This window comes from Barbatula barbatula (assembly GCF_947034865.1).
Source record: "Barbatula barbatula genome assembly, chromosome: 10".
Classification (NCBI taxonomy): domain Eukaryota; kingdom Metazoa; phylum Chordata; class Actinopteri; order Cypriniformes; family Nemacheilidae; genus Barbatula; species Barbatula barbatula.
In genome coordinates, this window is record NC_136773.1 from 2,739,216 (window position 1) to 2,800,163 (window position 60,948).

Consider the following 60,948-nt stretch of genomic DNA (forward strand, 5'->3'; position numbering starts at 1 on the left):
CTAATAACAGATGTGTCTGTCTCGGTTGATAAACCAATCAAAACTTCGAAAGCTAGGGGGTGGGTTACCGTGCATTGACACTCAGCCAGAGGCGCAATCGTCCGTTTATTACATATTGCTTACATTTCCTTAAAGTCCTTAATATAAAATAAGTCATGCTGGAGAAGATTTTAGGCTGGAATGGAGTAAAGTGACACAACGCAATGTCAACATGTGAATTCTAAAACGTGAATTCAGATGTTGGGATTTAAAAATCTGCATTTATAAGATGCGTTTTCGAAAATTATCAATTACATTTTTATAAGTGGAATGTGAGTACACAGTTATGAAGCGCACATGTCAAATATTTGATTTCAAACCAAAGAATGTTTATTCCTATACCAAACTATAAACAATTTTATTGTTTTATATTATTTTGTGTTGTTATGCGGTTATCTCTCTCTCACCAATTCCATATACTTAGAATTACTGTTGTGCAATTCTTTTAGCATGCATGCGACAACAGCAGTCATGTAGAAAGAGTAGATATAAAATCTAGAATAGAGAGAAAGACTTGTGTGTGATCTGAGGCTCTTGGACATGTGTGCTCATGCTAAGGCATTGCGGCGGGGCCAGTGTTTGTTGCTGGGGTTAAAGGGTGGAGGGTCAATGCCTCTTCACCAGGAACTCCAATTAGCTAAATTGGAGCTGACACGTAACAGCAGATGAAAGGAGCAGAAGATTGGTTAATGACCAGAGCCGAGCGCTAATGATGAGCGTGCTACTTCAGATCGGGCCCCATTAGGCACCTGTGTACCCTGAATGCACTGGGCCGCAGCTGGACCTGACAGCAGGGACAGCGTGCCATGCGTTGACGGCACTTTTCCACTGCCATCACCCAAATGCATCTGCGGCGAGAGAGCGCTCCATGCGCATTTGTCCCATTTTCATAGTGACAGGATAATCGAGATCAAATCAGCGGCGTGTAAAACATACTACCTCAAAGCAGGGGCCTTAGGGACCAACTATTATCGCCATTAGCATAGCTTATTTACCTCACTGGCTAAATCTAGCATCCGACCCTAGCACGCTAACCTTTAGACTAGCATTAGCGTGATTAGTGTCGACGTAAAAGAAACGAAGTTTGTGGGTGTGCGTGTGTGTCCGCACATGTAGACAAAGAGTGGTTTATCCAATGGACGGCTTGTATGAATGAGGCTGTTGTAAAAGCGAGACTAGCGCTCTGTCAGGGCAACACATTACCTCATCCTTCTCAAAACGGACTCAATGATTGCTGTAACCATGATGTTAGACAACTTATTAGTGTGGGTGTTTGTGAACAAATGTGTTTGCGAGCACAGCTTTTGGCCTTTTTGCGAGGAAACAAATGTGCCCTCAGAATTGTATATTTGATAATAATGCGAATCCAAAAATGCTAAAAACGGATTTGTGTGGTAGATCTCATTTGTTCATGTGTGGATTTAGGCCGTCCAAACAAAACACACAGGCTGAAGATTTTTTTCTTTAAACTAAAATTTATGTTATAGTCTGTCTATCCTTCTGTCCCCTGAAACCTGCTTGCCTTTTCCCCAATGGGAGACAAAAGAGTTACGAAGATAGTTTCAAAATGTCAATTTATCTGTTTGCTATTTTATAGGAAAGAACATCTGAGATGGGATCTCTTGAATGTCGCCATTATTTCTCCTAGACTTCAATGAGATTCAATGGATAGCTAAAGTAAACTTCTGCATATCAGATATTTCTCCTGAGAAAACAACTGAACTCAGATTTGTCGTGTCTGCTATTAAAAGTAGAAGATTTAAATATGAAACGAAACATTTCTCATTAAATTTACCCAAATCCAGATCATTTAATCTCTAATTTTACATCCATACTTTTCATGCATTTTAACAATTGTCTTATTTGTAAACATTTTTACCAACCCTTACTTTAGGAGAACCATCAGAGACTGTTGATGCTTAAATAAAAACATCAAATGACTCAGCGTATCCCCCTCAAAATAAAAATCTGCGTTTCTTCAGCTAAAAGCATTTGTATGTCACAAGAGTAACTTTTTCATTAAAAATAACAGTTCCTTTCTTTTTATTGTTACGGTAACATTAGACTGTCTTGGGAAGGTTTACCATGACTTCATTCATTATTTTGTTGCTTTTCATATGCCTTTTGTGTTTATAGTTTAAGTTTATAATTGGGCAAGTTTTTAATATCCAAGGTTTTCAATATTAAAATCCTGAAATAATAAAAAAGCTTTCAGTGATGTATGTATATTCAATGTTAGATGGTATTGGTACACGAATTAAACTAACTAAGTGTGAAAGTGTGTTTTAACATATTTTATTAACTAAACGTCCCCAAAGTGCCCACATTGGAAAACACATCCTGGTGCATAATGGCTCTTGGCTCTTGTGTGTTACGTTTGTTTAAATGGAAACAGTTTCTCACGGAAATCTCAATTTGTACAAGAATAATATAGGCAGAAAAAGGGGACATGGATACACGTTTGAGTGAGGTATAACAGAAATCTGCTCCTAGGACCCACATCCCTCCCTGGGTGTCGACCGGGTCCACGGGAATCGTGCCATGTTCTCGGTCGTACCCTCTGCCTCATATCTCCACCCCATTACACCATCCAATAATTACCTTGAGGATTTCTCTTCCGCGATCCAAATCTCCCTCTTAACCCGGCTGCCAGCTCCTCAGATGTGGATGGAGAAGCGTGTCATTAGCTCATTACCGTGGACAGGCCGAGGAGAGAGCGTCTACAGTATGAGCTCTCTCCAGCCGTCTGCTCTCTCTATTTTTATTTGTGTGATGTCTGTAAGGGCATATGTCATTGTCATTCAGTTTTAACATGCTCAGATTATAACCTCTTACTGACTTTTTGTACTCTTAGGATGTAATGGGACCCTCTTTCATGTCTGTGTGATGTGTATGCCAGCTATTGAGCTATCGAATTCACCTTTGCCAGAGGGAAGACTGCTGCACTATTGCGGTTAATCTTTGTTGTCGTCACTCTTGGTTCCAGGTAGGATGGTGATGATGGTAGTGTGGTGGATGATAGATGGGTCTGTAATCCAAGAGTTGAGGAAGCTACTCTAAAACTTTGGATGGTCTTAAAATTAAAGTCAAGCTACGCCTTGGAAAAAGTAGTTAGCTACACTGAGCTACTAAACAAAAGTTGCTAACTACAGCTCTCTGGAATACTTGATTCTGATTGGTCAGTCGCAATATTCACAAATAACCACTACAAGTCAATGGGTACCGCCGTTGTTCGGTCGGCAACATTCTTCAAAATATCTTCTGTTGTGTTCTGCAGAAGAAAGAAAATCATACATGTGTATGAAATGACACGAGAGTGAAGAAAGGATATACTATCTCTTTAACATAGGAGTTACACCATATATAAACAAACATTAGTTATTGGGAAATTACATTGGTACAATTTCACATGAATTGTTATTTGACTTTACCCAAATCGAGATAAGTGCGTAAAGTAACCTGCAGTTTTATTTTCAAACCGAGATGGCGAGATTGAGGGAAAAGTTACAGATTGCAGTTTAGTATGATAATATTTTTTATTGAATATAAGCTTTATAGAAAACAGTGAGGTCCCAATTCGAGGGACAGTATTAAACTTGAACAGCTATGAAACTGTTGTAGTTGTAAGCTACACTAACAACTAGAAAAATGCCAAATTTGAATGTTAAGCTATCAATAATATCACAGAAACAGCCATAAACAACACGATATGCGCAATTTTTTTGCTACAGGGCCTGAATAAGTGATGGTTGAATTGAAGTGATTCACTACTGATAGTTCATCTCGGACCAGGGAAAATGATCGAGTTGTGAAACACGGTTGTTAATCGACAAACCAATGACCAGTTAGACCAGCTAATAGTCGGATCAGCTTTTAAGCAAACACCAAAACATTCATATCATTTTAAAAGGGAAGCACTGAACATAACCCGGTCCATACGTTTAGTCCTAAAACTAAATTTCAAAGGCTGAGGGATGGACAGGAGGATCCCGGATGAGTGAAACAGACAGGCTTTCATATGCGCCGTCTGACTGGGGACTTGTCATCTTTCCGTCATGATCCGTGGGATTATGGATCGAGGGGGAGGTGATTTCCCCATGTGGGGGTCTAAGATATCAAAGCCGGAAGGGTGTGGGGAGGAGAGGGAAGTGGGGGGAACGATGGCAGCCTTTGTTCCAGCTCCACCCCAGGATTCCATGAAAAGATCACCAAGCAGCCTGATTTGTCACGGCCTCGAGCTCTTGGCTCTGATTGGCTACTCAGAGCGGGCAGATGTTCCGGCTGCAGCAGGGGGCTTGAAGGATTCCAACACTACACTCTCACCCCACAGGCAGTCACACACACATGCTTATGAAGCCTCGCATACTAACGCACCCGGACACCACAGGACAGTCTCAGACTCTACAAACACACAATCCAAAACCGTCTCATATACACGTTCATACAAAGTCTGTGCACTTCCATTCGCTCTGCAAAACGACTGATGTGGAACCAAATAAACTGATGTCAGCGGTCGAGTATCCATCTGATATTTCAGACATTTTCAAAGGATGTGCATGAACAAAAAATTCTACAATTCTACTATTAAGAAACACAGACCCAAAGCATGTCTGACCCAGCTTACCGAAAAGCACCTGTACCTTTTTGCTGTTTGAGCACCAAGGCATCAATGAGCATCAGTAGGTTCATGCATTAACTTCAAGACCACTGTTTTGGCTTTTTATAATGTACAGTACAGTCAGCTAGAGTCTCAAAGGTGTCTTTTGAATGATTAAACACTGTGTTGTCAAAGCAGACAAGCACTTTTTAATACTGTTTGGTTGGATATTTGCAAAACTCAGTGACAAACATAAATGGTTTCAGGAGGACAGTTTTTCTTGAGCAGCTATTTATGTATTTCACATCAGTTGTCTTATACTGATCAAATATAGCTTGAACTCACTTGAATGCACTGCAAGTCGCATTGGATCAGACAAAATGCATAAATGTTTATGACGGCTTCCAAAAATCGGGTTCCAATCTTTAATGAACAATGGAACAAGGCTTGACAGTTTCCAAGATAATTTTGTTTCAGGTTAAAGTTCAAGTGCTGCAAAACAGTTATTGTTTGTAATGCAAAAAACATACAAACTGTGGCTCATGAAAAGCCTCAAATGAATCCAAATCAAGCAGATTTGACTGCACTGCGTGTATTTGCTGCCATGTTGCACCATCCGTAGATAAAGTTGTTTTCGTTGTTTGTTATTAAGTACACTTTCCCTCCGTCATGGAAAGGAGCATTACGCAGACGTCTACAACCAAACAGGGGCCAATTTGCTGGGACAAAATCACAGAAAATCGAGATATAGGACAATCTGTGTGATTGTGGTAGGTCTGATTAAAGGCTCAGGTCTAATTGGGAACATGGCTGACAGAGAAAGAGCGGATAGCTTATCTCGACAAATCTCTGCTGGTTACTATTTTAAAGCATTCCCGCGATGCACTCCTCTTCAGCCGAAGATGACGGACCCTGCATCGCTGGGACAAAAAAGAGGGGTACTTGGGTTATCACACGCATGCACGCACGTCTGAGGTCACAGCTGGCATCTGCTGGCATATCCCACCCTAACACACTCGACTCGGCACACCCACAATGCACTCACATGCAATGACTCAAACGACATAGAACTAGAAACATTTGGAGTGCCAGCGGGGCTTTTTAAATGAGAGCCTTTGTAGGAATTATAGGTCATTTAATAGCATTTGTGTTGTTTTCTTATTCAAAACACAACCAGTTAATAATGGAACCAGAGGCAGCTGTGCATAGAGTGATGTATGGGTAGTTCATGCGTTATACTGTATTACCACAGACTTCTTTATCAACATTAAGTTTTAAGTTGAGACTTATATGGAAATAGTTTATTTTTTTATTTGAAAGTATATTTCATCATTCAAATCATATTTCATCACCAGGTGTGCATTTTCTTATATCAATATGAGGTCAATAAAATGCATTTGAATTATTAACAATAAAACAGAAAAAATGAACTAATACAATACAATCTGATGACCAAACTTTCGTTGTGGCAATGTGACTAGTTAGATCGTGGCAGTCGGAAAAGTGAAATTCCTGGATTCGTTGCCGCAACGTTATTTTGTGCCGTTGTCAGTTAGTGATAGCAACGTTGTGACAACATCCTTGTTTTGACATGACAGTTCACAATAAAGTCATGTATTTACCAAAATAGTATGCATTAACATAACTAGACTATTTTAGCTCATTTTGCAACGTTAGGAGATCGTGACAAGGAAGTGATGTCAATGAAATTGTCTGTGCGGGCATGGTAGTTACGTTGCCAGTAAGTCATCGAATGATCAAAATAGTATGAATATAGTAGTTTTTGCATCATTTTGCAACATTAGGACATTGTAAAGGTGACGTTGTGAATTGGTCATATAAAGGTAATCCTGTGACATGGCAGGTATATATACTGTATATTTGTATATATATATATATATATATATATATACATATTTGTGGGTATAAGGCCACCAAATATAGTACGGGACTATTGTATACGATAAATGTGTTCTAACATTTTCCTGCAAGAATACATTTTAGTATGAATGTTTTTGGTGAATGTCTGTAATAACATTCACATGCATGCTTGGTGAATAAGACCCATTGTCTACCTACCATTTTTATGCCCACATTGTAATGATTGAAAATAAATCACAGTGTTGGGGGAATGGAGTACGGCTATACGTTCCTGATGAATGTAATGGACATTGTCGTTTTGTCAGCTCTTAAGGCCCCAGGTCAGAGGTCAATGATTGCTCAGAACAGCGAGGACTTGTCTTATCCATTTAGAATCAGCCAACAACACGCACACACTTAAGACCCGACTTTCAAGCCGCTTGACAGAGTAGGTACAGCATGCCGTGACTAACATTCAGATAAGGAAATGAAAAGATGGTGAGCAGGGAAAGAAAGAGCAAAGGAAAGATGTTCTGGATGTGGTTATCGGGCCGGGGCTGGCATCCACACATTTCAGAGATAACAAGCCCCAGAGAGCCCGTCCACCTCCTAATGGCACATGACCAGAGCTCCGCCCAGGGTCGCCAGCAATTGAAGTCCGAGCCAGCGAGGCACATCTGGCCCTTATTTTATTGGTGTTCAATTTTGCATCGGTATGTGAAGAGGGCAACAAACAAAGCTCTGGTCCCACCCTGATCCCATATTCCTGCTTCCCCCCCAAGGCCTAAAATCCATTTTAACTCACATAGGCTGGGAGCACATTAGTGAGTATAGGTACAGAACTTATTTTGATGTAGGATTCCAGAGTAGCCCCCACGGGGTAGATGACAGGGTTTATTTCAGAGAAAAAAGGCAAGGAGGAGTCTTCAAGTCTGAAGAGGATATTAAAAAAATACATGAGGGGGAAAGGCACCCCTCCGGCAGGAAAACATTTCTACCTTTCCAGAAGGAAAGTATGCTTTGCTTTGTGCAGGTTGAGTCGAAAAAAAGGCGATATTGAATTAAGTTTAGACCTAAATCATAATGAATATTACTAGTTGTCACCTGCACATAAGAAGAGAGTGAATGAGAGGATAGAGAAAAACAATGTACAATGTACAAAGGAGAGCACTTAATGAAAACCACTGCCCGCCTGTCACCATCTATCTATTTCTCAACAGTACGCCATGTAGAGGAATAACAGTCCTGCCTTCTTATCCGATCACCACTCAACTTCTCTCCTACTCCTTACCTGCCCTTTGATATAATTTTCAATATTGAAAAACATCTCTCCAAAGCAAGCGTCTGAAGCCGTACAATTGGTTTCAATTTTTTTCAGGAATGTAAAATATTGCAACCACATCAAATGAGTTGCAAATGAGAAGGTGTTTCAGTTCTGGATGTGTGATAACATGTTGCCGACTCCTGTAGGGACGGATCTGCTGCACACAGGAAGTTCTGCAGACTGCTCTGTCATTTAGCAATAAAAGTGCAAGAGCAAAACTATGGGATGTTATTATTAAGCAGTGACTTCCTCCAACAACTGATATTGTTCTTGCTAAGCTGTTGTAGTACACTTGAAACTGTTTACATTCACTTTATTTTTAGGGAAACGTAATAAGACAAAATGTAAAGAGGAATTTAAGTTATATTTCAGAAAATGTGTGATGAAAAAGGGGCAAGGGGAGGGCTCGAAGGACAACACATAATGTTTATTTTTTTATGTTTATGATTTACAAATTTCATCAATTAAGCATTTTCTTTCGGAAAAACATGCACCGTAGTTAATAATTCTAAATTATTCCAGAAATGTGCATTAAAGGTCAAATCTTTTTGGATGATCTATTGATAGAAATATAATGTACATTACTATGTCTTCAGGGGTGTATAAATGTTTTTACTACCTCATAATGAGCTAATTCTATCTACATACTCCGCAGGTCCCCTTATATGGAATTCGCCCGAGAATCCTTGTAAATACGTTATCCCTTTGTGCAAAAAAACAAAAACGATATTTTAGTTTTGTGTCAGTCACCGTAGGGCTTCTAAAGGGTTGGTGTTTGCCGTTGGTTGCAATTTGCCACCTCACCGCTAGATGCTGATACATTTCATACAATGGCCCTTTAAAAGAGATTTATTTTGATTTAATGCTGACTTTACATATAAATCTTGGTTTATTTATTATTTACTACATGTATGAATGTTTTTTCAAAATATGAAACAAAGGTTTTTTGCTTCTCTGTTCCACACAAAGAAAGCATTCAGTAACCCGGGGCCAGGCTCGTGAAAGAAAAATGAAAGAGTCATCATAAAAGTACAAAACAAGTATTGTGACATGCAATTACCTTGTGTTTATATTTAAAGTCGTCTGAAGTCATACGAAAGCATGCTGATCACATGTAAGCCATTCTCAATGAATAATGAAGCTATCATATGACTTTAGAAGGCTGAAGTGGTATGGTATACAATATTTCTATATGGTCCTTTGTGTCTTGGAGTTTGACAGCCCATGGTCCTCGTGTGCAATTCCATTCGTCTGAACTCATCTCCTCTTACATTTTACATAAGAAGAAAAGTCATAAACACTTTAAACATCATGAGCAGAATTTTTGTGCACTAGTCCTTCAACAAAAATCCCAACCCAAATTCCACAAGAAAATGTTTTCTTATCCCACCAGCCCTCTATATCCTTAGTTTCGGGGACACTCCTTACCACCCTGCCAAAGTGTGCTAAATATATTCTGTAAATCTCTCAAACATCAAATCCGAGATTAGCAGTCAGACACTGATCGTGATGCCACCAGCTGGCATGCTGGAAAGACAGGAAGCTGTGGTAAAGTGAGACCCTCAGGGTGAGATTGCTCAAGAGGAGAGCAGAGGAAATGTACGGAGGTGATACCTTTCTTCCTTCTTGCCACCTTTTCTCGGTCTTTGTGAGAAAAGTGGTCTTTTTGGCTGGCTTTGGGCAGGCCTGATCCCCGAGGCTTGATTTCAGACTGAGATAAGGCTGGAAAGACTGGAGCTCTTTCACACTTTTCGCTAGTCGCAAATCTCCTCAGCACAGCCAAACCAAACCCCACGGCCCAGTATTAGCTTTCCTGCTGTGCGCAGCCCAACCCAGCCAATTCATTTGAGCATGTTTGTTTGATATGCATGTGTGAAAAAGCGTGCATTTTAGAGAAAACAGTGCAAGCTCTATTTGTGTGACGATGGTTGAGGTTTTGGCCATTGCACTTCATTTGACCTGTTGGAAACCGCACACTATATCAATATAAAGTAATTAAACTCTCATTTGAATGTTGGTTAACAACCCGTCACTATGTATCTGAGTATGTTTTGGCCTAACAAGGGTGCCAGAATTTTAAACTAACAAAGTTTCAAATGAGGAAGATTACCAAACACAAAACAAAGCTAACATTAATGCCATGCAGACTGATACAACGCTGTTACGTCATCGCATAGCGCGTTCACACACTTGCTGTCAAAACACTGTTCTAACACTGTGCTTAAGTCATATGTTTAAAATGAAAACCTGTTTTAGGAAAACCTTAGATTAGGATAATTCCTCATTTATTCACCCTTATGGCATTTCTAACCTTTGTGACTTTCTATTTTCTGCAGAACACAAACAATATTTCGAGGATCCTTGGTAACCAAGCAACTTAGTCCCCCGTTAACATCCATTGTATGAACCAAAAACCACTGAAACATTTCTCAAAATAACTTCTTTTGTGTTACACCGCAGAAATAGTCATATGCAAGCTTTGAACAACATGATTGTGAATAAATGATGACTGCATTTTTCGGGGAAACAATCCGTTTGGGTTAATACTGTTGGAAACTGCATAATTGTACCCTTATATCAGCTGTCACTCTTGTGGCCTCCACCACAATTGCCACCAAACATCTCTCTCTCTCTCCATTTACAACCCTAATTTAACAAGGGCTTTCCCTTCCTAACCTCTCCAGACTGATTTATTGCTTGCCAAACCGAGATCAGAGAACTGGGTGCTGTAGGGCACTCCGGGAGACCCCGCTACCCCTTCCTGTATGTAAGAGCTCGGCTGGCGTGAGCTGCATGTGGGCCGGGTGATCACTGAATGTGCTGTAAGTCACAGCTGGGCTCAACATGGTGAGAGGTGTGAACAGTCGGCTCTTAATGAGGGAAGAGGACAAGCGGATCAGAACACAGGTCAGAGGTGGTGGGACTGGGGCCAGAAAGGCTGGCTCTAATACAGGGGAAGTGGATTAACGGAAAAAGGAGATTTGCCGTAACTCTTATGAGAGCCACTTTGCAAGTGTGGAATTAAGCTTTTGATGAGGATGATGTGGGCCAAAACGTGAAGCACGTTCTTTTTCATTTCTTTTGCAGCTGGAGCGCGTGAACTTTTGAAAAAGTTTCAAAGCCTGAGGCCTAGGAGTAGCTTTCTATGTTCCTACGATGCCATTAAAGAACCTTTTAAACATCTTTAGAAAACCTTAATACTGCCGCTTTAAAGAACCCAGGAGGGGTTCGTTTTCTCTCAGTTAACAGATGAAGCAATATGCTGATCTGATCAAACTTATACTTTGTTTTTTGTAGCCAGACATTTGACTTTAAGTTTGGCCTGTGTTTCAATTTTTAAGATTTGATGCAACTGGTTTTATAAACTTGGCAAATTGGTTCGTCCTTAAAACCTCTCATTGTACTGTAGAAGCTTGGGAACAGAACAGTTTCTGAGCAAATCTGTAAAAACCTGGGAACTCTGACTCTGGGAAGTTGCAAAATGGCCAATCAGATTAAAGCTTGCCAGATCCAAAAAGTATGTGCCTGAGATTTGAAATATATACCAGACGCTATTTACTATATAATCATTATAAATTGTGTGGTTTGGCTGATCACTATATAATGCAACATCAGGACCTACTTCAATCTCCACAAAATCAACTCAAGAACCCTAAAGTAAAGATGTTTAATGATGCCACAGAGGACACATTTCTGGATGTTTGGATCAGTAAAGAAGCTTTAACATCTGTTGAGCAAAATGTACTTTATAGTGGAAATAGGTCATTCAGACTAACATAGTAATAAAAACTAAACTAAAGAGCTAATGAGCTTTTATCAATGTAGAACTTGTGACAACAGCTTTTGCTGAATTGACAAACTTTAACTGAGACATCTTTAGAGATCTCTTCGAGTTTCACTAATAAACCACTAGAAAGATGTTCCTCATAAGTTCCCAAAGGTTAAGTATTAGGTAACTTCTCTTTATTTATGAGGGCTGTAAGCGGCTCTTGTTTCCAGTCGAGGGGGCATGTGTTGTGTCATGGTTAAGGGCTTGAGTTCACAAATGTGGGAAGATCAGCAGGGTTGCCAATAGATGTTGTTTAGACAGTCACACCCTCAAAACTCAAAAGTGAGCCATTGGAATCAATTTTACACCAAAGATACATCTACTTAGGATGACATATTTCCCAGAAGCCTTCTGGCTGCAGCGACTACAAAGGTCTTGACAGGTCAGATCTACATTTTTCATTTGGCCCAAGTCTTAAAGTAAATTTAAGTTTAAATAACAGTCTGTTGCCACAAGTGATCATTTACAATTGTGCCAGCTGAAAAATAAAGATGCAACCAGTCACTACACAATTTTGAGTTGCCTGACTTTTTACAATGAGAGTCATAATTACGCCTAAGAGCAAACCGTGATTGAAACGTACACAGTTTCTGTGATCCGCAGTGGCCTGACACTGTTAAAATTTAGGGGTAAACATGGATAAGATGGGACAGCGTCAAAGGGGCCATGATCTTCTGATTTATGGATGTCTGTTACCCTTTCACCCGGAATGCTCAGCCTCTCGCTCTGGATCATCTCAATAACTCTGCTCCTCCGACGGCTCCCAGTAGCATCATCAATCTGTCCCATGCTAGGATTAGAGCTCATTCTGTCTCCTGCCGTATCTCGTCTCAGTTTCACCCGATTTGTAATGGAGGTTCACATTTCAAATGTGCGACTTAAGAAACAAATGCAAAATTGAAGTCCGGTAGCAAAACTATTTCAGTACCACTATCTACTGTTTGACGGAATGATGTTTTGTTCAACGGTTACCTGACCTGACTCGGCTGTAGTTTTTACAGAGACTTTAGGCGAGCGCTGTTTTTAGAGGAGCAGGGTTAATGCTATATTCTCACTGGGTGGCCTATGAAATACTGTGAATAAAAGCACAGGCACGAGAGACAGAGAGAAAGCGTGGCACTGAGTTCCATGAAACGTGCCTCTGCGGAAAGCTCTTTATATTTACCTTTAACAGGCCTGTAAACGCACTTTCAATGCCCCAATCAGGACACCATACGCCTGGGTCACAACCTGTGTTTCCAGTCATCGACAGGAGAGCCCCGTCACTGTTTAATCTGTAATTAAACCAAGTCAGAAGGCAAGCAACACTATCTCGTCCACCTCATACATACAGTACCTCCGAAATATTTGATAAAGAAAAAACCATCGCAAGGTCTTCGAGTTGTTTTCCCCGGTGACCTCTGTCCTGCAAAACTAATTTGAAACAGAAGCTTCTTCAGACAGTTTCATCTCTCTTTTCTAAGGCCGGCTGTCTCTCTATCCACCCCCAGGGAGCAGCAATTTATGCCCATGGAACAGGCACAGAGAAGGGGGCCGAAACAGGCGCACAGGCCTTGGTAGGCTGGAACCGATTGTTCACGGTTTGAGAGGGTCTCTGTGGTAGTGTGAGAGAGAGAGAAGAGAGGATAGATGGATGAGTCTATCACAGAGAGAGTAAATGGAGATTATTATGAAGACATCAGGGCTGGTTTCTAGTTTCACATCTGTCCAGGATTCCTGTCTCACATCCTGTTGAAGGGGATCTTTCGTCGCAACTGCGTTCCGACCGCTCGTCTTACGCTTTTTTGCACTTAAAACTCTTATGAAAAAATAACATGGTATTACCGTAGATTTTGGACATAGTACCATTTTTTGGACACTTCATAAGTTTACCAAGCAAGCAGCACCATGGTATACTTCGAAGTGTCATCTTAACATACTGTGTATATATAACAACAATATAAAAAATATCCATATAGTGGATAGAAATATTGAATAATAGCAATAAAAGTGAACTGAATTCATATGAATGTTTGTGGGCTTGTGAGCAACTATTTTCAGTCATATATTTTAACAACGTCAAAAAGAACGTAAATCCAACGCTGGCCCAGAAGGACTTCCTTTTTCAGTTTCACAAACGTTTGAACAAAATACAACCAACAGAACATTTATAACCAAATCAAGATGTTAAACTTTACATATAAATGTGAGATTAAATCAAAATTTAACCAAAAGTGCTTCTGTACCAGTGTTTTAACATTTCAAAGGAGTCTACACATATTTTGATTCTGCGTTTTTCATTCACATGCTCATACACATGCGTTTGCGTCTGTTTTCGTACTCAATGCAAACCTTGCATGTTTGCATATGTTATTGCTTCTCTACCCCTGTCCAAAATGCCACATCCCGTTCCAACCAAAATGCTGAGCAACAGCCCCGCAGCATAACATTGAGTAAACACGCGTGACATTCATTCAGCAGCTGGGAATACTGCTACCAACAACACAGACCAGAGCAAGAATCATATTTAATCGGCTAAGAAAACATTTGTTATCATTCCCTGCCAAGCTGGGTGTGTGCAATACATGAGAAAATATCTGTTCTTTAAAGACAGATTCTAAGGTGGAGATGCGTGACGAAACATTTCCAAAGACTACGAATATATGCAGGCTTAAATGTATAGAAACCTTATGATTCCACCAACACAATGTATCAAAAGTATACTACCATATCCATAAAAAGCAAAAACGACAAATCAGACATGTTAAATATCTCAATCATGTCTCTTAGAGATCAATGGAGAGCAAATTAAAACTTTTGACTACCCAGCTACTTTTGACCCCCCTCCCGACCCAATGGGAAAGCCATTGTTTGTTTAACTACTGTTTTATGGAATACCTAGTGAAAGGAAGTTCTTAAAACAGCAGCAGTTACTATTTACATAGTGTCCCTTCGGAGTAAATACTCGTTCAGATTACCGCCTCCCCCAAACCCGCATACAGACCCCCCCGGGACACCCCGGTGCTGAGGAATGCTCCCATTCACTAGCCAGTGGCCATCTCGAAGGCTTGCCCCTCACTTCCTGTTACCATGACGACCCCCACCTGCCTCGGACGGGCGTGAATGAGAGCCGATAAGCGAGCGTGTGAGCAGTAATCCCTCCCATGCAGCTCATTTTCAAAATCTGTTCAGGCCATTCAGAGTCACAACCACGACGGCATTTAGCCTCGTCTGCCGCCTTTATTGCTTTTATTAGTTTGCCAATCGCTGGCTGCCTGAGAGCCTGTTACCGGGTGTCACCTAATTACTTTTCTTTCTGTAGTGCACTTAAAAGGCTACACTTCCTCTCAGGTGGTGTTCATACAGAGATCATGAGCAGGTGGAATGTATTTATGTTCGGGGGACATAACAGGGTTCAGAAGTGTCCTCATCCGATCGGCGTGCTGGGAAGAAGGCAATACTTCAGTTACGGGGGATTAGAGGTTCAATTAGAAGCAGCGGTGTATAGCGGCATCTGAAATAGAGAGTATTAGCATATGAGTGCACGTGTGTTTGTCTATGTGATGAGTGGTCTTTCTATTCAATGACTTGTTTTTTGCAAATGAATGAAGGATTATAGAAGTGCATTAGAATGAGCTTTTTAGCATCGGCACTGGTGTAAATTAAAGTTTGAACAAGAGTCTGTGAGTGCGTCTTTGTGTGTGAGCTACCAATACATTTGGGGATGGAATTGCTCAAAAGGTCCCCAGATGCCAGCAGTATCTGTGGAATCTAAGGGAAATGTGTCCGTGCATAGTGTGAATTTATAAGGATTGTTAGTTGATTAAGGGTTCATGGTTCAACAAAAGTTCAGTTTAAATGACAGAAAATTATTTCAATAAATCACTCAACGCCTCTGGTTAGGTCTTAAAGGGATAGCTCGCCAAAGAATGACTTGACTATGTTGAAGCGTGAGACCTTAGTTCAACTTTGAAACGCAAAGTAAGTTGCGGGCCGAGAGCTTTCTGACTCCCCTATAGACAGCAATGCAACTTATATTCAAAGACATGTGTCGTGAACGCACATCGGAGACTGATGCGGAAGGGAGGAAATTTATGTTTTTCGGGATACAAAAAGTATACTCGATACTTCATAAATGAAGATAGTCCAAAGGTACTACATTTACATTACATTTACCTCTATGCATTTGGCAGACGCGTTTATCCAAAGCAACTTACATTGCATTATACTATACATTTGTCTTGAGGTATGTGCAATCTCTGGGATCTCCCCGTGACCTTGGCGTTGCTGGTGCCATGCTCTAACCACCGAGCCACAGAAATGTAAAAAGAAAATTAGTGTATTAGACATATAGTCTATTTTAATGATGTCTTCACTAATCTTCTGTACTTTGAGTGTACATTGTGATGTTGTCTATAGGATCAGAAAGCCCTAAGACTTTATCAAAACTATCTTTACTTGTGTTCGAAAGATGAATGAAGGTTCTGGAAGAACTATTGGGTGAGTACACTCTTAAAATAAAGGTGCTTCACAATGCCATAAAATAACCTATTTTGGGTCTAAATGGTTCCATAAAGAACCTATAACGTCCAAAGTAACTTTCTGTTTCGCAAACGGTTCTTTTTGGGAAAAAATAAAAAATGGCAAGAAAGAGATGGTTCTTTAATGAAACTTTGACTGTGGAACCCAAGTGGTTAGAGCATGGTGCTAGCAACGCCAAGGCCATGGGTTCGATCCCAGGGATGTGTATTATAATGCAATGTATGTCGCTTTATAAATGTAAATGTAAGCTCATGAGAACTTTTTTTACATTTTGTATTTTGCTGTGCTCCAAAGGTTAAGTTTGATGAACTCTGACCTGCAAATTTGTATAATGTGACCAAAAGAAGATCGATGACATTTCAGTTGAAGGAAATGTTAATAATAATAATAATATCACACACTCCAGTATAGTCCAATACAGCATAAAAATGATAAAAACAACAAAAAAAGTGGAAATATGTTCAAATCCATTATGTGTAAATAAGAAAGTTTTTTTAAACAACATTTATTAGTTTTGCTGTCCGAATACACAGGGCTCTATGTGTAGAAATGACACATTATAAAAGTCCAATGTGGCCATGGCACTACACATTTGGCAGACGCTTTCGTCCAAATCGATTTACAGTGCATTCAAGCTATACATTTCACTGAAAATCATTTCAATTTGCGCTTACACAATGCGCTGAACTAAATGAATTACAGCAACACTACAAAAAGAAATACAAATTCGCGAAGGGAGCGCCAAAACACTTTCATGGCAACCAACAGCACAGTTGCTGTAACTTGTATGAGACCCAGAACATTTCTTTAAGATAAGAACAAAAGAAGAGCTAAACATGTGCATGTGTGTGTGTACTCTTTCCTGTCCCCCCGGAGCGTGTGTGTGTGTACATCCTCGTGTTCTCACACACACGCAGCCGTGCGAGTTAGTTTGCAGTGATGTTCTCAGCCCGTCCTGCTCTATAAATCAGCAGCGCAGCTGAAACTGCAACGGGACTAACGGAGACATTACAGCACCCTGTGACTGATCACTCTCTTTACCTGCTTCCTTCCCCCCTATTCCCTTGCTCCGCATTGACTCGCTCCATCGCGGATGAGCCGCGTGTCATCATTTTCCAGCTTATCTTTAATGATTCCCTGTCTACAGTATCCATGTTATGTCCTCAAGAGAGGAGCTGCGAGTTACACAGTTGCATTCTGGGAAACGTCCTGATATGGCTCCTTTGGTTAAAGTTCAGTTGGACTAGCATGCTTTTTTTACAGAGTGGAGCGTCTCTGAAGATAAAACAGGATGAGGGAGTAAATAGAGACGACGAACCCTGTGACGGTTCTCAGGGAAACCGTGAGGTTATGCGTGTGTGAATGAAAAATGCATGCACATGTAAGTGCGTGTGTGTGTGACAGAGAGAGAGAGAGAGAGAGAGAGAGAGAGAGAAAGAACAGACTGCAGAGAGACGAGTGAATAAGTGAGATGTAACATACTGATGAAATTCCCAGAGAGGCCAGAATGGATATTACAATCTCAGCAAAGTGATGCATAAACCAGATGGGTGGGGGGATGGAGGGATGTTGGGGGGATAGTGGCGTTCAGCTCAGTCTCTCTCCCTCGTTCACTCTCTTAAACACACCTGTCTGTGCTTAAAGATATATGGTCTTCCTGGGGGAGATTGGTTACGTGTGTTGTACAAGGGAGTTTCTTCATGTAGTATGTACTACAACTTCACGTTCATGCATGTACAGTATATACAATACTGCTTTATATAATGTCATATTAGCATGTTTTTATTATGATGACTTACAGTGGTCATGTAATAATAACTAAAAGTAAATAGCTTTTTCTTCTGTGGAACACTTTAAAAAGGTATTTTGAGAAATGTCTCGGTGGTTTTGTGTCCATACAATGGACGTCAATGGGGGTCAATGTTGTTTCGTTTGGTACCAACGTTTTTTAAATATCCTCATTTGTGTTTTGCAACAGAAGGAAAGTCATACTTGTCTGAAATGTCATGAGGATGATTAAATAATGAAATATTGTAATTCTTTTGGTAAATTATTTCGTCAGAATAAAACTTAGTTTTTTCTTTACCAATTGGAAACATTTTACTTATTCTATTTTTACTTTTAATTTATCACATCATACAAATTCAAAATGAAACGAAAACATTTTGTTTTTGAAATGAAACCAAAGTTTTTTAAACGTCAAATCAAAATGACTTATTTGATTCCATAAAACCCTCTTCCACCTTTAGCCCCCCCTACAAACCACCTGTCAATTTGAAACATGTTTCACTATTTCATATTTTCCCAAATTGATAAAATCATGAACACACTCCCCCGCAGGTTGTTCCAAATCAGTACAAATTTCACAATGTTCTTCAAAATATATTCTTTGTGTTCAACAGAATAAGAAAGGGTTTGGAACAACTTGAGGTTGATTAATTCAGGACATCAATTCCATTTTGGGTGGACTATCCCTTTAAATTTCATAAGCAAAAAAGAAGTTGCATACGCTGTTACAAGTTGACTTAGAGTGCAACCACAAACTGAGATCAAATGTTTACACTACTTTATTGGTAAAGTACAAATATCTGCCTTTATATTTTAAGGAAAAATTCATAAACACAGAATTCCAATCCAGGACAGGACAGGTTCCGTTTGACAGTAAGCTAACCTTTGCCATTTAAACACGCATTCCTGTGCGAGGTTAAGGATTCTCCTGGGTTTGATTTAGCTGTGTACTCTGACCTCTGACCCCTGATGGCACTCTTGCTATCTGTAATGACCTATTGATAGCGGACGAGAGGAGGAGAGGGAGTCAGCATCACGGCCCCTGCTGAAAAAGTCAACAGTGGCCTGTCTTGCTTTGCAGCTCGTAAACACTCTGTTGACAGTGATCAGGTCCTGATACCCCCCCCCCCCCACACACAGAGCAAACAGTAAACAGGCTTAAGCACCTGACAGGAGGAGGTGTGTGAGGGCTCTGCTGGGGTGATCCAGGAGCTCATTTTAAGATGCGTGTGGCTTTAGAGGTGGAATGTGAATGATCTTTTTTAGCATTTTATTTTTGGGTCCGTTCGCATTTTACTGTGGCTCTTTGACTTTAAAAGAAGGTGCGTGAATCTCAAGAACAAATGTTAATATTCATGAATATTTAAAAGTTGATGTCCAACATCATAGCAAAAAGCATTTAGTATTTTTCCTATTACTGTAGTTTTTTAATCTCATTATTCCCAATTATTATGAAACATTTGTCTCGTGAATATCATAACGTAAACGTCCTCAACAGTCCTGAGCTACTTTTTCTTCAAGCAAATAGAAAAACTTATTTGAACATTTGAGATGAATTTTGATCCAGACATGACCAGGAGATTTCTGAAGGTTCCCTCAATTCTCTACACTTTCTCAGGTAAAGAACAACAACAAATAAACAGTGTAAATTGCACTCAAAACATGTTGGTTTAGACATCAGAACCTTTTTTCATTTGATGGTGAATTGACACGCTGGGATGAGAGAAGTAGACTGGAGTCTTCGGTTCCCAGCATGCCTCTGGCCTCTAGCTCGCTCTGTGCTGGGCCAGACCCCCTCCAAAGCTCTTTTGTATGAAGACCCCTGCTCCACACGGACTGCTCGCTTTCTGACCTTTCACATGCAACTGTGTCAAATCATTCTCCCTCTCAAACGCCACCCCGTCCCTCTGAGCCTCACAACATAGTAGCTTTCGTCTTCTCACGTGCACACGTTGCCTCCCACCAGCCCAAAATACAAAAACGGTAAGCGATACAGAGACCGTGAGCAGGTGGTGGAGGGGGGCATCTCTGATAAGGACGGAGATGTAGAATTAGCTAGTAACATGCATGATTCGATAGAGGAAAGATCTACACCTGTTCTCACAGAGTGTGGGTCATGTAAACCCCTTTGATTTCAATCCAGGACCTGTTGAATCCAATCAGTCCCATACAGAGTCTTTAAAGCCAGTGTAGAGCTCACAGACAGCCTGCTGGTCTAGGCTTGGACTGAACGTTTTTCCTCCGACAATATCCCTTTCAATAAGACAAAAAGCTCAGTGTGCTGAGGTGTAGCGAGGTGAGAGGAATGGGAACTGTGGGGGCAAAGGCCACTAACATGGGAAATTGTTCAAAATGGGTCCAAAACCACATTGTGTGAGAATAATAAATACTAAGTTTGTTACAATTTCCGATGAAAATGTAAGTGGTGCTTATCCGATGCTATAGTGTGTTTATTGCTGTATAGATGCAAGGGTTTCTGAGACGGGGTCTTGCTGGGGTCTTATTGGTTGCCTAGAAAAGCCCCCAAAATATTTTCAATTCTATTCTGGCTCCCTCATTCAGTGCAAGTCTATGGTATTTGTTTTCGCTTAGCAATAAAATAAATAGCACACCTTCTATACAAACTGCACAATTTCAATCGATAGTCATGTTCGTAGCACAAACACATCGAAGTTCAATATTTTTCAATACTTTTATTTCTGTTTGAAACATAAAATTGCAGGTTACTTTAAGTACTTATTATAAGTACTTTATACATTTTTTCATATTTTGTATAGCTTACTTTCTTTTGATGCAAAGCAGTTTTATATTAAATGCATGTAGTAATGACTAAAAAAAATAACTTATGAAATATAATACATTTCAATAAATTGTAGATAGATGAAACTTACTGAACAATTGTCTGTTTGTTTGAAATGAGTATACACTTCTAGTTAGTATAAACTTATTTTTGTTATTTTTTATTAAAAAGTATCAAACTAGCAATATGTGAATTAAAAATCAAACGGCAGAAGGAAATGTTGCCGTGGGGCATGTTGGCACGTCCAGATCCTCTCGGGCAGAAAAGAAAGCAACAGTTGTCAGATAAGAAACCTTTCCACTCCAGTGACTCTCTCTCCATCTCTGCTCTCTCTCTCCTCAGGCCTTGGAGGAATTGGATCACACCTTCCACTGGAACGTGCTGTCAGACGGCAGGCAGCACCTGCTGTACTTCAGCCCGGGTGGGCCGCCCCATCACAGCCTAGTCCAATGATTACAGGCGAAAAGATGATTATGCTATTTACACATGACTGTACGCCGAACAGATGACTGCTTCACAAAGTCAGGGCGTCCAGTGCGCTCGGGCCGTTCCACAGGTTGAACACACACGGTCGCTCTCACGCACACGTTAAGCAGCCAGCCATTCCCCCACACACCTGAGCTTCCCTACATACACAAACAAGCATCTCAGAAAGTGCTGAGGAAATATTCCCGGCCAAACAACATAAGCCATGTCCAACCAACAATCCTGAGGCCAAAATCGACCCACGGAGTGAAGCTACACAAACATGGACACAAACACTCATTTAAATCAGTGCTACAAGAGCAAATTGCATGTAACAGTATGTACATTCTGTATGCCTTACTTACATTTTTTATCTATTTAGGGTTTAAAACCTCTGTCTTTTTTTGTGTCTGGCCTTGTCAATGAATGACCGATGAATGTGCTCTGTGCAAATATACCGCATACTTCCTGAAAAGTCTTGCATTGCTGGGGATTATGGAGGTGGACACACAGGGACACCACCTGTCAATCACACCGAGGGCTGACAGGTCCTGAAATATGTATAATAACCAAAACTGTACTTGAAGAATATTGATATGTGGCAGCGTGATAAATTACAGTATATTGCTTGGCTAACTGTTAGAAATGATTTATTCTGAGTTTATTTGTCAGTTTTCTCTTTATTTTAATGGTTATAAGGAGAATTGTATTAGTTTTAATAGAAACTATAATGGAATAGGATGAGCACAGCATAAAATCTAACAGGAATAAGGCCCTAAACACACTTCACTTCAATTGATTTTTCATTTCTTTTAGATGTATGTATGGATGGACGGACGGACGGACAGACAGACAGATCAGGCTGTTACGTGATGTACATACATGGTATGCACAAACACATGTTTACTACTAAATCAGGACATTCACGGCCTTCTATAAATACCTTATAGTTATAAAACACTAACCTAAGCCTATCCCTAAAATACAACTATTTTCATTTTACAATTAGAAAAACAAAACATTATTTACTCCAGTTTTCTGGTGTTTTTACAACTGAGGACGTCCCCAACCGGAGTTTTTGCTCAGATTATTTATGGTTCCAACACTTTAGTCTTGTTGCACAGGCCCATAGCCAGGGGGGGTTCAAAAGACCCACCCCTCACTGTCAAAGGTCCAGAATTTAAGTTTGTAGTGAAAATGTGTCCTTTTAAATAACAAAAACGACACAACTTTGTCAGCAGATTCAGTGGCGCAGTGATTAAGACACATGTCATGTGATATTACCTTTAACACGATAAACCAGGTTTGGACCACGTTTTGCCAAACTAACTTCTACATTTTCACAATCATATCGTACAGGCATTTATTTTGCAACAACATAAGGGAACATTTTCAGGGTTTTTTTCACACATCATCTCACAGCATGCCGACTTTAGTCATATAAATGAATTTCCCCAAAACAAAACTGTTGACAGTGAAAATGCCGGGTGGGAAGTTTGACAGAATGCACCGAGAGACCAGTAAACCAGGATCCGTGACATTAAAGATTGCTCTATGGACAGATGCTTAGCCTCCTCGTTGGAGCGCTCGTGCCCATACCTGACAGATGATGGTTTGAGACCAGAGTCCTAGCCACAGTATCAAGCCCTGTCTATAGGTATACGTTTATGATTTGTTAACTTTATTATTCGTTATATTTATTAAAGTTGAATGATTTATAGCATTTATTGGTATTACGAGGTATAATTCTTGTTTTTAATGATTTATTTTAAATCATAAATGTGGGGGGAGATGACAAAACAGTACACGTTGTAAGAAAAAGAACCACCCCTTCCACAAGGCTGGCTACGGCCCTGTTGCATGCAGAAGGGTAACATCTATACTCCAGCAGTGCTGCTGCCGTGGGTCTGGAACATTCCTCTTCTGACGATCTGCTGAGCATCTGATCCCCTCTCTCTCCCACTGTGAGAGAGAGAGAGAGAGAGAGAGAGAGAGAGAGAGAGAGAGAGAGAGAGAGAGAGAGAGAGAGAGAGAGAGAGAGAGGAGAGAGAGAGAGAGAGAGAGAGAGAGAGAGAGAGAGAGAGAGAGAGAGAGAGAGAGAGAGAGAGAGAGAGAGAGAGACGAGTAGGGTTCACTTACTTCAAATCTCGCCGAATCTGAAGTTTGGACTCGCGCGTTCATTCCTTGAGCGCCGTGAAGGGCACGAGAGCTTCAGGTCGGGACAGCGCGCGAGCGAGACTCTTTTTCCCCGGTATCGTGCACTTTGCGCCCGCGTCTAATGGAGGGCCCCGTGCGGATTTGCCATCGGGAGAATGTGTTTTACTTCTAGCGCGTCCGGCTGGTCGCAGCTTTTGCCCTCCTGTACGAGGTAAGAACGGACCGCGATGAAAGGATTTCTTCACGCACCGCCATGCATTTAGATCCTCGTTACCAAAAGAAGCGTAAAAGTTACATTTATATCGCAACAAACCCCGAAAAGTCCCGTTAGACTCCACTCGAGTCTTTCCGTGGCGCAGAGTATAGTCGTCGGGAATGAGATTTCTGTTTAGGAATGCGAGAGGATCTCGCGTCGCTGAGAGTAAACAGTGTAACGTTTACGTGTTTGAAAGGTTTTTACTACGAACTCTACTTTAAGACGATTTTAAACATTGTGAAAGTGCCAAGTGTGAAAAAAAGTTGTGTTTCGGCATGCATAAAACCTCATTACTTTCGAGTGAATAAGTATAAATCGTTTGAAACATCTTAAGTATACAAAGATGCTGAAGTGTTAAGGTGAAGAAACAAAGTTTCCAAAGATTGAAACTGTGTGCAAGTACCAGATTTATACATCTTATACATTTGATCATAACTGTAACTGTATAGAAAACATGAGTACTTGTTGTGTTCCAGAAAAGGGGGTCGAATGGGAAGGTATCTTGCAACACAATATGAAAAACATTTCCAATGTGACAAGTGTTTTGTTTGTGTTGGTAGTGGGGTAACAGGGAAGGTTGTGAGGGGCACGTTTTGTAAATACACCACTGAACCGTGCACATCCATAATATCATTGTGTTTTGTTTCTTTAATAACTCAGAAGTCCCATTTGATGTGATTTATTAATGATGATTTGCGGATCGTACGCCGCCTTGACATGAAAAGAGGGTTATTCCGTGCGCAGCAGGGTTCCTTCGCCACCAGAGCAGCTCGGTTATATTTCTTAATGAAAACGGACCACAATATGTATTAGTCGGACCCCAAACACACAGCTCTTTGAAATGAGATACTTGTGAGACAGAAACCAACTTTTTGCTCCAGAAAATGGGACCTGAGTGAAAGACAATGAAATGTGGTGAAACCTTTCAAAGAGTAGATTGTTGTCAAAGTGAGTATTCGTAAGAATGCATTTAATAAACTTGACATGATGTCCTAATACTTTATTGCAGTCGTTTCTGCTTTTACTACTAGTAAACGTTTAAGTGTGAAATTACCCGTTCTATTATTAAATTATATATACATATACATTTAAGAGATTCATTTTTTATTTGCATGAAGTTGCATCAAAATTGAACCTTAAAGTTAAGCTCTGTAAAGTTTTAACAACATCTTTTATTACATATCATAAGTAAACAGGTACGGCTACAGAATATTTTAACTTCTATGGTTAATTTTTTTGGGTCTCTATATGAAATAACTGTTAACTGCTGGTTTTTCTGTAGATTGTTAAAAAAAAGATGTTTATTTGCAAACCGATGTTGACGATTCCGAGAGCAGATATTGGGGTGCATCTTTCTATTGTTCCTACCGCGGGACGTAATGACTCTTTTGATGTTGTTTTTCTAAAGAGGCGTAAATGGATGCCTACATGTGGCATGTGAGTGTCTTTTGTCTGATCAGAGAGGTTAGGACAACATGACTGCTGGATAACAAAGCCCTCATGCTTTCTGCTCGGGAGCAAAAGAGACCCAGAGATCGTCTCAAGATACAAACACAATAAAAGTTTGAGAACGCGCCAGCGAGGAAAGGCAAGTGTAATGAATGGGTGTCTGAATAATGATCTCGCGAAGGAATTTGTTCTTACATTCGCATCTTTTGCCATCCGGTACAGTTAGCTGAAAACTGCTGCGTTCTTTATTGTAGTCTAGATGAAGCGTATGTGACTGTTGGACAGCAAGTCAACATTTATCAGTTTTATTTTTGTCCAGGCAAGAATGTTGAGCTCCGTCACGTATAATCTTGCTTGTTCGCTGTCACCTGTTGGCTCTTTCGTTTGTCCAATTATTTTTCAGAATAAGATATAGTGAAGAAGACAACTGCACTGATGTGTAAAACATGCTCAACATTTTATCACACAGACCGCGTTGCCGAAGGACACTGCAGGTGGAGTTGTGTTGCTGTAATTATAGACAAAATTGTTTGGGATATTTATGCATCATTGTTTGGGATATTTATGCATCATTGTTTGGGATATTTATGCATCATTGGTTGTTTTTATAAGTATATTTATTTGGGTTTTAGTTTTCTCCTAGTTTTGGATTGCGTTACTCTACAGTGTCTTTTTTATCTCATTCTGAGGTATTTGGTTTTGACCTATACTGAAAGTAACCCTTTTTGAGGCAATGATAATAACTTTTTCAGCATATAGTTTCTATCTCATACGTAGCATACTGTAGGAAGTCTGATCTATTCTAGTAAATAGTTTGGTCGTATATTTCATATAGATTTGAAGTCTTTTTGCAATACCCTTTTATGGCTGTATACAACTAGATGTATTCTGGTTTGTAGTTATTCATTTTGAAGTTAGATCAATTATGTTTTTTAACCGGAAAATAAAGCTTGAATTATATACTAAATGATATCTGTAGTTATGTATTTAATAGGATGTTTCACCCTTAAAGATACAGTTTGTAGTTTTTTTGCAGTAAAATATCCAAAAGCCACCAGGCTAGTGTTATATTGTTCGATCATTTGAGTACTATCTCAAATGTTTCCAACTATTTGTAAAGCGTGAGAATATTGTAATTTAACCAGTGACACGGTGCTGTGTCTGGCTGTCGCCTGTCAATGGCGTCATATCTGCGTTACCAAGGAAACTAGATGTTAAGCCTGCGACCTGTTTTAAAAAAATTACGGAATGCAGGAAAGTAGGCTAGTGGCTATTATATGATTGGCTGAGGTGACTCACATGATTCGTGTAAGCCGTTACACTTTCTCCAGACCTTGCATCTCCCTAATAACACAGTCTCTGGCATTACCCTCGGTTTCTGCTTTTACTGCCGTGGAGACCATTAAAATTAGCATTACCATTGTTGCGTGGACAAATGTGAAAGTATTTGTTTGTATCTTGTTTTCCGCAGTCGTTATGGAGCACAACTATTCTTTACTGTTTGCAGCTGGTTCTGTCAACAAAGACATTTTTTAGATTCCATTACTGACGCAAAACGTATGATCATTAAATCGATCAACGAGGTCAGTTTATTGTTTGGATGTCTTTTTCTTAATTTAGCAAGAGTGTCATGTATACATTATTTACTGAACAAGCAGTAATGGTGTTTAGATCATTTAACTAAATAATCAACGAATGAATTATAATGAAACAAAATCACGTCATCAAACGCAACATTTATAAAACTTTATTTCTTTACATTATCCATAAATGTGACTTCTCATTCACGTCTGATTGATTATTAGCGGTGGAGTTGAAGACGACAGTACCCATTGTTCCACGCTCCGTCACAGCGTCATCAAGCTACGCCATTGTTGTTGTTTTGAACATATCTGTTTTGAATGTGTGCCCTCTAGCGGCAGATTTTACAGATTGCGCCTTTAAGATGCTTTGGTGTATTAGGCCACTTTACAAAAGTTTTAATTTACATTCATGATAATGTATTTTACCATCCGTATAATTTAAATCTGTTTAAATTAAGAGGGGCTCACAGTGACACATCTTGTCTCTGAACCTTTGATCCTTTGCTGATTCTGTTTATTAAACTCCCTCATCTCAGATGAGATCCTTATTTATTTTCTTTCTGCTACTCCAGTGATACCCGGATGCCTTTGGTGTTTCAAACACTCTTTTCTTACATAGGGGCTGCACTTAAATCCTGGACGAAGTAACACTGCACAATGTTGTCTTGTACATTTCACTTTAAAAATTACGTTCAGACTTTGAGCCACAGGTGGGCATTTTCAGAGACGCTCTGAGTTTGTGTTTTGTCCTCGTGGGAAACTATTTCCTGTTAATTTATGCCCTTTGTATATAGTCTAAGGATTACCTATAGTTTTTGAGGTCACCGCCTAGTTTCCTCCTTTTATACATTCCTTTCGTTTCATTTTTTCCTTTGCGATCAAGTCATTTTAGTTCACCAAATCAATTGGCTCAATGCTATCTTCTGATTTTAAAGTCATGACCCATCCGTGTTCCCAAGCTAATTTCCAGCATTTCAAAACCATTAGCAGGGCATCAGTTATTCAGTAAAGGCCGGAGCTAAACACTGCAGTGCTATTTAGAGAGCAAGAATAATGTTTGGCCGTTTAGAGAGTTCTGGGTAATGATAAACACATGGGGCTGTTGAAGGTATGCTAAGTGGCCAATTCGAATGTAAGCATGTGTAATGATTCGGACCAAGTGATGGCCTTTCCAGTCATTCTGGTGGTTTGTCGCTAGTTTGCAAATTAGAAGCTCTGCTTTGACCAATACGTGGGAAAATATAAACCTTGAGTTATCAGACTGAACTGTGGTGATTCAGGCATCTGGGTGGGACAGTAGGTGGGTTTAAGGACAGTACAGATACGTTGAAAGTGATTAATAGATAGGTTTGAGCACCAATGTCACAACGTGAAAGTCAGAGGGATAGTACACATTTAAGGAGTCGTCCTTTGCCCTGTCTCCGTTGGCACACAAATGTTAGGTGTCTTTTTTCTCCACCTGGGTAGGGGACATGACAGTGAATTTGTTTGACTGTGTGGTTTGGAGGTTTATTTGGGTTAGTGCTGTGGTTTCGCTCTCAGTACCATCACTTCTGAGTCAACTTTTAACCATGAACAAAGATATGCAGTAGTACTGTATAAAAAGCTTTCACACATTGCTATGCGTTATATTATATATATATGTGTTGTATTTACATTTTGACAATAGACAAACATACCCTGTGAAATTTATGCATTTGATGTAAACTGACTATAAGTGCAAGTAATAAAGAAGGCTGGGAAACAACAGCACACTATTGACAGATTAATAATGTCAGTTTCAATAATATCACAGTATATAACAATAATGTACTAATACTAATCATGATTTATTTTATATTTTAAGAAATAAAAGTGACATTTTCAAGAATCTGAGTTTTTAAATGTTTTTTCCGTACAGTGAGGTGGCTAAAGCAGTCCGTGCCTAACAGCTCTTTAGTTTTTTCTTGCATGAAACTACATAAGATTTGACATGATTTTCCATTTATCGGTGAACGGTCTTTTTGAAGTATATTCACAATATTTTTCATGTCAAAACAAATTCCTTTTGAATATTCAGTATACCCACCAGCCCAAGTACCATGCAGAACAAGCAGGGAGGATGTACTTATGTATTGTGGCAAACTTACATCACATTGCATACTTAATCTGCCTCATCCTGATTACACAAACCACCAAACCACATTTCAGGTCATTTATAATTAGAATGGTAAAGTCCTGGTTCCAGCAGAAATAAAGAATGTTTTATGCATGTGGGAGCTTTTGTGATTGTACATTACACGCCTTAAATGTAGTGATCGAAAGTAAGTACACCACCCAGAATGCCTGTAACCCATCTAGTCTAGATCTCATTAGTTCGAGTTAGCTGACAGCCGCTGTCTTTCTTGAGAGTCGCAGAAACAGGAGAGGGATTACGGGTTGGATGCCGAAGCCTTGCTTTGATTTAGGGCCCTGGTAGTGTTGATGGACACCCGCCAGCAGTTATGCACAGGGAGTGGACGGTAAATTCGACCAAAATATTTCCAGTAATGCTACGATTTGAAACACCATGCTAACAAATTTTGCTCTTAAAAGATGATCTTCACACAATGGAATTTGATAGACGCCACGGTATCTCCCACTGCTCTGAGACAACAATAAGAATTTGTTTCTCGTAATTCATGGCCCACCATCACCCCTTGGAGATAAACAGAAAATGTAGACTCGTCCCAGTAGAATCTACTCCCTAGATTTTGCACGTAATTTATTGACGTACATCCTACGCAGAATATCTCTACCCTTGGCTCACCTTCCAGCCATTTATCAAAATATTTTACTCTCTGGCTTTGTCTTAACACCTTTGCGTAACTGCAGGGAAAGAATGACAGCCTTAATCAGGAGCATAGAAAGAAAGTGAGGGCTCAGATTTATTTACAGTGCATTATTAAGTGCATCAAGGATTAACTTTACTAAGTTTGTCTAACCCTACTTCACATCAATTCAAGAAGTTGAACTGCATCCCAGCCCCCCCGAGGAATCGTAGTAGCATTAAAATGTGAAACCTAATTGTCAAAATAAACAAACAATCATGTAGTTTAGTTTGATGCAGTGGAAACAGATGTTAAATGGGCCTCTAAATGAAAAATCTGAACAGAATAAATCTTTCATAAAACTTTAAGACAAATGTCTAATTTATTGTGTCTTAACACTTTATTTGTGTTTCACCACCCTCTTAGTTGTTATCTCATAGACTTGGGTAGAAGTTGCAATTACGTACATTTTATCTTAGTTTTCTATAAGAAATAGTGTAGGAGATTTCAGCATTCTCATCACCTTCCTGTTTTCAGAATTTTTTTTCTTTTGCTTCCTGAGATTCACCCTCTGTCTTCACCAGATCCTGTTCTTGTAGTCAAGCCCTGAAAGCATTGAGAAATCCTCCTCACATCCTTTTATTTGACATCTTTAGTACCAGCCCGGTTACACCACAGCTTTCTATTTCAAATGCGGCAGTCCATAAGCAACATGGGTTTTCTCTGCAACCCGGCGCCCAAGCCGGGCAATGGATCAACAAGACTATATTAAGGCAATAGTGGCCACGGCTGCCCTCCGCTCCTGACAAACAGACAGTTTGTTTGGAACGACTGTGTAGCTTGCAGATTGGAGCCTGAGGCATTGTGGGTACTACTACTGTGAGGCCTGTGGTCGCGAGTGCCGTTTTGAGCTCCGCGTTGCGGGAAGAGGCAGCCTCTCTGGGGAGCAGAGGTAAATGGCCATTTATAGAGTCTATTTCAACTCCTTGAGGAAACGGGAATCAATTACATGGATAGCCTGAAGAAGGCTGTAAATTGTTACAACTCTGACCCATCTCTTAGAAGGCTAGGATTAGTTTGAGATGCAGGATGGGAGATTCATAATATTTATGATTTGAGGATGGGTTGGCTTCCTGATCTATGTCCAAAAACCTCATCTATTGCTGTTCTGAATGAGGCTTTTCACAAGATTTCGCCATCTGTTGAGACCAGCGCTGCCGATGCTCTTCTCCCGGTAGCCTAGTAGGTGTGCAGTATGAATACTCTATACAGGTGATACTGTTTTAATTTTGTTTCTTGTAACTTCTTGGCTCCATCTGACACAATACATCATTTTCCAGCGTCTGCCGAATCCAGAACACAACGAAGTGTTTAATTATCTGACGCATAGCCAGCATCAGAAATTCAGACAAGCGTGTTTGTTCAACTCAAACCGCAAAATTTGTTTTGTTATTTTGGAGGCGCTGGAAAACATGAACTCTTGGCTTGTTAGAGGGCTACGAGACAAGACAGATAAACATTTAGACAACCTAAATAGATTCCGTCAGAGGGAGTGTTTGGATTGGATATTTATTTCACAGTCCTCAAGCTTGTACATACAAGGCAGAGAGCTGGCCTTATGTTTTTGGGGTGTTTTCAACACACTTTGAGAGAGTAATTCGGTCTTCTCAGCCTCTTACATCTTGTTTGTTTTTGTTCTGTTGGGCTAATATTTCAATGCTGGAATAGGACGAAGAACAAAGCAGCACACTGCTCAAATTAATTTTTTCTGCTTATTATTTGTTAATAATAAGTACCTCAAAAATGAAAAATCGTCTTCATTTACTCACCCTCATAAATGTCATTGAAAGCATGCTTGTATCCGAACTTTTTTAGGGGGCATAATTGGTTACCATTGTAAAAACTGTTTAGTTTTTCCAGTATTAATTTTTGGGTGTCCTGTCGCTTTAACCATTATTCATGATGATTTTATCTTCTAAAGTTCGTGTACATTTGTAGTTATCAATTGTATTTCTCCCCCCCCCCTTACCACAGGTTACTTCATTTTAGCATGGTTTGCTCATTTTCATTTGTTGTGAGCATTAAAGCAGAGTCCCTCTGTCAACTTAATTTTGTTTTGCTCAAGTTGAGAATCACAGCTTTTAAAATATGCTCCTGCCCTGTAAGAGCTTTTGGTCGGATGCCAAAGACCTATCGATGGGATACTGAGCAGAACCTGTTATGTAGCTGTATGTCTGGCCTAGTTGTCATGGTGATGGAGGAGGGGATGGAACCCAGGAGGGCCAGGGAGGACTGGAGGAGATAGAGGGAGGTTGAAAGCAGAGACTGAAGACATGCAGAGAGCAGATGGAAAACTTGCTGGCTTCAACTTCTGTTCAGCCTCTGCCCTGTTTCAGTCTTCAGTGATACAGTATAGTAAAGCAATCTCAGCTGCCGTGTTCATCATTCACGATCGAGAAATTTTCCGAGAGTATTTGGTGCCGATCATGATACAGACCAGATTTAAACCTGTCTGGAGTCTAGTTCTCTAGGTCCCAGTTTCAACTTGTTGCTCTAAGTAAATGAAATTAAGGGCTCAGATTTGACCAGATAGTATTTTAACCACCACGATACAAATTCAACTCTCATCCTTCGCAACTTGTCTTATGATTCAAACACTCTTGGCACAGCACGCCTATCAACCTTGTCTCTCAGCACACCCTCTGGGCAGAAAGAACCACTGTCTCTCCTGTCTCTAGCATTCCTCCTCTCAATTAAAATTACCCTCCCTGTGTGCAAACGTCCCCTAGAGGGTTTAGAGAAGCTGTGAACTCAGCTGGAAGAATATTCTGGTGTACCCGCAATGCTGTGTGTGTCGTTAGTTATGTGCAGTTTTGGCTGCGGCGGCGATACCCAGAGATCCGTTTCCAGTGTCCGAGACAAGCCTATTGAGTTTCAGCCCTCTGCTTAATCCCTGTTGTTGAAAACCTTGGGAAACAGCCCCTTTACCTCTGTACCCCTCCTTTCTCTCACCACCTCCCTTTCCACACCACCTCCTCCCACCATTCCCAGGCAAACAAGACACCAAAGAACAAACTCCAATTAAGAGGGTTCTTCCGTACTGTACTGGGGCTAAGGGTCTCGCTCCCACCCACTCTCACCAGGCGATCTGTGTGTGTAGTGTTTGTGACCGAGGCCAACACGCCTAGGGCAGGAATTAGCACTGTCTCCCTGGTCTCCCTGGCCTGGCACTCTTGGGAAATGGGCGGAGGTAGACCGGGTTGCTGCTGAGAAACCTTATGGAGGGTTGGGGATGTGTGTGTTCTTTGTAAATAGTGCTTTGTTAGAGGTGACTGTCTGATCCCAGGGGCCTCTGTTCACATTTCTTTCTCGTCTCCTCCCTTTTTTCTTTCACCGTTAAACGCACTACGGCCGCCCGGGCTATGCCATGACACCCTGCTAGCGTCTTACCCCAAGGGCCGCCTGCCCTTCGTAGTCGCTGATGTTATTTCCTGTCAACAGAGACAGGCTGTGTTTTATGGCTGGGGGAGGCCAGTCTTGGGAAGTAGTATCAAAGTCTTGATGTAATGCATCTCAGTGCACATGCGCGCCCACTCCTTTTCACAGCAATAAGAGAGGAGTTGAAGGTTAACCTCTGTTTGCCTTCTCTTTGGAAATTTGAATGCAGATAACTGTAGTTCCACCTCTGTTGTTTCCATTTCCTTTCTTTCACTTTTAATAATGTCTTTCCTCTTCAATTACAGAAAGACTGCTCTGTTTATAGGACCAGCAAGTTTTTTTTTTATTTCCAGTCCGTAATGACGCTTGGAACAAAAGTACCCTGTGATAGCCACCCATACTGCCAGCCCCTCACACACACCTTCTTTTTGTTTTCTGTTCTCTCCCTCATTCCCTCCCTGGGTCTCGTATTGCACATCAAGTCAATATGTTGTATCATTATTTTACTGAGAGGATTACAAGCGAGGTTCACACAGTATGATTTTGTCTGACAGGCATTAGCTGGGGAAATGAGCTGAGGTTTGGCAAGTATTCACCTCCCGATGAATCCCTTCTTTTTTCCCCGCTCTGGCCCTCCCTTCCTCGCTCGTTCCCTCCTCCTGTTGTTCCTTCCTGACTTTTTTTATTCTCTCTAAATTTGAGAGGAGTTATGTACAACTCTGTGTCTTGGTCATATTTTTCTTGATCTTTTATTTTTGTAACCTTTGTACTGCCTTATTTGTTCTCCTTCACCCCTCTCTCTCTCTCTGTTGAATGTGTTGAGAGCAGCTCCTCTGTCGGTGTTTGTAGAGGCGAGTGTGGACAGGTTCAGGATACAGAAGTATCATACTCAACACATGGGTCAGATCAGACTATTGGGAAAGATATTCATACATTCTGCACAAACTTAGTTTGTCTATTATTCACTAGTCTTACCTTTGTGTCTTTTTGCTGTGCACCTCATGTTTTCATTCTTGGCTTTTGTGGTTGTTTCCTGTATGTTCTAATGACCATAGCTGTGCCACTTATTTCTATTTAAAAAGGTTTCCTTAGACAAGCCTTTGTATTCAGGCAGCATTCTGGTGGATTTTGAATGTACCAGTGCAATGTTCCTTCTCTTTGTTCCCTACCTGCGGATCCCAGGCCTTAGATTTTGTACCAGTTGTGACCTGTTCTGCCAGAGCCCTGTGGGGGTCTTGTGTCCTGTTTACTGAATATGACAGATCTGTGAGGAGGGCAGATGACACTTCAAGCACTGCCTGCAGTTGTATACTCATCTTTTCTCACTTGCACTGTTTTAAAAGCACTGCAGGTGCCACCTCCTTCCCCTTTACACCCAGTGGCTTGTAAGAATGTTTATTTTTCCTGATGTCATTCCTATAGATCCCTGCTCTGCTTACATTGCATCCAAGTATACTTATTATTCCAGAGGCCATGCATTACATACAGGCATGAGGGTATATGCCTCATATATCTCATACTGTATATATTCAGCAATTTCTGCAACACATGACATTTTAGCAAGGCATGTTTTGGTTAAACTGCAGAGGATATATTTTAAAGGGCAGATGCTTTCTGACATCCCAAGAGAACGAGTCTGTCTTTCTTCCCTGCACTTTGGCAAGATCTCAGGTATGACCCCTGAGTTACTCCCTCATTCCAGAGAGAAAACAGAAAGGAACAACAGCTTTTGCTCTGACAGCTGATAAGGCTGTATTTATGATCCTCAACAACTTGTGGATTTGCTGTTGGACCAAGCTGTCTGAGAGCCTCAGAAAAATACTCAGAATGTGTGTGGGTCCTCTGGCTTTAACACACAAACGTATAAGTGCAAAAACCGAGTGGAGAGACATAGGAAGCCTAGTTTTCCAGAATGTCTGGAGACTGTAATGTAGCACACTGTTTGAAGATTTGTCCTTGTAAATAAACATTTTCTAAAAGGACCAGGACATGCTGTGTTATGGATTCTCCATACAAGCTTCTGAACTAGCTAAACCAGCAAAAAAAAGCTAAAGCTTACATCTGCAGCTTTAGCTGAAATTCTTGCTTTGGGTCACCAGAAGTGTAGTGCTGTTACCTAAATAGAGGTAATGTCAGTTTTGATTGTCAGCTACTTGTTTCCCTCAAGACTTCCCCTCAGTCTTTTCTTTTGATGTGGCCTGTATGATGGAGATCTTCAGCTGGTAAAGGGGGCTTCCCTTTTTTTCTGCTGTTAGACATGTCTCTGCACTCCGCTACCCGCTCTCTCTCGACATATATCTCTCTTATTGAAGACTCCAGAATGCTTCAATTCCCTACTGTCTCTCTAGCCTGCATCTAGTAGGTTGGTGCCTTTTTCTCTGATGGAGGACAGCAGATATCCTGTAAAGTGTCTCTCTGCCCTTGAACCTGGCGCATACAGGCGGATGTCAAAAGAAAGACAGAGAGATAAAACCCAGGAATGATGCTTGTGTTTCCTCGTCATGCCAGATCTGTTGCAGAGATTGTGAGTGGCACAGCGATTCATACCTTACACCAGATATCTCTAACCGGGTTATACTCACCCCTCCGGGGGTACTTGTATCACTTTTTCGGAATACACATGGTGCAGTGTTGCCCATCTTGGCTATATGTTTAATTCAAGGCTGTTCTTATTGTTGTAATCATATATTATTATTCCTGGAGTGAGAAAGAGATTGTTTCCACTGATGGTATAGGGGCACTGAATAGGGCTTGTTTGGACTGGTGGACAAAGAAACGCTACCCTTACAATCCCAAGACTGACAGACCATGCACACACACACACTCAAAGTCATGGCACACAAACGTTTCCACATTTCCTTAAGATGGTAATCTTTGTAAAGTTTCTTTAAGATAGTTTTTTTACTATCATTTTTCTAGGTATGTTTGTGTCACACTCTCTCCGTCTTGCTGTTTTGTGCTGTGGAGGCACTGTCCCCATTTTCTCACCCATTTTGAGGGTGACCCCAAAGGGTGGGGCCACGTCTGGCAGACACCCGCTGACTCTCTGCTCTCTGGTGACCCTTAACCTTTAGGTTTAGAGGGGGCGTGAGCAGGATGTGAGAGAGTTTATTATTTCCCGTGTTTCCTACTTCGTCTTCCTCGGAGTGGTCCCGTGGGGGGGGGGGGGGAGATGTGTATGTATGTGGCTGCGTTTGAAGCTCGAGTAAATCGTTTTGGGCCTCGGTGTGGTTAAAATGTAAGCTTGATTTATTTTATGCAATATTAAACTAGATTTTTACATTGTCTGAAAAGTTTCGGGTGGTTGCCAGATTATTTATTTGCAGTTTCTAGGATGGTCTGAATGGTTCCCAGAAGGTTGTTGGGCACTTCTGTGTTGTTGCTAAGGTATTGCTAGGTATTTGCTTATTAGTCCAACAGCCCGCAACCATGCCTTGAGTCCATCCTTCAACGTAAGTCTATGGTACTTTTCACGTTTCATTCAACATGGACTATAGTTTAGGCAAATTTATGTTTGATGCGAAAGCAGTGCAGACTGCGCCGCTCTAGTGGTCCCATCCAGACATCACACCTTTAATTTGACCCAGGCAAGTGGCCAGTCCTTTGGGCTGATGTTGGGCCGGACACAGAGCCCCATGGCACCCACAGCTTGAATATCACAGCTGGACAGCCATTGTCCCTCAGCCCATGGCCCAAACTCTGCTCACGGACCAGGAGCCTGTGATCAAAGACCCTCCGGATTAACACAGCCCAGATACAGAGGACTGGCGCTAGGGGAGGAACAGGTTCAAAAGCAAAGAGGAATGCTCCTAATTACGTTCTTTTACTCCTTTTTGTGTCTCACCCTTTGGGAGCTCCCCTTGTCTTTCTGATTGGACGTTTAAGACTGTGTGTGAACGCCGTGTGGCGGCTCTTCAGGCTACAGTGAGTCTGTAAGAAAGCAGTGCACTGTAACAGGAGAGTGATACTAAGAGTGGACTGAGCCAGACCTTACGACTGCAGTCCATCAGAGATGGGCAGGAGTGAAATGGCCAGAAAAGAGGGTGGGTGAGGGGGCGTAAAGGTTCAGAAAGTCCTGTTTCACTAGTGAGGCTCTCTGTGGGAATCGTAGGATCATAGATCAACAGACAGTTTCTCATCAGGAATCGGACTGTGTGAGATCTAAGCGTATAGAAATGAGGAATGTCATATGGGTAATTGTTTAAGATTAATTGTGGAATGTTATGTGTTATAATTCCTCCACGCTTAACGTCTTGACCAGCGACAGATGAGCAAATCTCTTGTTATATTGTATGTGAAGATGGTTAAGATTGTCCTTATATAACTACCCAGTGTTGCATTTTCCTAAGAGTTAACCTGTGATACAAATATAAGATTCATTCACAAATATATATTCATCCAGTGTTTTCGAGATGGTTAGGCCTTAAAGCTTGAGTATTTTTAGTGGTTGCCAGGGTCTTGCTATGTGTGTGCTAAGATTTTTTTTAAATATTTGTAGAGCCATTGATACGCAGTTTTTGGTGCCTGGACGGTTGCCAGTGTGTTTTGAATGGTTGATATTTGGTTGCATACTGGTTAAAAAAATCTATCAGAGTCTATCATTCAATACTTTTTTATCATTATCTTTCTGAATCATTCCGTTTTTTTTCCATTTTAAATAGCAAGTCTGATCTCTTGAAAAGTAACCTAAAAAGTATGTAGGCATCTAGGCACCATAGTAACTGCTGTAATTTGTGTTACATTAATCATATTGAGCTGTCCATGAATCATGTTTGGTTTTGTATGTGATTTTTATTTGCAATGCTTTTAACATGTCTTTTGTGTGTGTTTCAGGTGTGGAGTGTGTGTAAAGGGGGTGAGGCCCCTGGTTTGTGCACCAAGGTGAAATATCGTCATGGAGGACAGCGGCTTGAAATTACTGTCTGCTGTGCTGTGTGTTTGTCATACCCTGCTCTTTAACTGCCCATGTGAGTTACATGCTGACACACACAAACATCAGACATGCTTAATGTCCTTCTGGCCCTTTAAATGTGAATTAATCATCATGGCAATTGATGAGCAATCAGAGGCTAAAAGAACAACATGGATTGTGGTGTGATGTCTGTTATTTATATTTGACTCCTCTCTCTCTTTCTTCTTCAGCTGTTCTGTGTCTCTCTTTTCGCGTGGAGCCTCTATCTGTCGTACAGAAGCAGGGAGGTGCAGTCCAACTGCGCTGCACGGCACGTCCCGCCACCGCCAGACTCAGCTGGCTGTTCCAGGGGCGTCTCTTAGACCCCGTCCTCCAACGCGGTGTGGAAATCACTCCTGGCTCCCTCTCGCTGCCCTCCCTCCAACTGGCCCTCACAGGCTCCTATCAGTGCGTTGCTCAATCTGAGAAGGGATCTATCGTCAGCCGGCACGCACGGGTCCTTATTGCAGGTAAGGGCATATGAACGCATGCTGCATGCTGACACATACACTCTCACTACAGCTGTTAGACCGCTTCAATAAGACTGTGCTTCAAAGAGACTGCTGGAGAAGAAAGACAGGAAGTATCGGCAGGCGGATTTCTCGAGCTATTAACACTGTGAGAATAGGCGACAGTTGAAGAGTGTTGGAAGGCAAGGAAACGGTTCTTGATTTTCAGTCTGGCACTTATCCAGACACCTTCACCAGTATCCTTAATGAGCCAGGGGGCTTCCTGTGCTCTATCGAGGCCTGATGCCGGGAAGGACGCCTTATCGAAGCAACCCCCAAGCGGTCTGCCCGGGACCTGATCGGGGTTGCAGATAAGGCTGCATTATTCAGCAGAAAGCGCATGTTCACTGCCAGGCACAATCCAATAAAAACACCTCTTTGACAGAAGGTCTTTGTGTGAAGTGTTGATGTTATGGATGAATATACTAGTGTATTACACAGCTTTCTGTTTTTTTACTGGCTATTCTGTGGTCTGTAATGGCAACTAAACTGAATCATTGACATTAGTCTCAGGTAACCAATTTCCTATTTAGCTGTGCTAGTTTCATATTGTGTCACTCCACAGTTTTGTGTTTCAATCCAAACCAACTAACTAACTCAGATAAGGTTTCATAAAGGTATAAATAAATAAAAATGTATACATTAATAATGTATAAATGATGTTAACAGTCCTCAACAGCGCTTGTGAAATTTACAAAACTCTAACTGAGACAGTTTTTTTTACAGTGAAATTGTGCCAATTTTCGTTTATAAATGTATGCATTTGGCAGGTGCTTTTATCTGAAGCATTAGCATTTGTGTTCCATGGGAATGGTCCCGACAACCTTTGCGTTGTCGTACTCTACTAACTGAGCTAGAGGAACAATTGATGTATTACTAGTGTCAGAAAATCTTCATTCTGATCAATAAAAGTTTGTTAAACACTGTCAAATTTGTTCTCGCAGGTATCGAAGAATTTGCAGAGACCCATCGGCGGTTAGTAACGGTCAAGAAAGGAGACACTGCTGTTATCGAATGCACCCTTCCTCACAGCAACCCGCCCGCTCTCCCACGCTACCGGATACGTGGAAAATGGCTTGAACAGTCTTCAGGTACAGATAAGACACACATTCCACACCTTCAAGTAATACACGAAGATACAATGGAAGGTTCAGCGAGTAAATTTTCATTTGCTTGTTTGCAGATGAGTATTTAATTCTGCCCTCCGGGAACCTTCAAATCAACTCTGTGTCTGTGGAGCATCAGGGCATGTACAAGTGCGGCGCTTATAATCCTCTTAGCAGAGAGGCTCAAGCAGAGGCCCATGGCACTAAACTTGTAGTCAAAGGTGGGTGGAGCACACCCCAACTTTTATTCTGCTTATCACACTTCCCAAAAATGAATACAACCGGTGAACTAGTTTTAACGTGCATAAATTAATGAAATCTTTCCTCCATGTAGATTCTGAAGGCCCTTCCCCTGTAGGGATTGTCTATCCCATCACTTCTCAAAATCTGACAGTGGAACAGTCTGAATCATTGACTCTTGAGTGTGTCATATCAGGAAGTCCTTCTTCAAAGGTCAAATGGACTAAAGATGGGTCGGAGCTTATGCTGAGCTCCAAGTGGATGTTGTTGCAGAGCAACCTGGTGTTGAATGACATTAAACTAAGTGATATAGGTCATTATTGCTGCTCTGTTCCGACTGACCATGGGGATGTGGTCAGTGTCAACTACACTGTGAATGTGCAAGGTAAGCAAAGAATTAACGCCTAATCTTCTTGTGCTGTGTTTTTTGTACATAGCATTTCAAAATTTCCCATGTTTCTAAAAAGGTTTTCCTTATATGAGTGTAAGAATTGAGTGTGAATTATCATTTTTACAGAGAATGTGAGCATCCTGCGAGGTCTGTCTGACCAGGCTGTAACCGAGGGCTCCTCTGTGAGATTTACCTGCACCTCCAACGGTTACCCCACCCCTAACATCACATGGCTTCTTAACTCCACCCCTCTCTCTCCTTCACCCCGCCTCCGAATCTCTGGCTCCTCTCTGCGTATATCTTCTGTAACTGCTCAAGATCTGGGAATCTACCAGTGTCTCCTTGACAATGGGATTAGCTCCGCCCAATCGGCGGGCAGACTCAGTTTCCAACTAGGTAAGACAACATTGATATTAAGCAGAATTGTTGCCAATTGTTGCCAATTGTTTTGAGTAAGATTTGTTGGACACTTTGCTAATATTTTGGCTGACTGTGGTATGTTTAGTGAGAAAATAAACTTTAGCAACTGTCTATAACACCCTAATAACCACATAGCAATGGCCTGGCAAACACCTTTAAAAGTTTTGTTTAGACAAGCTAACATTTATTTAAAAATACAATCTAAAAATAATATAGTAAATATAAATATTATATTATGAATGCAATTACATAAATAAATATATAAAAATATACATTATTGTTAAAGTAAAATATTATGTTTATTATTTTCACCAGCAGTATTTTGTAACATGGTTTTTATTATTTATTATATGCCACAGTGGTATTAGTGGGAGGGTCTTTTTAAGTTTTGGTGAGATTTTGATTGGTCCAAAAGTTGTACACGCCAAACAGTATCGAAGACATCTTTGATCTGTTGTTTTTTCTAAAAGAGAAAGACTGTCGCTACGTCCGAAATCGCATACTAGGACAGTACGTACTGATTTAAATGAATTTTAAATGGCCGTTAAAACCGTACGTTCTATATAGTATGTGTTGGGGTAGTATGAATAGTTTTCCGCCATGTTTTATTGTCATGTGACCTGTATGCTCTTTGACCTAAGACGTATTAACATCAACCTGTACCTAGTCATCGATACAAACATAATTTATTCACGATAAATTTATTAATCCATACTTGCATTTCAAAAACAGACACCTGCTATTTAGAAATTTTACCGTTCCTTAGCTCCCACTGCATCATGGGATAGAGAAGTATCCATCCTGTGCACACTCACAAATCAGGGCAGAGAGTTTAGGAGTTTGGCTGAATAAGGGGGTGGCGGGTTCTTGGCTGGCAATGAGAAGGTTGTGAGTGTGAGCTTTGTGCGTGCTGTTGGGGATAAGCTCTTGGACAGCGGAATGTAAGGAGTAGCTACACAAGGTTATGACAAGAACCAGACCACCCAGCTGTCAACATCACACACAACTAGCTCCATATTTATTAATACACATCAGACACAGAGACCCACAGACTCCCGCCTTCCTCCGAGGCTATTCCTCAACCCTGCTTTGTGTCTTCGGACATGATTGATAAGCCTAGAGATATGCAAACTTCACAATAGATAAAAACATGACGGAGGTCTTTTCCAAATGTTGGCTCGCATCACTTTTTTCCTGGCTCGGTTACAAGGGTGATTTATTTTATGCTGATAAAATGCAGGTCAGTTTAAAAGCCGTGTTGTTTATGTTAAGCGCTGAGATTCGAGTTAGATATGTGATCTGTTGGCCGCTGAAAAAAGACGACGGCATGATGCGATCTGCTCTGGGCCTGAAAAAACACGCCGTGGATTTAATGCTCAAGAGAATAATTGTTAGCCTTATATGTTTTGGGAATTCATGACATCGATCTGCACAGTTTTCTTGCCTGTGTTGACCTACTTCCTGTTGAAACAGGAAGTTTGGGTGGGACATATTGGAAGGCTTCCGTTTACAGCCATTACCTGTGATGTGTCACTTGCTAGTCAACATTTTATTTGACAAAAATGATTATGCCTGTATCTAGGATCTAAATCATCAGTATTTTAAATATGCGCAAGAGACTTTCAATGCTAAAAACAATATATACTAGCAGTGCACTAATAAACATGAACTAAAAGCTACCAAAGTCAATTTTTTATTTCATTGGCATCTTCATTTAGGTGAGAACTCCAAGCCAACAATCCTATTGCCTCCTGTGAGTGGCATCTACACTGAGGGCGACTCCGTAACTCTCACTTGTAATGCTAGTGGACAGCCACTTCCTGTTATTCGGTGGCACAACTCCGCCGGTCCCATCGCCACCCATCCTGCTCTTCTGCTACTCCCTCAGCCAGCGGGTGACAACCCAACCCACCTCGCCATGTCCCGACCAGGCAGCAGCACCCTGTACATCCAGTCGGTGACTGCCGCCCATGGCGGCCGGTACATCTGTGAAGCTTCCAATGAGGTCGGCTCTGTTCAGACTGAGGCGTTCCTTACAGTGGGTGAGTTGATATAGAGCAAGACTGTTCCTCTCTTACTCACTTTCTGTGTCTCTGTCTCCCCTGTGTAATGTTTATATAATACTCACCATTCATTAATAGTTAATCGGGCACATGTGAGTCACAATGGCGAAAGAGGGAAAACTACAGAAGCAAAAATATTTACTTTTTTGTGTTCTGCTTTCATTAGCTTCGTTTGTAATGCCCATAATTATTCCTCATACGTAGGTTTAAGGATTGAAACAAAACCCTAACTGCAACAAAAACTGCTGCAGACATAAATGACATGTTATGCTGCTTTTTCAGTTGGGGTATTATTACTTTTGTAAGCTGTGTAAACTATAAAATGAGTGAAAAACCTTCAAATTATCTAGGAAAGAGAACAATATAGAGACCTGTGGGCTCCTCTGACTGCAGTATGCAACCATGCTCTAGTCTAGCACTATTTTTTAAACACTAAACACCCAAGCAACTGTATAGCAACACCTTAGCAACCATGTATCAATGTGCTAAACCACTCAGAACGCCCTAGCAGCTGGACAGCAAGTCCTTAGCAACCACATATAGATGCGCCAGTGATGTGTTCAAACACTCAGAACACCTTAGCAACTGTATAGCAACAACGACCACATAGCAATGTGCAAGACACTCAGAACACCCTAGAAACTGTATAGCAACACCTTAGCAACCACATAACCATAGCTACCAAGGTACTTGGTTACCAGGTAACCAGTACCACCCTAGAACAATGGTGTGAGATTTACGCTGGCAGAAATCCAGTGCTACATGTAAATCATTTCAAATGCCAGGTGTAGGTTCATGGCTTACTAAAAAGGCTTCTAGAGTTCACACTGAAACTCAAAGAGTAGAGACAGACACACAGAGAGAAGCTGGAGAGGCACAGGCCTGTGAGGTTGGTATCTGAGCTGGTGGAGGGCTCTGATTCTCTCTGGTATTTTAATGGCTGATGGGTGGAATGTGTGGCGGCTGGCAGAGGGCCCAGTTTGAGCTCTAGTGTTACTGGCTCTCGAGCTGTTTGTTTTGTAAGGTAAACCAGTGCCACATACACAGAAACCGAATCAGAGACCCTGTGAACCAGCAACAAACCTCACCTCTCAAACAACTGACTTTCAGCTGATTAGTTTGGCTTTAGTCACTTGGTTACTTTACCTCGTTGTGGTTATTGTAAAGCAGTACAGCATACACAGTTTCTTAGTTTCTTACACAAGTGTTTCGACATGTAAAGACCTTTATTGTTGTATTTTGAATCTGAAGTTGTGTCAAACCAATGTCAGAAATAATTTCTCTTGTGACTTGAACTATTATCTAGACAGACCGTTCTGAATGTGGTGTAGCTAAACTAAATTGATAATACACAAAGCTATGGGCAGTATGTTAAAAATACCCAATCTTGCATATAGCGAGTACTAATCGCTTTCTTTAAAGTTTCCAGGTCTTTTTAATGTTATATTTTAAATATATTTTTACACTTCATCATTCCTTGCACATAAAAACTCACCAAACCAGTATTAGGATGTTGTGGGTGGTTTCCAGGGTGTTATGTGGTTGCTAGGGTGTTCTGAGTGGTTGCTAGGTGGTTGCTTGCCTTTTTAACTCAAAATTACTTCAGCTCTAATTTTCTGTAATATTTTGTTTCTGAAATAACTAAAGATGTAATAATGGATTTGGAAACATGAACATACAAAAGTAAAAACAAGTTGTTACATTGCAAGTAATAAAAGTTTTTTATTTGATAGACCACAAGTCTAGATACATGTCAGAAGTTGCCGTGGAGACGCAGACGTCCATCCACCCTATCCAGAGTGATGAGGGTGATGAGCTTTTCCTTAAGGGGCTTGGAGACCAAATAGGATCTCCTTCCGGCAGTGACAAACGCACACCTGATGCACCCATCATCATCAGCCAACCTCAAACACACAAACCCAACATGTATGATCTCGAATGGCGAGCTGGTCGAGACTGGGGCGTTCCCATTAATGCCTACTTCGTCAAATACCGCAAGGTAAGAAATCATACAAAAAAATATTTGTTGTATGATTATGTTTACTGGTTAAGTTTCTGGAGCTTATTATAGTTTTATTCCATATAATTGTATTTATAGTTAAATTTTCATATAAGATATTTAAATATCAAGGTTTCATACATTTTAACTCCATTTGGTTTAGTTTTATTATTTATTTGTTCATTTTTCATATTAATATGATCATATCATATTCATCTCAATATAAGTTTGCTTTATTTTTATTTGTTTTAGTTTATGTTAATAAATGACTCCAAGTGTTTTAACTAACATTTAGGCCGATAATTTATTTGATTTCAACTAACAGAAATGTTTTAAACCCTATATACTTTAAACCTCTACATGATTGTCGTCATTTTTAATCCACATTTGCATTAGTAGTGTGCCTATGATGCCTAAACATGCTCGCTTTGTAAACTGCTCACTTGGTTTTGGTGCTACTCTGTCAAGAAAAACTCTTGTAGTCTTACTCAATCCTCTTTTCCCCCTGGCGTGAGTTATCAGGTCAGATTTGCTGTTATTAGATTTGAGAATGAGCACATACGTTAAAACAACGCCCAGTACCGTTTACTGTAAAATCACGCAATTCTGCTGTCTCTGCCAACTGAGAGCATTTTGGTAAGAAGTCGGTCATTTCCTTCTTTAAAAGCCCATGTTTTCTTCAGTAATAAGCTCCCTTGGCTTCTAAAGCCTCTTTGGTTCGTTTCAAACTTGCATTGGCAGCGTTTGTCACATTGGCTCAGGAAAAAGTGACACAGCTCGTGCTGTCAGGAATTGTTGAGTAGGTTGATCTTTTGTCATGATTCAAAGTAGGAGACAGAAAGAAAGTCACTGTTCTTCGCACAAAGTGTTCTTCGCAGAAGTCGAAGACTGTTCATGACATTTATGGGTATGTTAGATGTCCCCTCAATGTGTCTTTCCTTTTTGTCCCCTAGGTGGACGACTTGGGGAACGTGGTGGGTAACTGGCACACGGTGCGAGTACCCGGCAGTGAAAAGTCTCTACCCTTGTCCGATCTGGAGCCATCCAGCTTGTATGAGGTTCTGATGGTGGCCCGAAGCTCTGCGGGAGAGGGTCAGCCCGCCATGCTCACCTTCCGCACTGGAAAAGGTGAGAATTCTGTAAAATCTCATAAGCTTTCTTACATCCCTATGTCTGTCACTAAAGCATTTTTGTCTTACATGTTGCGTAAGACGTGCGCTCATGGTTTGATATCCGTGAATAGCAAGAAACCATCTGATCATAATGTTTTCCATTTCAGTATTTTAGCTTCAGAACATGTGCCAAAACTCAAGCCACAGTGGCTACATAAACTCCATTTGAATTCATATCATTACCTCTCTCTCTCTCTCATACACACAGAGAGGAGCTCCCCCAACAAGAACCCCTCCAAGGCTCCCAAGGTGTCTCTTCCAGAGAAAGTGCCTGAAGATAAAACCACTGACACCCATTACGGAGTCGTCATACATGACAGAGGTATGAGGAGATGCCTCAGGGGCCTGTGTTGTGGTTACTAATAATTGAAGCATTTTGAAAACTTCACTTGCACTTAGAATTGTGCAGTGTGAATGTAATTGCATTAGAATGACAAAATATAAATAAAAAGTTGTTGTTTACCGTATATAACACGCACAGGTCACAGTTGACATTACATGACATGTTCTGATGTCAGGTGTTCATGTATATCAGCTGTGAGCATGCGTTTTCATTCTAAAGAGCTTGCACCCGCTTTCATATGCCACATCGATTTAGCTCTTTCTCTTTCTGTCTTCCTTTGCTTGCGTCTGTGTATTTATGGCTCAGAGCCCATTCAGTAAGTACTCAATTGACCCTGGCATGCAGTTGGGTTTGTGTGTGTGTGTGTTTGTTTATATTTTTCTATCTTTGCTGGTTTTTAGATGTTGAGGTTTAAGCTTGCACTTGACATGAAAGCTGTTTTTTATTTAAGGAAAATATGAGTTTAGTTTACAGTTGCTTTATTCTACATCGCCTAGTAGAACGTAGTGCTAGCAATGCCATCAAGTCATAGGTTCGATCCGCAGGCAATTGCAGAATGAATATAGTATATAGCTCAAGTGCACTGTTAGTCGCTTGGTTGTTGCTGTTTTTAATCATGTCGTTTTGTATTATGCAAAATAAAAAAATGCATCTGTTCAACTCGTGAGAGTCAAATAAGAGCCAGTAATTTTTAGGGCTGGACAACGATTAGTCACAACTAAAGATTTTAAGAAAAATATAGATTTATATATGTAACAAATGTTAATATTTCTTAAATATATAAACGCGCGCGTGTGTATATTTGCAAACGATTAGTCAAACGATTAGTCAAACGATTAGTTGCGACTAATCGGTGTGCAGCCATTGTTATTTGGGTGAACTGTACCTTTAAGCAATGCAAATTGTTAGCAATGTAAATGTAAGTTGGATTTGACGACCTCTGATTTGTGTGCTTCCCCCTTAAAGTTCCTGAGGCCCCAGACCGTCCAACTATCTCAACAGCAACAGAAAGCTCAGTCTACGTCACGTGGATCCCACGAGCCAACGGTGGCTCTCCAATCACAGCCTTCCGTGTGGAGTACAGGAAGCAGGGTCGCAGCGGTGACTGGATTGTGGCGGCTGATAACATCTCCCCCCTGAAACTGTCTGTGGAAGTGCGTAACCTAGAGCCAGGTAACATGACACGCTCATTAGCACACTTTTTCTCTTTCCCAACAGTCCGTTTTCAGTTGTCGTACTGCATAAAAGCAACTTCATCTTACATCACATTCTCTTACGCTGTAATGGCATGTTTAATTTCAGGTTCCACATACCGCTTCCGTGTCATTGCCATGAATAACTACGGCGAAAGTCCCGCTAGCACCACGTCCAGACCATACCAGGTGTCCCTGTCGAATCCTCCCGCCTTTAACCGCCCGGTCTCCGGCCCTCACATCTCTTCCACCGATGCTATCAGCGACACTCAGATCATGCTCCGCTGGACTGTGAGTACACCTGGGAATCTACAGCTACTAAAATCCATATTCTAGCGCTGTTCCAAAACCTGCAATCCCAGAGTGTTTTGCGATAAGCACACTTATTGATTCCATCATTTATTCACTCTCATGTCATTCCAAATCTATGGATCTTACGCCTGTGGAACACAAAAGTCGATATTTCCAGAAATGTTTCTGTGGTTCTGGTCGTCAATGGGGTTCAATGTTGTTTGGTTACCAACAGTCTTCAAAATATCTTCTTTTGTGTCATGCAGAAAAATGAAAATCATACAGGTTCGAAATGACACGAGGGTGGATAAATGATGAAAGAATTTTCATTTTTAATGAAAATTCTCCCTTTAAGGGAATTTCTCCCTTTAAGATTCTGCCTTGGCAAGCAACTGGCTGTAGTTAGCAGTCCGGCCACTAGGTTTTGGAACCGAGCCTCTGTCAAGCACTCTATAACTCATCACTGGATAAACTATGAGTTTTTCTATCCTCGCGAGCTTCTGTATGTGTATTATTAGCACATTCATCTTAAAAAGGCTCTGGCCACTTGTACAAACAAATGTTGTTTCTGTTTCTAGCCTGTTGAAGGAATAACACCGAAGCTCACATTAACAGCTCGGGGTCTGTGGAGTATAAACCAGTGTGTGTTAATGTTTTAAACGTATGCCTTTTATATCTAATGGCCAATTTAATTATACTCGCATTTCATGCTTAATTCGAAAATGAGAGCGTAAAAAGCATCCAGAACTAACCACAAAAAAAGCTCTCTCGCAACGCGCCTATTCTGTTCTCCTTTGGCGTGCGTGCCAGTGTTTAGTGAGCAGTATTACGCAAGAGAAATGTGCGTATGCAGTTTTTCCAGGCACTGTATAGTGTAGGTGTAATGTGGGAGTGACTCTTATTCCCATCAACGCCTGAGAGCTACCCCAGAATGCTCAACCGCACCTCTAACAGGCAGACGTTAAGAGGAGCGAGTGTGTGTTTTCAATGTAGACCAAAGAGGCCTCATCCTGAGCGGAATGAGTTGAGGTATTTAAAAAAAAAAGGTTTGATGTTTCTTAAGGGGAGGTAAAGGCAGTGAGTCACAAAAAAACATTAGGTACTTTTCTAGGGGCTATATAATGGAAAACAAAGGGATCATTCTCTCATCATTTACTTCTGCGGAGATATTTTCATCTTCAGCCAAATTTGTTTTACTTTGAAAGTATATTGCCAGTTTGCAAATGTCTATCTTTGTACTTCACAGTACACCCCTTCAAGTAACAACAACACCCCCATCCAGGGCTTCTACATCTACTACCGGCCCACGGACAGCGACAATGACAGCGATTACAAGAGAGATGTGGTGGACGGTGAGCTCATGGAGTCTTTTTGTTATCGCGAAAATATTGTGTGAGAAAAGTGTTGGGGTGTTGATATGCAACATATGAAATCAGATGGCTGGGGCAATGGAAATGCTGTGATTGACCAATCAAACTGGAGTATTCCAGAAAGCAGTGTAATGTGCATGGGGCGGGGCAAGGGAAGCGTAATCTGTTGATTGATGTGTCTTGAGTCCTGCGCTCAAAATGTGTTTTTTATAAATGGCTGCCGCACTAATGGGCTCAAGCTGAAACTCTACACTGACCGCTCGGAGAGAAACTCAACTTTCTGAGAGGAATGTTAAATGCCGTCCCCGTTACACCGCCTTCTTCTCCTTTTTACTTTTCACCCCCTCTCTTTACGTCTGGCATGACCCTCGAACGTCTCCCCAGCCATACAAACGGCGAGCTGTCAGACACCAGCCGGGCTAAGATGACCTCATAAGTCTTGAGGTTTGCAAGATATTCACCTCCAAGCAGTGTGTCAGAAATTAAATAGTATGCAGGGCACTTTTGAATGCGTTACACTTCTAATATCAAAAGTATCCTGGATGTGTATCAGTCTTCAGCGGCGTATAAAGACATTACATAATGAAGCGTCGTGTTTTTATTAACTTCGAATGAGATCTCTACATCCACCTACATGGAATCCTCCATGTTGTTTCTATAGTAGCCCTAAAAGGACAAACTGCTCTAAAGAGTTTCATAAATACGTTATCTCCTTCGGCAAAAGAGCCAAAACGTGACGACATCTTAGTCCTGTGGCACCCGCCGTAGTGCTTCGAAAGGGAGGGGTGGAGTGAGCCACGTTTGCAATTCGCAACCTCACCACTGGATGCCGCTAGATGTCATACACTGGACCTTTAAGACCGTTTTCTCTTATTTGTGTCTTACATCATACCATTTTCTTCAGATTTATAGTCTAGCGTGTGATCTAAGTCTATTACAATTTTTGCAGTGCACTGTACAAAAACTCATTATTTGTTATTATTATAATAAGGTTTAAGAGTCTTAAGATTTTTATGGATATTTTCTATTTCATGGCAACACCAGCAGAACAGAAATGACACAGGGTTATTGGCGCAGACAGAAATGACACTCATTTTTAACTAGAAAATGTCATAAACATCCCGTGAGCCGCTAGTAAACACAACACATAGAAAGGCTTGTTGTCTGTTGTCTTGTTTGTGTTATTTCACAGTACCCACGGTTGTCTTTTTAGTACATCACTATTTATTTAGACTGCAAATTCGCAACACATTTGAAAGATGATTTCATATGCCGTGTCACTCTAAGTAACAACGGTATATTGTGTAAATACAGCACAGAGCGAGCTGTAATGCATTAGAGATGTTTTTAGTGTGTGTTGGTCTGTAAGTGTGTGTGTGTATTTCCTCTCATTCTGCAGTATAGCAGATGGTTGTTTAGAGGATGTCATGCCTTCACTATATAAGAGCTATATAACCAGCTACACTGATAAAATAATGTGCCACAAACTGTAATTATAGAGCCGGCCATGAGCGTGTGCGAGTGTGTGTGTGTGTGTGTGTGTGTGTGTGTGTGTGTGCGAGTGTGTGTGTGTGTGTGTGTGTGTGTGTGTGTGTGTGTGTGTGCGAGTGTGTGCGAGTGTGTGTGTGTGTGTGTGTGTGTGTGTGTACACAGGGTCGCCAGTGTGTTCAGTGGGAATTCTGGAGCTGGGCCAGAACAAACCTTGAGCTGCCTTATAAGGAGCCTGTCTGGAGTAAAGCAACTGTCTGAATCCTTCTGGGACTGTGAGAATGAGAGAGCGATGGCATGTGTGCGCGAGCGAGAAAACCGAGATCCAGCAAATGAATTGTGGTCTGGAGTGAACAACACGCGCTTTGAGGAAAAACCCCGTCTCATTCAATAACGTCACTCTCGTTGTCCTGTCTCCTCCCCCAGGTTTCAGATTATGGCATATGATTGGTCACCTCCAGGCCGAGACATCCTATGACATCAAGATGCAGTGTTTTAACGATGGCGGCGAGAGCGAGTACAGTAACGTCATGATCTGCGAGACCAGAGGTAAGAGTCTTGTGCTGGGAACTCTATAACTCTTACCTGCGTTAATGTCTGCGTAAAGCCAGACGTCGCTTTATTACAGGAAAGACGAAGAGACGTCTTGTCTCCTTGACATCATTTACTGATAAGTGCTCTTAATGCAACCCTGTTGAAATCAAACCAGAACGTCATGAAGTGAAGTGAAAATCATGAAGTGCAAACAGACCGAGTTTATTACCAACAACAGACACATTGTTAGAAGCATATACGGGCGAAAGCAAGTATTGCTCATACTTTGGGGGGTTGGGAGTGTTAAATATTTACTTGAGCATATACATCTTGCACGTTCGTGCCACTGACATTAATATAGAAGTAGATAGAGATATATAGATCTAGAAAACAAGCACCCAACACCCTAGCAACCACATCGCATTGCCCTGGCAACCAACACGAAAACCTGTTGGCTGTGAGATTCATTCTGGCACGCACAAGTCACATTTTCCTCTGAAAATATTAAAAACACAACATCGTAATCACAAACGTAAGGGTTTGTTACACATTCTTGTGAAGGGCTTTTAAATGTTTCATCTTGACTCATTTTGAGTTTGGCCTTTCTCCCCAGCCCGTCAAGCTCCAGGCGTGCCCAGTCAGCGGCCCATCACTCCTCCGGGCATGTACCCTCCAGAAACACCCAGCCAGCCCGGCGGCCTGCTGTATCTCATCGTGGGCTGCGTTCTGGGTGTCATGGTGCTCATTCTGCTGGTCTTTATTGTCATGTGCTTGTTGAGGAACCGTCAGCAGAACAGTCTGCATAGTAAGTGATGGACATTCTCCTTGACTTCCTTAAAGTTGACTTGTTGTTCGTTTGTACTGCAACTAGGGGTTTGAACTACATTTGATTTGGAACTAGTATACTAAAAGTAGTATACTTGTTAGTGTTCTATTTCAATACTAATTGTATATTTATTAATGTATACTTTAGGTGTGACTCTATTTAATAAGTATACTAGTATCGGTCTCGTGGTATACTTGTAAGTGTTCTATTTCAATACTAATTGTATATTTATTAATGTATACTTTAGGTGTGACTCTATTTAATAAGTATACTAGTATCGGTCTCGTGGTATACTTGTAAGTGTTCTATTTCAATACTAATTGTATATTTATTAATGTATACTTTAGGTGTGACTCTATTTAATAAGTATACTAGTATCGGTCTCGTAGTATACTTGTAAGTGTTCTATTTCAATACTAATTGTATATTTATTAATGTATACTTTAGGTGTGACTCTATTTAATAAGTATACTAGTATCGGTCTCGTAGTATACTTGTAAGTGTTCTATTTCAATACTAATTGTATATTTATTAATGTATACTTTAGGTGTGACTCTATTTAATAAGTATACTAGTATCGGTCTCGTGGTATACTTGTAAGTGTTCTATTTCAATACTAATTGTATATTTATTAATGTATACTTTAGGTGTGACTCTATTTAATAAGTATACTAGTATCGGTCTCGTAGTATACTTGTAAGTGTTCTATTTCAATACTAATTGTATATTTATTAATGTATACTTTAGGTGTGACTCTATTTAATAAGTATACTAGTATCGGTCTCGTGGTATACTTGTAAGTGTTCTATTTCAATACTAATTGTATATTTATTAATGTATACTTTAGGTGTGACTCTATTTAATAAGTATACTAGTATCGGTCTCGTGGTATACTTGTAAGTGTTCTATTTCAATACTAATTGTATATTTATTAATGTATACTTTAGGTGTGACTCTATTTAATAAGTATACTAGTATCGGTCTCGTAGTATACTTGTAAGTGTTCTATTTCAATACTAATTGTATATTTATTAATGTATACTTTAGGTGTGACTCTATTTAATAAGTATACTAGTATCGGTCTCGTGGTATACTTGTAAGTGTTCTATTTCAATACTAATTGTATATTTATTAATGTATACTTTAGGTGTGACTCTATTTAATAAGTATACTAGTATCGGTCTCGTGGTATACTTGTAAGTGTTCTATTTCAATACTAATTGTATATTTATTAATGTATACTTTAGGTGTGACTCTATTTAATAAGTATACTAGTATCGGTCTCGTGGTATACTTGTAAGTGTTCTATTTCAATACTAATTGTATATTTATTAATGTATACTTTAGGTGTGACTCTATTTAATAAGTATACTAGTATCGGTCTCGTAGTATACTTGTAAGTGTTCTATTTCAATACTAATTGTATATTTATTAATGTATACTTTAGGTGTGACTCTATTTAATAAGTATACTAGTATCGGTCTCGTGGTATACTTGTAAGTGTTCTATTTCAATACTAATTGTATATTTATTAATGTATACTTTAGGTGTGACTCTATTTAATAAGTATACTAGTATCGGTCTCGTGGTATACTTGTAAGTGTTCTATTTCAATACTAATTGTATATTTATTAATGTATACTTTAGGTGTGACTCTATTTAATAAGTATACTAGTATCGGTCTCGTGGTATACTTGTAAGTGTTCTATTTCAATACTAATTGTATATTTATTAATGTATACTTTAGGTGTGACTCTATTTAATAAGTATACTAGTATCGGTCTCGTGGTATACTTGTAAGTGTTCTATTTCAATACTAATTGGGAGTAAATTGGCCCACTTTATAGTTTTTAAAAGTACACATGCAAGTATACTACAAGATATTAGTATACTTACTAAATAGAGTAAATATACTTACAAATATCAGCGTACTTGACAAAATTAACTTCTACCAGTGTTTTTAATGCTTTGTTTATTAAATGAAAGTTATTTTCTTAATTTTGTAAATGTTAATATATAAAAGACCATTGTCGACACATTTATTTATTTTATATGAAAACCATTTGTAAGCATTGGTTTATTGTTGCTGCTACTATTATTATTGTATTGTATTATGTAGTAGTAAGAGCGCGTGTGTTGTTTTAGTTTATGTAGCATGTCTGTAAAGGTTAGGAGAGGTTAAGCTAATAAAAGCCGTATGAAATTGAGTTTAAGTCCGGGTCTTGAAGAGGCCAGGCCATGTTTTCTCTTCTGCTCGACAGTCGGTCCTTTGAAGTTTTCTTTCATTCTCTCTCTCTCGCTCTCAATGAGATTGAGTAACAGAGTAAACAGTGCTGGCCACCGCCGGGTGTATAAGTAGTAACACAGACAATCCTCTCCCTGAAATAGGACAGAAACTGGGCGGCGTGTTAACTTTGATCAGATGTGTTCTGCTTCCCTTTATAGATTCATATTCAGATTTTATGTATTGGTGCTGTTTAATTCGACTATAGCTCTATAAAATCATATAGTTTTAATACTATGTCAAAGTATTTTAGTAATACATTTTTAGTATTAACACAAACATATTTTTTTGCAGAATACGACCCTCCAGGTTACCTGTACCAGTCTGCTGAGATGAACGGTCATGTTCTGGAATATTCTACCCTGGCCGGCTCCAGTCATGTGAATGGCGGCGTACACACGGGCTGCGGGCACAGCGCTCCCATGATGCCCCAGTCCTGCCATCACCTCCATCACAAACTGCCCAATGGACTGGCTCTGCTGAACGGATCGGGAGGTCTTTACCCCTCTGGACATCCGCACACACATGACACCACTCTACCTCACAACACCATGGAGTACGATCACCCACACCCTCACCACCATCATAACGTAAGGAAACCTTGGTTTGAGGTTGTACAGAGTTTCATATTTGTGCATTTTTTAGAGGCTTTACTTACAGTGCATTCAAGCTATTCATTTTATCAGTAGATGTGGTCCTTGGGAATCTTTACATTGCTTACGCAAAGGAACCTCATCATCCTTACTAAATATTTCCTTATTATGTAGTGTACACTGTATATTTTTTGGTATTATCAAATTGCCAGTATAAGTCATTTTAACTCATTCCGTGTTTAAATGTGGAGCCATATAAATAAAATGTCAACCTTCGACATTTATAACAATTTAAGTTAAACATGTTTTATTATTCCCAGATAACAGCCTCTCTAAACGCATCACACACGGTAACACGGATGCAGCATTTCGGATTTTTGGACGAATGAATAATAAATAGTTCTTTTAAAAACACACATGGCGTTATATTTACCCAAATATACCCGTTCGTAACACTTGAGTGCCATTTCCAACCTTCGAACTGAAAGTAAACGGCTTTTCCTCGCGAAAGGTTTGCATCCTGTAAAATGAGCCAATCAAATCCACATTTCCACACGTGCCAAGTAGCCGTGTAATAAGCCGCATAATGTACAAGGAGCCGGCTGTTTGATACAGATCACACCGCTTATTACTGCCTGTACATTATCCCTTACTGTAACCAAAACACCTTAACTTATAATATGATGTATTTATTATAATGTAAACATAGTGTGGCTGGTGATTTACAACACATTTGTGTTGCATTCACTGTATAGTGGCATATGTGTCGTGCAGCATGTGTGATGTGTGAATCTCTAACGGCGTGTGTTTTTGGACAGGGAGGAGGGATGTACACAGCTCTGCCTCAGAACGACTCGCCCGACTGTATGAGCTGTCAAAACTTCTGCAACAACAACAGGTGAGACACTGAGAAATCCAACACTGCAAGCCCAGTAGCTCTGTTAATGTTTGGTGTTTGCATGCCTGCAGATTTATGTTTTGCTCTGCATGCCTCCAATCAGCAAACCAATCGGCTGCTCCATCTGGCTCTCATTTCACCCCTGACCTGAGCTTATTCTGTTCTCCACTAGACACACACACACACAGTGCAGTTCTGCTCCGCGAGGCCTGTTTGTGTACTCTAGCGTGTCCGGCAGTAACAGTTTACACTGAACGCACTCTCTCTACAGTCTTAATGAGAGCTGTGTTTATTTAGTTTCGGCCAGCGGGAGAGTGGAGAGAAAAGCAGAGTTTTCTTGCTACTGTGTGTGTATCTGTGTACACTTTATATCCTTCATTAGTTCCTGTGTGTATGTACAGTTATCTGTGTGTGTATTTGTGCTCAACGGTTTGTTTATTTGCGTGTTTATGCGTGTGTGTCGGAGCCCGTGTGTCTTATCGGCGTGTACAAACACACAGAGACACAGGCTGTTGAGTCTGGTCAGGCATCATAGAGGCTCACGGAAATAAATCTGCAATTTCAGATGCAATCAGAGTTTGAACATTGCAGAGATGCTCGGTCTTGTTTCAGCCGGTTCTCAGGCTCCGGCTGGAGATTTAAAGGAATAGTTCACTTCGGGAATAAAAAGTCGGTCTTTTTATATTTACCCTCATGTCACGCTAAACCTGTATAATATTTTGTCTTTGTGGAACACAAATGAAAAACTTTAAATGCATATATTTGTATACGTGCATATAACAACGGCTCACTTGGATGAAGCTCTAAATGTGACCTGTGAATGCTTTACAATAAGGTTGTGTTATTTATTTATATATATAATTATTTATATATATGAAGAGTTTGGTTCCAAAATGAGAACTGTTTTTAAAACTTTTAAAAATCATAAAAATTATAATTTTGATTGTTATTGTGGTTTTATTACTATTTATTATAGCGTTAATAATAAAAACAGATGCAGTTTGATTGATATTAATTAGATTAATTATATTATATTATTTTTGTTTAGTTTTTATTTATTTAATGTTTTTGTATAATAACTGATATTTTTTATAACTTCGTTATTATGTTATTAACATTCATTACTTTTTCATGTAATACTTCATATTTGAGATAATATTATGGCCTATAGTTGATTTGATTTGATTTGAATTAACATCATTTTTATATTTATTGTTTTAGATGTTAGGTAATATTAAACAAATGTTTTCAGTTAAGTTAATATATACAGCGCTTGATGTCAAATGTATTCGTAAATATTAATATCATAAAAATAGACAAGATGTGTCTTTTGAAACCATTCTATAGATGTGTGTGGGATGGACTCAAATTTAAATTAATCTAAAGTTAAACAAAAAATCTTACAATATGGTTCTTTACACAAAGCTATAGTATCCATTTCAGTGCAACTATTCCTGCAATCTCATTGACATCTGTGCTCGACTGAAAAAAAGAAACATTTTATTTAGCCTAGATGTTAAGAGGAGGACATGAGTTTATACCCGTCACCATTTATAACACGCATGAGAATATTTGGACAGAACTGAGAATGTTTGTTTAAGATCACCTATGGTTAGATTCGGGAATGTCTTGGGCTTAAGCCGATTACAGAGAAACTGCATTTTGAAGTTCTGTCTCCATCTCTAAGCTGTACGTCTCTGTTTCACGACCAGGTGTTACACGAAAACCAACGGCACTTTTTCGGGCGGCACTCTTCCTCTAATGCACCGCGTGGCAGCGCGCCAAGCCGACGGCCTCGAAATGATGCCGCTCAACCCCGTCCTGTCTCGCTGCCAGAGACGTGACAGTCCACAGCTCAATGGCACCCAGGAGAGAGATTCGGTCCAAGAGGTGGAGGAAAGCAAGGCTCCGCCCCTTTCCCAGAATTCCCCTTGTCAGCCTGTGGAAACAAAGTCCAGCGTAGAGCTGCAGAGAGGTATGAGAAGTTGAGCATAAAGAGCTCTCTGATTCACTCTGAATGAAGAGTCAGTTCAGGAAATTGCTGCACTGGCCTGCCATAAATTACCCATCATGCAATATTTTTTTACTTGACTAGACTGCCGGAGACTTGAACCGGTGCATAAATTCTTTCTATCGGTTTGTGCCTTACAGGAGGTCAACGTGAAGACCCCGAGGGTCCCGTGGTGTGTTGGCAACAGCTGGGACTGTCCGACCTGGACTGTAAAGATAAAACAGCCTGGATCTCTACTGGAAACCTGACTGGCGATTTCATCCAGCCTACAGTGCAGGAGATCTGAACGCATGTCTATTATCACACACAGAGCATATGGAAGAGAGCGAGAGAGAGATTGTGGAAATGGGAACACGGATGAGTTTTTATTATGAAATGGCCAGTAATGGGATGGTCTGGGACATTGTGTGACTTGAAATGAACACTTAACCGACTGCCTACGGAGCTGGAAAAGACTGATGAGGAACGGAAATAAACACAAATACTGAAGGGACTTTTAAAAAGCAGGATTGGAGTTTGGATTGAAATGGACTTTGAAAAGCAAAAACTCTTTAGATGACTTATTTATTTTTTGTAGTAGTAAAATATTATTTCATATGAATGTATCTGTTGTAAGAAAAAAGTTTGTCTTTTATATTATTTATGCCTTTTTTTCCATGAGATCCTTTTTATTTTTTTGTCGCTTATATTTTTTGTTTCCGTTCCACACAGTGTGGAGTTTAGCCATTGTATGTGTAAAGTTTTGTAATAATATAAAGAGAAGATAAAATATTAAGTCTATTCTTTTCTTCATCTGAAGTCATACGGTGTACAATAATATGCAAAAATGAGGGCTACCAAACGATTCATCACGGTTAAGCACATCCAGAATAAATGTTTGTGTTTGTCTGTGTACTTTGCATATTCATTTTGTATTTTTAAAAACATACATGCGTATATTCACAAAATGTTTTTAAATGTATAAACATTTACATATATACTTTAAATCATTGGTAAATATAAATAGATACATCTTAATATTTACTATACCTGTGTTTATACATATATACATAAACATAAACACACAAATGAATGTGTGTGTTGTAAGTGTTTATAAATATGAAATGTATATGCACAGTACACACAGACTTTTTATGTAATTCTGGATGAGATTAATAGTTTGACACCCCTAGTAAATATTTCACTTTTCAAAGCTGATCGAAAGTGAATCTTTTGATTCATTTATCTTTTTTCATCCATAGTGTGCTTTTCAACTTTCGACAGAAATAATCTGTAATTGACTACAAAAGCATTATTGACTATCTAAATTCTTCTTTTACACCCAAAGAAATCTAGCATATTTATGCTTTCCTAAGCTGTCCTAGCAATAACACATTCACACGCGAGATATTTGTAAGAGAAGCATCAAAAGACGTATGCAAATCTGAACAGATTTTGGCACCTTATGGCCTCTACACATCGAGGCTGATCTTTATTCTATATTAACATCCGCACAGCAGGATATAAATATACGAATGTTTATCCTAAACTTTTAAATGTGTGACCCCTTTAAGATCAGATGGATTTTATAATTCATCCGCTGAAAAAAAATCTGTGATGTCAACGATATTGTTCCTCTATTTTGTTTTTGTCATAGTGCTGCTATTCTTCTACATTTTAAACGTTATAGTTATGTTTATATTTATCATTTTTGTTGTGCACAGGCCTGGCAGGAGAATCCATGTCAGTGTATTTGGTATCAGGTCTTTGAAGTTGACCCACCGGTCGCTGAGGGTCCCTCATAAACCTCCATCTCCCCGCTACGCCTCCTCACATCTCTGCAGTCCTCTTTGTTAACCATAAACAAACATGAGAGTGCTTAGATGACCTTCGACCCTCCCGCTCTGTGTTAAAACGAGCTTGTTGTGTTGACATCACATGAAGTGTTTATGTTTGGTTGCTTAGCGGAGCCCATTACTGTGGTCTCTTCAGATGTGGTTTGCACTCTGGTCGACTGTCTATACAAGCAGTCGGGCACGGGGCGTTCGTGTTTGTGGTCTTATAGCAGAGGATTTCAGGCAGGCACTATTTTGTGGATGTGTAGAGACCCTAACAGAAACAATAACTAATGAAGAAATCCTGGTTAATTATTTATCAATCAAACTCTGGATGGGATGTTAAACGTAAAGTTTGTATGGTAATATTAAGTCATGGTGACATGAGAGGAGTGCTGTCATTTATTGATATTTACATGAACATGTGTAATGAGGAAAGTGGTTTTATGAATTCACACTATGAAACAGCCAAACTTAATTATTAAACATATGACAGGGTTGCCAGATCTGCATAGGAAAACCAGCCCAATGTCCAGTAAAAACTAGATCAAACTAGTCCAATAACCCTATTCGGAAAACTACAACGCACAAAATACCAACATAAATGACACTACTTTCATAAATGAAACAATTAAACCTTAAGATGATAAACGAAATTCTTCTACCTGTAACCATTGAATAACTCTTGCAACATTTTTAAAAGGAGACCAGGTTAGCAGGAAAAGACTTGGCAACACATAAAAAGAAAACTGATAAGCTTTTATCAAAGGAAGTGAACTCTTGTACATTTACAGTGCCTTCCACTGTTATTTGCACACTTGGTAAATATGAGCAAAGAAGGCTGTAAAAATAAATATGCATTGTTTCTCCTTTTGATCTTTTACTTCTAAAATCTACGATATTCCAACATTTCTTTAAAGTAAAACAATTTGAAGTTGGGGGAATATCACATTAGGAAAAAAAGGTTTTTGTCACAATTATTGGCACCCTTAGAAATTCTTATGAGTAAAATATCTCACAAGTATCCGCAGTGATATTATAATTTTCTTAGCACACCAAAGTGACTAGAAACATGATGTTGTCCAGTCGTTGTTTCACAGCAGAATAAATATTAGTAAAACAAAGCCCAAACCCCCTTAATTATTTATCACAATGGATAAAACCAAATAATATAGGTCTGATGTGCAATATAGTTCTGTTGAGCTACACAAAATACAAAATGGCTTTAAGGAATTTTGGGGTCAGAAAGCATTTAATAATGTTACAGGAAAAACTGCACCTCCATCCCCACAAGTTGTTTGGGGGACACTGTTCAAGAAACAAATCTTATGCTCTCATGCAAAACAAACTCCACCATAATAATCTGCCAAACTGGAACTTCAAGCAGGACTGGAGTCTATGGTGGTATGAAATGAAATAACACAAGATGCCAGTTTTTTGTTGTTGTGAACTTACTTTTATACCAAGGGTCCTGGATATCTTGTGCTGATACATGGCATCATGTTCTCATTATAAAGCTGACACCGGCACACTCAGGTCTGCGGGATCTTCCCTGTA

General features: G+C 40.2%; 1 protein-coding gene across 1 annotated transcript; it reads left to right on the forward strand.

Annotated features, from left to right (window-relative positions):
* Window positions 1-23,271: 23,271 nt before the first annotated feature.
* cdon (cell adhesion associated, oncogene regulated) lies at window positions 23,272-58,348 on the forward strand. Its single transcript, XM_079465286.1, has 20 exons — window positions 23,272-23,591; window positions 37,729-37,862; window positions 38,038-38,316; window positions 39,300-39,446; window positions 39,539-39,682; window positions 39,796-40,086; window positions 40,219-40,488; window positions 42,231-42,554; window positions 44,309-44,574; window positions 45,528-45,702; window positions 45,955-46,068; window positions 47,056-47,262; window positions 47,392-47,573; window positions 48,820-48,925; window positions 50,858-50,980; window positions 51,579-51,770; window positions 54,370-54,665; window positions 55,487-55,566; window positions 57,279-57,541; window positions 57,718-58,348. Exons 2-20 carry the CDS (start codon window positions 37,790-37,792, stop codon window positions 57,861-57,863), a joined length of 3,678 nt encoding a protein of 1,225 aa, XP_079321412.1. The 5' UTR covers window positions 23,272-23,591; window positions 37,729-37,789; the 3' UTR covers window positions 57,864-58,348.
* The last annotated feature ends 2,600 nt before the right edge of the window (window positions 58,349-60,948 follow it).

Excerpts from the sequence above, each read along its gene's own strand:
- cdon (XM_079465286.1), top strand. The coding sequence starts at position 37,790 with ATGGAGGACAGCGGCTTGAAATTACTGTCTGCTGTGCTGTGTGTTTGT. Across the intron at positions 39,683-39,795 it reads CACTAAACTTGTAGTCAAAG|ATTCTGAAGGCCCTTCCCCT; the intron begins GTGGGTGGAGCA and ends TCCTCCATGTAG. Across the intron at positions 48,926-50,857 it reads CAAGAGAGATGTGGTGGACG|GTTTCAGATTATGGCATATG; the intron begins GTGAGCTCATGG and ends CTCCTCCCCCAG.